This window comes from Lotus japonicus, chromosome 2, assembly GCF_012489685.1.
Source record: "Lotus japonicus ecotype B-129 chromosome 2, LjGifu_v1.2".
Taxonomy (NCBI): domain Eukaryota; kingdom Viridiplantae; phylum Streptophyta; class Magnoliopsida; order Fabales; family Fabaceae; genus Lotus; species Lotus japonicus.
In genome coordinates, this window is record NC_080042.1 from 19,194,458 (window position 1) to 19,255,405 (window position 60,948).

The 60,948-nt window shown below is 38.3% G+C and overlaps 3 protein-coding genes across 9 annotated transcripts; 1 reads left to right on the plus strand and 2 right to left on the minus strand.

Moving 5' to 3' along the window:
* Positions 1 to 33,855: 33,855 nt before the first annotated feature.
* On the minus strand, positions 33,856 to 37,622 carry LOC130737731 (APO protein 3, mitochondrial-like). Of its 6 annotated transcripts, none has more exons than XM_057589566.1 (4): positions 37,358 to 37,621; positions 36,899 to 36,953; positions 35,971 to 36,025; positions 33,856 to 35,501 (listed from the first exon to the last, which is right to left on the minus strand). In XM_057589566.1, the coding sequence occupies exon 4, from the start codon at positions 35,442 to 35,444 to the stop codon at positions 34,236 to 34,238; it is 1,209 nt and encodes a 402-aa protein (XP_057445549.1). In that variant the 5' UTR covers positions 35,445 to 35,501; positions 35,971 to 36,025; positions 36,899 to 36,953; positions 37,358 to 37,621; the 3' UTR covers positions 33,856 to 34,235. The 6 variants fall into 6 exon arrangements, with proteins under 6 accessions (XP_057445549.1, XP_057445550.1, XP_057445553.1 ...); XM_057589567.1 differs by having other exon boundaries at positions 35,967 to 36,025; XM_057589570.1 differs by lacking the exon at positions 35,971 to 36,025 and having other exon boundaries at positions 37,358 to 37,622.
* A 7,643-nt stretch (positions 37,623 to 45,265) lies between these two features.
* Positions 45,266 to 48,954, plus strand: LOC130737732 (protein ABA DEFICIENT 4, chloroplastic-like). The gene is made up of 6 exons (XM_057589571.1): positions 45,266 to 45,548; positions 46,294 to 46,504; positions 47,447 to 47,550; positions 47,990 to 48,118; positions 48,212 to 48,300; positions 48,686 to 48,954. Exons 1-6 carry the CDS (start codon positions 45,504 to 45,506, stop codon positions 48,825 to 48,827), a joined length of 720 nt encoding a protein of 239 aa, XP_057445554.1. The 5' UTR covers positions 45,266 to 45,503; the 3' UTR covers positions 48,828 to 48,954.
* A 2,083-nt stretch (positions 48,955 to 51,037) lies between these two features.
* On the minus strand, positions 51,038 to 58,012 carry LOC130737733 (uncharacterized). Of its 2 annotated transcripts, none has more exons than XM_057589573.1 (11): positions 57,812 to 58,012; positions 56,959 to 57,135; positions 56,755 to 56,840; positions 56,362 to 56,446; positions 55,800 to 55,878; positions 55,497 to 55,627; positions 55,311 to 55,397; positions 55,045 to 55,157; positions 54,519 to 54,649; positions 52,382 to 52,494; positions 51,038 to 51,480 (listed from the first exon to the last, which is right to left on the minus strand). In XM_057589573.1, the coding sequence occupies exons 2-10, from the start codon at positions 57,109 to 57,111 to the stop codon at positions 52,382 to 52,384; spliced, it is 978 nt and encodes a 325-aa protein (XP_057445556.1). In that variant the 5' UTR covers positions 57,112 to 57,135; positions 57,812 to 58,012; the 3' UTR covers positions 51,038 to 51,480. The 2 variants fall into 2 exon arrangements, with proteins under 2 accessions (XP_057445556.1, XP_057445555.1); XM_057589572.1 differs by having other exon boundaries at positions 56,959 to 57,151.
* Between the last annotated feature and the right edge of the window lie 2,936 nt (positions 58,013 to 60,948).

A 60,948-nucleotide genomic window follows, 5' to 3' on the forward strand; every position in this document is an offset into this window, starting at 1 on the left:
TGATTTTGATTATTGAACTGCAGAGTGTGCTACATCTGCATAGTTGAATGAATGCATGTAAGTAGGTTATCTGACCCAAATTTTGGGATTTTGTTTCAGGTGGGATTTGAGATGGCTGATACTATTGCTGAAGCAGAAGGAATATCTATGAACAGTGTTTCTTTCAAAGCCCTGTTTGGAAAAGGTAAAAAAACCTAACTTTTACTCTATGAACAGTGTTTCTTTCAGGCTCCGTTTCAATTTGATCAGTGGAATATTATTTACTTCTACAGGATTGATTTTATGATGTGTGTGAGAGTAATGGCTGGTGATTATCTCCTTTCTTAACTTGGCCTCGCCGCGATGGTCCTTGATTGCGATTTGATAACACTGGTGATTATATCCTTTCTTAACTTGGCTTAGAAGGGGGATATTGCCCTGATTAACCTACACTTCCATTAATGCCTAGAAAGTTCTACTAGAAAGTCAATTTTATTGATTTCATATATGTTAAATATAGGGAGTTTGTTCTTGGGTTAATGCTTATATCTCCTTTATGCAAATCTCATTCATGGAGTAAATGTTTTTTCAACAAAGTTTCTTTCAAATCCCCACATACTACATTTAAGATTTGTCTAATTGCTTCTAATTTTAAGTGATGACAAATTTGTTATATTACTATGGTTTATATGGCTTGTCTAATTCTAAGGAGTGTTTTCTCGAGAGATACTTTAGAAATGTATTATAGTGCAATGTTCTTAACCCTTGTGTATTTAATATGTTGAGTTTTTCTTGGTAACCAAATAATATGCTGGTTTAACCACCAAGCAGTATTGAATTAACCATTGAAAATCAGAAAAAATAAATTGTTATTTTTCTCAATCTCCACCAAGTGATGATTAATATCATTAAAACCGGTAATAGTGCAACAAAAAAAAACTTAAAAGATTTCTTTTACTTCTTGCCTTTTCCTATAATTCATAATTAATTGCTTTACTTCTTCTATGGTAACCAAATAATTCATTTGATTAACCACAAGTGTATATTGCATTACCCATTTAAAATTAGACCAAATAAACAATTTTTTATTAAAATTTTAATTAAAGATATCGTCTTGTTTGTAATAAAACTAGCTTGTGACATTTTTCTTTGCATTTCTTATTAATACACAATTAGTCATTTAACTTTTGATGTGGTCACCAAATAATATATTTGATTCACCAAATGCGTATAGTGCATCAACCAATCAAAAACAATAAAAATAAATTATTATTTTTCTCAATCTCCATCAAGTGATAATTGATATCCTATTAAAACCATTAATAGTGCAACAACAAAAAAACTTAAGATTTCTTTTACTTGCATTTTTCTTTAATTCATAATTAATCGCTTTACTTCAGCTGTGGTAACGAAATAATACACTTGATTAACAACAAGTGCATATTGCATTACCCATTTAAAATTAGACCAAATAAACGATTTTTTAATAAAATTTTAATTATAGATTTTGTCTTGTTTGTAATAAAGCGAGCTTGTGACATTTTTCTTTGCATTTCTTGTTAATACACAATTAGTCACTTAACTTTTGATGTGGTAATCAGATAATACATTTGATTCACCACATGCGTATAGTGCATCAACCAATCAAAAACAATAAAAATAAATTATTATTTTTCTCAATCTCCATCAAGTGATGATTAATATCTTATTCAAACCATTAATATTGCAACAACAAAAAACTTAAGATTTATTTTACTTGCATTTCCCTTTGATTCATAACTAATCGCTTTACTTCTCTTGTGGTACTAAATAATACATTTAATTAACCACAAGTGCATATTGTACTAACCATTTAAATGTATGGTAAATAAAAGATTTTTTATTAAAATTTTAGTAAAAGATTTCATCATTTTGTAATAAAGCTAGCTTGTGACATTTTTCTTTACATTTCTCATTGATACACATTAATCACTTAACTTTTGATGTAGTAACCAAATAACACATTTGATTAACCACATGCGTAAACTGCAACAACCATTTAAAACCAGTAAAAATAAATTATTATTTTTCTCAATCTCCATCAAGTGATGATTCATATCCTATTAAAATCAATAATAGTGCAACAACAACAAAACTTAAGATTTATTTTACTTGCATATTTCTTTAATTCATAATTAATCGCTATACTTCTGTTGTGGTAACCAAATAATACATTTGATTAACCACAAGTGCATATTGTAAGATCAAGATTTGGTCATGTGGTACAACTCTATGTTTTGATGATAACAAGTATTTATTTGTGGATGAACAACTATGATACTCTAATGTTTGTCTTGAGTGTTTTGACAAACAGGTTCTGATTCTGACACCAGAAGATATATTCGTCAGAAGGATCAGAAGATCAGAAGATCTGAAGATCAGAGGATCTGAGGATCAGAGGATCTGAGGATCAGAGGATCAGAGGATCAGAAGATCTGAGGATCAGAGGATCTGAAGACCAGAAGCTCTGAGGGACCAGAGGCTCTGAAGGTTCAGAAGCTCTGAAGGTCCAGAAGCAGAAGTTACGAAGGTCAGAGGATCCATGCATCCCTCTGACTCTGATCACCAAGCTTCACAAGTTCCAACACGAAGTATTCCTCTGATCAGAAGTCATTGGTTAAAGGCAAATGTCTCTATCAAGAAGTACAAGAGCAGTGTACTATTCTGAAAAGCCTACCTACCAAGGTTCAGCCACAGCAGGTTCTGGAAGTTCCAGAAATGCCCTCCAACGGTCATATTCTCTCAACAGAAATATCCTTTGCACCTTGGACTATAAAAGGCTGAAGAAAAAGAAGAAAGCGAAGAGAGAGAGATCAAGAGCTGCAATACAAGAAAAGATTCAAGCTTCTACTTTCTTCATCTGTTCTTATTTAGTTTACACTCAGCTTATTTAGAAGCAAACATTTGTAAACACCAACCTCAAACAGTTGTTTGATTTTCCTTAAGGGACCGGGTAGGTCAGTATCCTTAAGAAGACTAAGAGAGTGAATCTTAGTGGTGATTCCTTTAGGAGATCAAGGTTGATCGGATCCTAGAGAAGACTAAGAGAGTGAATCTTAGTGTGAGCTAAGTCAGTGTATTGTTAGTCACTTGTAGGTTTCAAGTGCAGTTGTAACAATTATCTGATTAGTGGATTGCCTTCATTCTAAGAAGGAAGAAATCACCTTAACGGGTGGACTGGATTAGCTTGAGGGATTTATCAAGTGAACCAGGATAAAATACTTGTGTGCTTTTCTCTTCTCTCTATCTTTATCCGCTGCACCATCTATCTCAGAGAAACCGAAAAGATTTACTTTAAATCTTAAGGGGAAAGTTTTTATATTGAAAACGCTATTCAACCCCCCCTTCTAGTCGTTTTTCACACCTTCAATTGGTATCAGAGCGCAAGTTCTGATTACCACACTTAACAGTGTTCAGTAGATCCGGGCCAGTGTGAAAAACTCATGGATTCCACCACTACTACAAGCAAATATCAATACAGTGCAAGACCACCTATCTTTGATGGTCAGAGATTTGATTTTTGGAAAGATAGAATCAAAAGCTTCTTTCTTGGCTTTGATCCTGATCTCTGGGATTTTGTTGTTGATGGCTACACCCCTCCTGTCGATGAACATGGTGTAAAGATCCCAAGGAAGAAGATGAGTGAAGATCAAAAGAAGGAGTTCAGAGATCATCACCGATCAAGAGCTATTCTGCAAAGTGCCATTTCATATGAAGAATATGAGAAAATTACTGATCGTGATTCCGCCAAGGGCATCTTTGAATCCTTGAAGATGTCTCATGAAGGAAACAAGAAAGTGAAAGAATCAAAGGCACTGTCTTTGATCCAGAAATATGAATCCTTCCAAATGGAACCTGACGAATCCATTGAGGATATGTTTTCCAGATTTCAGTTGCTCGTAGCTGGAATAAGACCTCTCAACAAAAGCTACACTACAAAAGATCATGTCATAAGGGTCATCAGAAGTCTTCCTGAAAGCTGGATGCCTTTAGTGACTTCAATAGAGCTTACAAGAGATGTTGAGCATATGAGTTTAGAAGAACTCATCAGCATACTGAAATGCCATGAGCTGAAGCGCTCTGAAAAGGCTAAATCTGAGAAGTCAAAAGCTCTCCAAGCTGAAGCAGAAGAATCTGAAGAAGCATCAGAAGATTCTGATGAAGATGAGCTGACTCTGATATCCAGAAAGTTCAACTGCATCTGGAAGCACAGGCAGAGCAAATACAAAGGTTCATCAAAGGACGAAAAGTCAAAGAAGCATTTCAAACCAAAGAAAAGTCTGATGGTGACTTTTGACGAATCAGAGTCAGAGGATGTTGACTCTGATGGTGAAGTTCAAGGACTCATGGCTATTGTCAAAGACAAAGGAGCAGAGTCAAAGGATGCTGTTGACTCTGACTCAGCATCAGAAGGAGATCCAGACTCTGACGATGAAAATGAGGTATTTGATTCTTTCTCAACTTCTGAACTTAAAGATGCTTTGTCTGAAATTATGGATAAATATAACTCTCTTCTGACTAAGCATAAAAGGTTGAAAAAGAATTTCTCTGCTGCCTCTGAAACTTCTGTTGAACATGAGAAAATCATATCTGATTTGAAAAATGATAACCATGCTTTAGTTAATTCTAACTCTGTGCTTAAGAATCAAATTGCTAAGTTAGAAGAAGTTATTGCCTGCGATGCCTCTGATAGTAAGCATGAATCTAAGTATGAAAAATCTTTTCAAAGATTCCTGGCTAAAAGCGTAGATAGAAGCTTAATGGCTTCAATGATCTATAGCGTAAGCAGAAATGGAATGCATGGCATTGGCTATTCTAAACCAATTAGAAATGAGCCTTCTGTGCCTAAAGCTAAATCTTTGTATGAATGCTTTGTTCCCTCTGGTACCATATTGCCTGACCCTGTACCTGCTGAAGTGCTAAACCTCCTCTTATAAAGGGATCTTTCTCCATGTCTAAATATCATGCAAAAATTCCTGTATATTATCCTGTTGAAAGACCCAAAGTTGTCAGAACTTCTGGGCTAACTAACAAGAAAGGACCCAGAAAGTGGGTACCTAGGGATAAGATTATATATGTTGCAGATATCTTCAGTAGGTCCATCGAAACTCCAACCATGGAACTTGGACAGTGGATGCAGGCAACACATGACGGGAGAAAGGCATATGTCCCAAGATCCAAAACTTGAACCTGAAGGTGAAGTTGATCTTGGAGGCATCAGTAGAGTAAGATTTGGTCAAGTCAAAGCTAGCTGAAAAAGCTTGCAGAGATGAGCATGACCGTTTCAGAACGAAACAAAGACTCAGAACTTGTCGAACCAGAAGCAACAACATCAGAAGATGCTACTACAACTTCTGACTTGCGTCATCAGAAGAAGAGTAGGTTCCTAGCTTCTCATTCTGAAGTATCTGAAGATGAAATTTTGTCCAGAACGGAGATGTCACCAGAACCACACTTCTGCTCTCATCAGAAGATACACTAATCAGCAGCCAAGTATCCCTTGGTATTCCTTCTGAGGGGAGTATTTCGTCTTATGCTCTTACTATTTTTTTTCCCACCTTCATTCTTTTTGCTTATGACAAAAAGGGGGAGAACTGATAGTATCTTGACAACTCCTATATTATTTAGCTCAGAATCTAGATTTTACTAACATTGATATTAAGTATTAGATTCAGGGGGAGCTTAGCTCAGAATCAAGCACGAGTCTTGGATTCAGAAGGAGCAAGAAAAACTATACACATCAGGATAAGTTTTAACTCTAATACCTTATACTCTGAGTGTATTCAGTTTATTTGTTTAGAGTTGTTCATCAAAATACATGGTTTTGTCATCATCAAAAAGGGGGAGATTGTAAGATCAAGATTTGGTCATGTGGTACAACTCTATGTTTTGATGATAACAAGTATTTATTTGTGGATGAACAACTATGATACTCTAATGTTTGTCTTGAGTGTTTTGACAAACAGGTTCTGATTCTGACACCAGAAGATATATTCGTCAGAAGGATCAGAAGATCAGAAGATCTGAAGATCAGAGGATCTGAGGATCAGAGGATCTGAGGATCAGAGGATCAGAGGATCAGAAGATCTGAGGATCAGAGGATCAGAAGATCTGAGGATCAGAGGATCTGAAGACCAGAAGCTCTGAGGGACCAGAGGCTCTGAAGGTTCAGAAGCTCTGAAGGTCCAGAAGCAGAAGTTACGAAGGTCAGAGGATCCATGCATCCCTCTGACTCTGATCACCAAGCTTCACAAGTTCCAACACGAAGTATTCCTCTGATCAGAAGTCATTGGTTAAAGGCAAATGTCTCTATCAAGAAGTACAAGAGCAGTGTACTATTCTGAAAAGCCTACCTACCAAGGTTCAGCCACAGCAGGTTCTGGAAGTTCCAGAAATGCCCTCCAACGGTCATATTCTCTCAACAGAAATATCCTTTGCACCTTGGACTATAAAAGGCTGAAGAAAAAGAAGAAAGCGAAGAGAGAGAGATCAAGAGCTGCAATACAAGAAAAGATTCAAGCTTCTACTTTCTTCATCTGTTCTTATTTAGTTTACACTCAGCTTATTTAGAAGCAAACATTTGTAAATACCAACCTCAAACAGTTGTTTGATTTTCCTTAAGGGACCGGGTAGGTCAGTATCCTTAAGAAGACTAAGAGAGTGAATCTTAGTGGTGATTCCTTTAGGAGATCAAGGTTGATCGGATCCTAGAGAAGACTAAGAGAGTGAATCTTAGTGTGAGCTAAGTCAGTGTATTGTTAGTCACTTGTAGGTTTCAAGTGCAGTTGTAACAATTATCTGATTAGTGGATTGCCTTCATTCTAAGAAGGAAGAAATCACCTTAACGGGTGGACTGGATTAGCTTGAGGGATTTATCAAGTGAACCAGGATAAAATACTTGTGTGCTTTTCTCTTCTCTCTATCTTTATCCGCTGCACCATCTATCTCAGAGAAACCGAAAAGATTTACTTTAAATCTTAAGGGGAAAGTTTTTATATTGAAAACGCTATTCAACCCCCCCCCCTTCTAGTCGTTTTTCACACCTTCACATATTGAATTTCCCATTTAAAATTAGACCAAATAAATGATTTTTTATTAAAATTTTAATTAAATATTTTGTCTTGTTAGTAATAAAGCTAGCTTGTGACATTTTTCTTTGCATTTCTTATTAATACACAATTAGTCACTTAACTTTTGATGTGGTAACCAAATAATACATTTGATTCACCACGTGCGTATACTGCATCAACCAATCAAAAACAATAAAAATAAATTATTATTTTTCTCAATCTCCATCAAGTGATGATTAATATCTTATTCAAACCATTAATATTGCAACAACAAAAAACTTAAGATTTATTTTACTTGCATTTCCCTTTGATTCATAACTAATCGCTTTACTTCTCTTGTGGTACTAAATAATACATTTAATTAACCACAAGTGCATATTGTACTAACCATTTAAATGTATGGTAAATAAAAGATTTTTTATTAAAATTTTAGTAAAAGATTTCATCATGTTTGTAATAAAGCTAGCTTGTGACATTTTTCTTTACATTTCTCATTGATACACATTAATCACTTAACTTTTGATGTAGTAACCAAATAACACATTTGATTAACCACATGCGTAAACTGCAACAACCATTTAAAACCAGTAAAAATAAATTATTATTTTTCTCAATCTCCATCAAGTGATGATTCATATCCTATTAAAATCAATAATAGTGCAACAACAACAAAACTTAAGATTTATTTTACTTGCATATTTCTTTAATTCATAATTAATCGCTATACTTCTGTTGTGGTAACCAAATAATACATTTGATTAACCACAATTGCATATTGCATTTCCCGTTTAAAATTAGACCAAATAAATGATTTTTTATTAAAATTTTAATTAAATATTTTGTCTTGTTTGTAATAAAGCTAGCTTGTGACATTTTTCTTTGCATTTCTTATTAATACACAATTAGTCACTTAACTTTTGATGTGGTAACCAAATAATACATTTGATTCACCACATGCGTATACTGCATCTACCAATCAAAAACAATAAAAATAAATTATTATTTTTCTTAATCTCCATCAAGTGATGATTGATATCCTATTAAAACCATTAATAGTGCAACAACAAAAAAACTTAAGATTTCTTTTACTTGCACTTTCTTTAATTCATAATTATCGCTTTTCTTCTTCTGTGGTAACCAAATAATACACTTGATTAACAACAAGTGCATAACAACAAGTGCATATTGCAATACCCATTTAAAATTAGACCAAATAAATAATTTTTTTATTGAAATTGTAATTAATGATTTCGTCTTGTTTGTAATAAAGCTAGCTTGTGACATTTTTCTTTGCATTTCTCATTAATACACAATTAGTTACTTAACTTTTGATGTGGTAACCAAATAATACATTTGATTTACCACATGCGTATACTGCATCAACCAATCAAAAACAGTAAAAATAAATTATTATTTTTCTCAATCTCCATCAAGTGATGATTAATATCTTATTCAATCCATTAATAATGCAACAACAAAAAACTTAAGATTTATTTAACTTGCATTTTCCTTTGATTCATAACTAATCGCTTTACTTTTGTTGTGGTACTAAATAATACATTTGATTAACCACAAGTGCATATTGCATTAACCATTTAAAAGTAGACCAAATAAATGATTTTTTATTAAAATTTTAGTAAAATATTTTATCATGTTTGTAATAAAGCTAGCTTGTGACATTTTTTCTTTACATTTCTCATTGATACACAATTAATCACTTAACTTTTGATGTGGTAACTAAATATTTGATTCACCACAATCGTATACTGCATCAACCAATCAAAACCAGTAGAAATAAATTATTATTTTTCTCAATATCTACCAAGTGATGATCAATATCCTATTAAAAGCATTAACAGTGCAATAAAAAAATAGGTTTAAGATTTCTTTTACTTGCATTTCCCTTTGATCGCTTTTTGTAAGACCCAAGTTTTTAAGTTTAGGATAAGTGAATAAAATTCCTATTCACGATTAGGTTTGATGTATCGTGAAGGGAAACCTGAACAAGAGTTTATTGAATGAAATAAATTTATGAAGGAGAAATTTCAGGAAAAGTCTAAGGATTGCATCAAATTCGATAAAAGTTATAGCACGACTAATATTCGCCTAAACCTAGGGCAAGAGCACAAGTAAATAGCTAATTTACACTTAAAGGCACGATGGAAATTAATTCCAAAAATCTTCAGAGAAATGTTAGAACTTCTCTTGATCGTCTATAAACAAGCGTTTCGATGCGGAACCCTAGAATGTACGAACGTCCGATTTCAATCCCCGGAGGTTTGCCGAAACTAAAACCTTGATAGTTCAAGAAACCTAAAATGAACGGTTGATGAAGAATTTTTCTATTCGGAGCTTCAAATGAAGATTCCACACGCGTACACCCGTTTCTCTTGATGTTTCCAATCTTTCTTCAGAAGGAAGTTTTCTCTTCCGACATTCACTGCAAAAAGTAGTTTTTCGGGTAAAATAGATTTACACCGACTTTGAATCGTTTACCTTAATTCCAAGAAACCTCTTTTGAGTTTTGGAATTCTGTTGCCATAACCTATCTTAGAATTCTACGAGGAATACGTAGGAAAAATCGGAATCGCGAAATTTTCATTTTTCCGCATTTTCCAAAACCTATAAATAGCAAGAAAATGAGAAATTTTCACAAAACTTACTCATTTTCTTTCCCAAACCCGCGAGCATCATTGGAGGAGGAGGAGAAGAAGATTTTCGCCGATTCTTGCCCGATTGCTTCACAGTTCGTTGCTACTTGAAGACTATGAGGTATAGATACTATCCCTCACTTCTGATCGTCAATTCTGTCGTCTTCTTCTATGTCTTTCTGTGCTCAAAGTTTGGAGTTTTTGTAAAACTGTCCAAATAGCTTGATTTTAGTGTCTAAACCTCTTCCCTACGTGCCCAAGAGTACTTCTAGCGGATTACATTTTGCCGAATGTCGCCGAAATGCCGCCGGAATTCATTTCTATAGGAAATACCCATTTTTAGGCAAAGTTTCAACCTTTAAGATGAAAACTATCGACTTAGCTTAGTGCTAGTAGGATTAGTCGTCATAAACGTCGCTGTTGACGTCCCCATCCAATTTGTTTTTCGAATTTCCAATTTTGAAATTCTGAGCTAAAAATATTGACCAAAATACCCCTGCGACAGTTTTCGATCCGATAATTTTTCCGAGTTTGGATTCACCTTAGTTACGACTAATAATAACCTAGGAACCAAGTTTGATCGAAGAAAAGTCGGCGCACACAATTGTTGTGTGTGGCCGTGAGCTACCCTAGGGGAGGAAGAAAATTTCTTTTTCGCAAACTTGTCCGATTTCGTTAGATTATCGTACCTCGGAGTATATGCTACTTCGTGTAACCTTAGTGAGTATTGATTGCTGAGTTTCTGACTGATTATGATGGAATTATGTGGTTTTTGCTCTAAAGGTTCTTTTGAGGAATTTCCCGAAGAACAAGGCGTGGATTGTGAAGGAGCGTTTAAGGAGAACCCTGGAGGAGCTACAGGTGAGGGCTACTCACTGAACTATTAGCTAATGCTTTAGGTGTCGACGCATTCGACTTGATTTACTGTTTATGCACTTGTTTGTGTTTGATTGGGAAAATGTTTTCTGAGGCTTCGGCTGACAATGATGATTATTCATCTATTGACTGTTTTTGAGTTTGAATCACATGCTATGTGCTAAATGGTTAATTTTGGATGTGTGATATCTGCTCTATATGCTAAGTGCTACGTGGTTAATCTAGGATGTGTTGATATATGTGCCATGATTGTTGGACTGTGCTAATTTAACTATGCTAGTACACATATATCTGTGGTGCTGGAGAGTGAGGATAACGGGCAAGTCATGCCAAATTTTTATGAGGTTTTTGAGAAAGTTTGACGGGACGAACGGAGTTCGGGCCTTGTTATTGTTTTAGTGGATCGAGACATTCTCTGGGAATTACTTGGGATTATGGGATCTTTGAAACTCATAGGAATTACGATAAGACTAAATGGAAACTATTTTTACAAGGAAAACTCATAAGATATTAAACAACCTCTAAACCTTTAAATAAAGATAATAATCTCGGATGCAAGCTTAGGATTGAATATTAGTTTTGGAAAATGAGAAGTGTCGTCGAATCCAAGTTTTTGGGAAACTGTAAGTTCCTGAGTATGTTGATACTTCTTCGCTCTTTGAGCAGTTTGTTTAGCCATCCAAGGGATGAGCCGAGAAGCTTTACTGAGGCGTGAGACCTTGTGAAAGCGTGAAACTTCACTGAGGCGTGAGACCTCGTGAAAAGCATGGAACTTCACTGAAGCGTGAGACTTCGTGCAAGTGTGTAAATTCACTGAGGCGTGAGACCTCGTGAAAGCATAAAACTTCACTGAAGCGTGAGACTTCGTGATTGTATAAGACTTCACTGAAGCGTGAGACTTCGTGAGAGCATTGATGACTCGAAGGGTTATCGTGAGTGATTGCACTCTTTTTATGATTAATTGTATTTTGTCGCAGATTCGACATTCACCTTAGGGTATTCTTTTTAGAGACAATAAGTTAGCTAGAACACGTGGCGACGTGTCGAGTGAGGTCGGAGACGTTGTTTGGCTAATCACTTTGCATTCATGCACTCATTTTGAGATTAATACACGGCGGGATACCGGACCTCGGTGGATTCCAAAATGGTCATAAGACCCGGATTTCCATATAAGAACACTGCGGTGATTCTATGTAGCAGACGGAAATGGCAGACCTTCGGATTCACTGCTGATCTGACTACACTTTGTGTGGTATAAGAGACACGCGAGCAGAAATGTTCCCACCGTGGCTGGTGCTAGGGCTGACTCGTTGATGCCCATCCTTCCGGAATGCATCTTGTCAACCGGCATTGCATTTCACGTGTAAGACCTGGATTTGCAGAACAAGTTAAGTTCCGACTCACGCGTAGAATCAGTGTAAGCGTGACAGGATTTTGATATTTGAGAAAGATTAATGAAGAAGAAAGTTCAGGAATTGCTTGAGGAATGTTGCGTAGTCGCTGTAGGAATTAGTGGGAGTCGTCTGCACACCTGCCTTATGGCGAGCGTGTCCAGAATAGGCTAATTTCGCTTTAGAGCAACGTTTTAAGTGAGATTTCGAATCCTTGGGAAATTTAAAGATTCTCTTTATTTTTCCTTCGACCAGCGTTTCATTTCGGAACTCTGGACTGTACGCACGATAGTATTCACTTTTCGGAAGTCCGACGACGCTAATTTCTTTGTTTCGAAACCCTAGATTCGATCGATGGATGAAGACTTTTTCTATTCGGGACTTCTAACGAAGTTTCCATCCACGTTGTCAGATTTTTTTCGATATTTCCAATCTTTCTTCAGTAGGAAGTTTTTTCGTTTGAGCATCACAGCAAAAAGTAGTTTTTCGGGACAGATTAACTTACACCGCCTTTGAGATTTTAGATATCGTTTTTCCCAAATGTCAGAGATTTATTTTGAGTTCTGGAATTCTGACGCCAGAATCTCTCTTAGAATTCATCGGTGAACGTGCTGCAAAAATCGGAATCGCGAAATTTTCATTTTCCCGCGATTTCACCTGCCTATAAATAGTCGAAAAAGCAAAAATATCTTCATTTTCTTCCATTTGGGGCCGCGGTTTGTGGACAGAGAGGGAGAGGAGATTTTCGCCGAAACTCGACCGATCTTCGCGCAGTTCGTCTCTACTTCAAGGTATCGAGGTAACTAGCTTGAATCCTACCTCTGATTACTGTTTCTACTGCGTTTCTGAAGTCGTTTCTGTGCTCACAGTTTTGAGCTTTTTGTAAAACTGTCTGTTTTCTCTGATTTCTTGCTTGGGTTATCTTCCCTACGTTCCCAAGAGTCTAAAACCTCTGTCAGTAATCGCCGATTGCGATCGAGCTGTCCAGGATCTGAAAAACTGATTCAAAACTCTTTAGTTGCACATTTCGAAACTTTATTGTCGAAAAGTCATAATCTGACTTCGTACCTTTAGGATTTTTTGTCACGGATGTCGTTAGGATCATTGCTGTCAAATTTGTTTTCAGAACTGATAACTTTGAGGTTTTGAGCTTTTATTTTGGACCAAAACGCCCCTGAACGGCCGTATTTTGATCCGATTGTCCGAAAATTGTTCCGACAGTTTCTTTGCCTTAGTTTTACCCTAAAACTACCTTGTAAACAGATTTGATCGAAGAAAAAGAGCCGGAGCTCTTTTTCCTTAATGGCCGTGAGCTATTCCTTTAGGGGGGGAGTTTTCGTTTTCGAAAACTTGTCTTTACGTACCCGATTGTCGTATTCTGAAGCTTTAATGCTTTGTCTATCGTTTATGTGTTGTGTTGTGATCGAACTAATCGATTTTGTTTGGATTCTACTTTGTTTTCTCCGAGGTTCAGTTGAAGGAACTTTAGGAGCTTCAAAGCATTTGAGTGAAGGAACCTTTGATTGCGAGGCTGGAGCAGCTCGAGGTTAGGGCAACTTACATATTAGCTATGATTGCATGATAGGCGTCGATAAATTCGACTTATGCTTTATCTGATGTTGTTTATGATGATGAGTTGATGTTATGATGCTTTTCCATAACTTGTGATGTTGTGCTTTTGTTGGATTGTGCGTTTTGACGCGACTTCGGAGTGGAGAATCATTGATCTGGTGATCTTTGATATTTTGGGTTGGATGAACAACCCTAGGCAAGTTCAAACGAGGGGTTTGAGACTTAGCCATTTGTTGGTATTCGTTGGTTTACTTAGACTTTCCCCGGGAAACTTCTTTTGGGAGGATTTTTGGAAAACTTAGAATGATTAGAATTTCGAAAACTAGAGACCTTGGGAGACTTAGACTTTGAGAAATAAACTCATAACTTGACTAATCCAATTCGAAACGTTTTTACTAAACGAATAATTATAGGGAACCTAAAGGAGAATGATTGCGAAAGACGGGGAAAAGTCGACTTTGGTTGTGGGTTTGGAGAGTTTTGGAATTGGGGAAAGCCACTAAGGTGAGCTATGGTGATGATTGAAAGTCACCGAGTACTCTAGTACTCCTGGTAGTGTTGTTCGAGTCGTGTTGTATTGACCGGCACAGACTCTGGGCTTTGTTTGTGGGTTTTGTGGTGGGAGTTGTGTTGTATTGACCGACACTAACTCCGAGTCGTGTCGTATTGACCGACACTGACTCTGGCTTTGATTTTGGGTTTTGTGGTTGGGGTTGTGTTGTATTGACCGACACTAATCCCTTGGGTTATCTTGTTGTTGGAGCCGTGTTGTATTGACCGACACTTAGTGCTCTTGTTGGTTGGGCTGAGTTGTATTGACCGACACCAGACCCTTGTGTATTCTTGTTGGTGGAGTTGTGTTGTATTGACCGACACTCACTCCGAGTTGTGTTGTATTGACCGACACTAACTCTTGGGTTGTTTCGAGTTTGGGTTTGAGCTAAACACTTATGTGGTGAGGACGATTCGATGTTTGGCTAACCATATTGCATCAATCGGGTGAATAACGGGAATGGTTCACCTGTGCATCTCATGGTGAATAACGGGAATGGTTCACCGCTGTATTTATGATGAATAATGGGAATGGTTCATCCAGGATGAATAACGGGAATGGTTCATCCATAGTGAAGAACGGGAATGCTTCACTTGTGGCGAACGGGAACGCGTCACAAATCCGGATCATGATTGCATCTCACGCATACATTCATTCTGACTTGGATTGTGTGCTGTTTGATTATTGAAGCATTGTTAGAGCCATAACATGCTAGGATTGTTTATATATATATATATATATATATATATATATATATATATATATCAACATATATCTATACCACATATCACATGTTGAGTGTATATCTACTTATTTCTGTGAGTTGACCCTAGCGCCTTGGCTTTGGTTTCATGTTTGTGTTTGGGGGTCGGCCTGCTGCCAGATGTCGACGGTGGATTGGATTTCGATGGTCTCTCCCTCGGGGGGGATCAGGTATGAGTTGGTGGACCGTCATGCCCCCACCGCTTGGGTGATCTATCTTGTGGGTCATCGGGCGACGTACCGGGGAAGGGTCATGGAGGACCGGACTGACGAGCGTGGACGTCTGACGAAGGAGCTTTACGACGCATGGAGCCGAGCTTCAACTTGCCGATTTCAGTTCGTTGTGGACTCGGTACTGGGAGGGTAGGTTTAGGCGGGCGTCATATTTTGTGTAGAGCTCTGATTCGTTTTGCTTTTGGGACAGGGTAGGTTCCCGACGCATAACTTTTGTGTGGTTCTCTTACTGAGGGATCACAGTGAGTCAGTTGGACCATAGGGGTCTTTGCTTAGGCCATATTGAGGCCGACTTTCTCCTAGTGGTTTGTAATTATAATTTTCTCACTTACACTTCTGGGTTTGTATATATTGCCTTTGGGCACACTACATTGGAGTCACTGCGAGTGCGCGTGACGGGAGAGTGCAGCTGAGGCTGTACTTGTGTATATATTGTATATCGGTTAGTTTAGTTGTTGGGTTTTGTCTTTATTTCTCTATTGCTTTATTTAAAGGAATCAAACGAAAAAAATTACCTGTTTTCCGCGTAAAGTTTATTTTTGGTTACTAAAGTGACATCTGGAAATCGGGGTGTTACATTGTGGTATCAGAGCTTAGTCGAGTCTTTCGGGAGTCTTTGGGGAATAGGTCTTCTGTGCTAGGTTGTGTGACTCTGCAAGGAGTGAAAATTGATTGTCTGCAGAGCGATTTTCGCTCTAATTGCTTGCGTTACTACTTAATCGGATTGAGTGGTTTGTCTAGTGCTACCGTATGGTTAGTACTAATCGGACGTTGATGAGACATAGGATGGTGGACCTTAACCGGATGGCGGAGGTAATAGCTACACTGATCGAGGCAATGATGAACCAGGCTACGGAAGACGCTTATATGCGCGCTGAAGAGGCTGCACGTGAGTATCATCAACGACTGATGGCGACAGCAATGTATCAACAAAGAGGAATGAACCGAACAGGAGCTGGGGGACCAATGAGGTCAGGTTCCCAAGGCTACAACGCAAGGGAGAGCTACCATCAGTGGGGACCATATCAGCGTTCCGAGGGAAGAAATCTTATCTCAAGAGTGTACAAACCAACAACTGCTGATACTGGAGGGAAGCCAGTTGGTGAAAAGGTGTGATATGTTTTCGATGCGGAAAGTTTGGGCATTTTGCTAACAAGTGCTCAGTGATTGGACGGAGATGCTTCAAGTGTGACCGAGAGGGGCATCTAGGTGTGAAATGCAAGACACTTCAGGAGGGAACGTCTGACAATAAGATGAAAGGGAATGATGCTACCGAAGGGACAGGAAACAAGACTTCGGGAAAAACAGTGACGTGTACAGGTGCAGGAAAGTGGGGCACTACAGTAACAAGTGTCCAGACGGGGGATCTCTATGCTTCAACTGTGGGGAAGGCGGGCACTATGCCAGTAAGTGCAAGATCAAAGAAAGTCTATGCTTCAATTGCAACCAACCGGGACATTTCTCCAGAGATTGTAAGGCACCCAAGGGCGAATCATCAGGGAATGTTGGGAAAGGAAAACGACTTGCTACAGAGGAAAGGATTTATGCCAAGGAAGGAGCAAGAGCTGAGGAGTTAAACGAGGAGGAACGTGGGAACGATGGTAATATTTTAACTGTTCTCTTATTCTAGAATAACTTACTCTTTTATCTTCGAAGCGAGTATGACGGGCCTAACTTGTATTTACTACCTAGACTATGATCTTATGATTATTATTCCTAGTAGGACCTTATTCGAGGTTGCTCGTGTTTTAACTATAGAAGTTGCACGAGGTTGGGAATAGCACACTAAGTCTAGAAAGTAGTCTTCCACCGATGCGATTATGAGGAAGCTAGTAGCTGAAGAACGAATCTTAGGGAGATTCCGTATGGGTAGTATACGTGTTATTTTGAGGGTGTGTAGTTCCGTAGCGGGATCATTAAAGGACTTAGTATCAGGATATTTGTGACTACGGGAGGATAGGAACTCATTGACTGTTCCAGTGGGTTTTTCTAAATTTCCACCTTCGATGTATTAGGCCTGATCAACCCAATATTGAGGGGGTGATATTCGGAATCACAGCTGGTAATGGACCTTGATAGAAGGATGTGTAAGATGAATTTGAATTGATTGAGGATTAGTCGATTTTGGGAGGAAAGTTCGTGTTAAGCATTTGATTATAAAAGATTAAGATTTAAATCTGTGGAAGTCGATGAATGTCGTATAGACATTAATTGGTTAGTTCGTGTGATTACTCCAAGTAGAGGTAGACTAAGTCAAGAGATTTAATGCTGGAAAAATATTAAGTAGTTTCTCGGAAGTTATGAAGTCATAGGTTATGTGATTACTGAATGGAATTGTTAGAGACTGAATAGGTTGGATTTAATCAGGTTTTAGATGATAGCTTGATGGTAGCAAGATTGAGAAGAATTAACTCTGAACTAGATTGTTATAGTCGAGTTCGAGGAATAAGTCTTGCTAAGCGTTTGATTAATATGTGGAGACATTATAGTCTTAAGAGATGAATTTTCATTTGAAAAGTGTTGAATTAATGATTAAGTTGGAGAAAGAAAGTTTTAGCATAAGTTGAATACTTGAGGTTGTTGATATGGATTCCAAAGAAATATGCTAAGATTACTAAGTGAGATTTACTAAGTTGGATTGAAATCTTAGGGTTAAGATTGATCTTGAGAGGCGGGAATCACGTACGAGTAGGAGATCTTATGGTTGTAGGTGTGACAATAGGAGTTGAATCTTAGAAGATTGAAGACCTGAAGGTGAGTTTCGGGTTAAGACCATTGAGGTATAGTATAAGAGAGATCTTGAAGTAAAGGAATTCTGGGTTGTGTAGAGTGTTAAGGTTGGTTATAAGTTGGTGATCGATTGATGTTGATTATGAGGTTGCGGACATAATGACCATGTGATAAGATCGGAATGATGTTAGCATAATAAGTTATGATTATGGATATCAGGATCAAGTGGTGAATGTGAAAGCATGACGACACTGGTCAGGTCGTTTGTGTAAGTGAAGGAGTTATAGTTTTTAAGAAACGGATATTCATTTAAGAAGTATTGAAGGATTAAAGGTCATTAGAGGACCAAACTTGGTGAAGGTTTAGGTTTTAAATCTATGAATGTCTGTCTAAGGTGTGTAGGACTCGAGGTTTGTCAGAATTTGATTGAGAGATTAAGAAGTTGATTGACGAGATGGTGATTGAGTCACAAAAAGGAAAGTGTTAGTATTAAGATGAATACTTGAAGTTGTTATGTTTGGACAAGTTTCTTCGAGCCTAAGAGTGAATGAAACTTTGTTATGGATTTTGATGATGCATATTACGGGTAACAAGTGAATTTTACTAAAGTTGAATGAGAATCCTAGGGCTAAGGTTGACCTAGTGAGCAGAGATTCGTGTACACATACGAGATTTAGTGGTGTTAGCGGTTACGATAACAGTTAAATCTCAGAATGTTGAAGGATCGGATGATAAGATGGCTAGTTAAGTCCCTTGAGGTATAGTTATGATGTAATCTACTAGAGGATAAGTCTCGATTTGTGCGAAGTGTTAGGGATTTTAGTAAGTGTAAATAGGTTTGAGTGAGGGAAGTTTTGAGGAAGAATACGGTAATAACGGATTGTTAGATATTAAGAGGAGGATTACCTTATAAGTTGTTGATAAATTGATGTTGAAGGGGATAAGATCAATGAAGGACAAGAAATAAGGACATAAGTCGAGTTCTAAATTCGAATAGTGACTAAGTAGAAGTTTGATTTCTTGGTGTTTGTAAAGATAGTTACGAAGTTGGAGGTGTTTTAATGGACTAGCAGTTTCCAAGGGGATGAATCGTCTAGTAATTATCGAACGGACAAGTGGAGTTTTGGACTGTAGATGAAGATCACGAGGACAAGTTGAGTATTTACTTTGAAATGACAGAGAGGCACCGAGTTTAAGAAGAATTTCGGACGACCGAAAGTAAAGAAGTAAGTGACTAAGATTGTGCGACTGCACGGAGTGCCAACCGGTATCATTTCGAGCAGAGATCCGACGCAGGTGATCGAGCCCGACGACATGAAGTTGAATGATGGTTTGTCTTTTGGAGACGCCGACAGTTAGCAGTGGGGATAGAAGAGTGAAACAGTTAAGGGGAAAACGGATTGCTTAAGTAAAGGTTATGAGGAACAATGACACGGGCAATACTACATAGGAATTGGAAGACCAGATCAAGGAACTGTATTCCGGACTTTTCTCTGAACTCTGAGTTTCGAGGACGAAACTTTCTTTTTGAAGGGGAGTATTGTAAGACCTGGATTTGCAGAACAAGTTAAGTTCCGACTCACGCGTAGAATCAGTGTAAGCGTGACAGGAGTTTGATATTTGAGAAAGATTAATGAAGAAGAAAGTTCAGGAATTGCTTGAGGAATGTTGCGTAGTCGCTGTAGGAATTAGTGCGAGTCGTCTGCACACCAGCCTTATGGCGAGCGTGTCCAGAATAGGCTAATTTCGCTTTAGAGCAACGTTTTAAGTGAGATTTCGAATCCTTGGAAAATTTAAAGATTCTCTTTATTTTTCCTTCGACCAGCGTTTCATTTCGGAACTCTGGACTGTACGCACGATAGTATTCACTTTTCGGAAGTCCGACGACGCTAATTTCTTTGTTTCGAAACCCTAGATTCGAGCGATGGATGAAGAATTTTTCTATTCGGGACTTCTAACGAAGTTTCCGTCCGCGTTGTCAGATTTGTTTTGATATTTCCAATCTTTCTTCAGTAGGAAGTTTTGTCGTTTGAGCATCACAGCAAAAAGTAGTTTTTCGGGACAGATTAACTTACACCACCTTTGGGATTTTAGATATCGTTTTTCCCAAAAGTCAGAGATTTATTTTGAGTTCTGGAATTCTGACGCCAGAATCTCTCTTAGAATTCATCGATGAACGTGCTGCAAAAATCGGAATCGCGAAATTTTCATTTTCCCGCGATTTCACCTGCCTATAAATAGTCGAAAAAGAAAAAATATCTTCATTTTCTTCCATTTGGGGTCGCGGTTTGTGGAGAGAGAGGGAGAGGAGATTTTCGCCGAAACTCGACCGATCTTCGCGCAGTTCGTCTCGACTTCAAGGTATCGAGGTAACTAGCTTGAATCCTACCTCTGATTACTGTTTCTACTGCGTTTCTGAAGTCGTTTCTGTGCTCACAGTTTTGAGCTTTTTGTAAAACTGTCTGTTTTCTCTGATTTCTTGCTTGGGTTATCTTCCCTACGTTCCCAAGAGTCTAAAACCTCTGTCAGTAATCGCCGATTGCGATCGAGCTGTCCAGGATCTGAAAAACTGATTCAAAACTCTTTAGTCGCACATTTCGAAACTTTATTGTCGAAAAGTCATAATCTGACTTCGTGCCTTTAGGATTTGTTGTCACGGATGTCGTTAGGATCATTGCTGTCAAATTTGTTTTCAGAACTGGTAACTTTGAGGTTTTGAGCTTTTATTTTGGACCAAAACGCCCCTGAACGGCCGTATTTTGATCCGATTGTCCGAAAATTGTTCCGACAGTTTCTTTGCCTTAGTTTTACCCTAAAACTACCTTGTAAACAGATTTTATCGAAGAAAAAGAGCCGGAGCTCTTTTTCCTTAATGGCCGTGAGCTATTCCTTTAGGGGGGGGGGAGTTTTCGTTTTCGAAAACTTGTCTTTTCGTACCCGATTGTCGTATTCTGAAGCTTTAATGCTTTGTCTATCGTTTATGTGTTGTATTGCGATCGAACTAATCGATTTTGTTTGGATTCTACTTTGTTTTCTCCGAGGTTCAGTTGAAGGAACTTTAGGAGCTTCAAAGCATTTGAGTGAAGGAACCTTTGATTGCGAGGCTGGAGCAGCTCGAGGTTAGGGCAACTTACATATTAGCTATGATTGCATGATAGGCGTCGATAAATTCGACTTATGCTTTATCTGATGTTGTTTATGATGATGAGTTGATGTTATGATGCTTTTCCATAACTTGTGATGTTGTGCTTTTGTTGGATTGTGCGTTTTGACGCGACTTCGGAGTGGAGAATCATTGATCTGGTGATCTTTGATATTTTGGGTTGGATGAACAACCCTAGGCAAGTTCAAACGAGGGGTTTGAGACTTAGCCATTTGTTGGTATTCGTTGGTTTACTTAGACTTTCCCCAGGAAACTTCTTTTGGGAGGATTTTTGGAAAACTTAGAATGATTAGAATTTCGAAAACTAGAGACCTTGGGAGACTTAGACTTTGAGAAATAAACTCATAACTTGACTAATCCAATTCGAAACGTTTTTACTAAACGAATAATTATAGGGAACCTAAAGGAGAATGATTGCGAAAGACGGGGAAAAGTCGACTTTGGTTGTGGGTTTGGAGAGTTTTGGAATTGGGGAAAGCCACTAAGGTGAGCTATGGTGATGATTGAAAGTCACCGAGTACTCTAGTACTCCTGGTAGTGTTAATCGAGTCGTGTTGTATTGACCGGCACAGACTCTGGGCTTTGTTTGTGGGTTTTGTGGTGGGAGTTGTGTTGTATTGACCGACACTAACTCCGAGTCGTGTTGTATTGACCGACACTGACTCTGGCTTTGATTTTGGGTTTTGTTGTTGGGGTTGTGTTGTATTGACCGACACTAATCCCTTGGGTTATCTTGTTGTTGGAGCCGTGTTGTATTGACCGACACTTAGTGCTCTTGTTGGTTGGGCTGAGTTGTATTGACCGACACCAGACCCTTGTGTATTCTTGTTGGTGGAGTTGTGTTGTATTGACCGACACTCACTCCGAGTTGTGTTGTGTTGACCGACACTAACTCTTGGGTTGTTTCGAGTTTGGGTTTGAGCTAAACACTTATGTGGTGAGGACGATTCGATGTTTGGCTAACCATATTGCATCAATCGGGTGAATAACGGGAATGGTTCACCTGTGCATCTCATGGTGAATAACGGGAATGGTTCACCGCTGCATTTATGATGAATAACGGGAATGGTTCATCATATGGTGAATAACGGGAATGGTTCACCAAGGATGAATAACGGGAATGGTTCATCCAGGATGAATAACGGGAATGGTTCATCCATAGTGAAGAACGGGAATGCTTCACTTGTGGCGAACGGGAACGCGTCACAAATCCGGATCATGATTGCATCTCACGCATACATTCATTCTGACTTGGATTGTGTGCTGTTTGATTATTGAAGCATTGTTAGAGCCATAACATGCTAGGATTGTTTATATATATATATATATATATATATATATATACATATATATATATATATATATCAACATATATCTATACCCCATATCACATGTTGAGTGTATATCTACTTATTTCTGTGAGTTGACCCTAGCGCCTTGGCTTTGGTTTCATGTTTGTGTTTGGGCGGTCGGCCTGCTGCCAGATGTCGACGGTGGATTGGATTTCGATGGTCTCTCCCTCGGGGGGGATCAGGTATGAGTTGGTGGACCGTCATGCCCCCACCGCTTGGGTGATCTATCTTGTGGGTCATCGGGCGACGTACCGGGGAAGGGTCATGGAGGACCGGACTGACGAGCGTGGACGTCTGACGAAAGGAGCTTTACGACGCATGGAGCTGAGCTTCAACTTGCCGACTTCAGTTCGCTGTGGACTCGGTACTGGGAGGGTAGGTTTAGGCAGGCGTCATATTTTGTGTAGAGCTCTGATTCGTTTTGCTTTTGGGACAGGGTAGGTTCCCGACGCATGACTTTTGTGTGGTTCTCTTACTGAGGGATCACAGTGAGTCAGTTGGACCATAGGGGTCTTTGCTTAGGCCATATTGAGGCCGACTTTCTCCTAGTGGTTTGTAATTATAATTTTCTCACTTACACTTCTGGGTTTGTATATATTGCCTGCGGGCACACTACTTTGGAGTCACTGCGAGTGCGCGTGACGGGAGAGTGCAGCTGAGGCTGTACTTGTGTATATATTGTATATCGGTTAGTTTAGTTGTTGGGTTTTGTCTTTATTTCTCTATCGCTTTATTTAAAGGAATCAAACGAAAAAAATTACCTGTTTTCCGCGTAAAGTTTATTTTTGGTTACTAAAGTGACATCTGGAAATCGGGGTGTTACATTGTGGTATCAGAGCTTAGTCGAGTCTTTCGGGAGTCTTTGGGGAATAGGTCTTCTGTGCTAGGTTGTGTGACTCTGCAAGGAGTGAAAATTGATTGTCTGCAGAGCGATTTTCGCTCTAATTGCTTGCGTTACTACTTAATCAGATTGAGTGGTTTGTCTAGTGCTACCGTATGGTTAATACTAATCGGATGTTGATGAGACATAGGATGGTGGACCTTAACCGGATGGCGGAGGTAATAGCTACACTGATCGAGGCAATGATGAACCAGGCTGCGGAAGACGCTTATATGCGCGCTGAAGAGGTTGCACGTGAGCATCATCAACGACTGATGGCGACAGCAATGTATCAACAAATAGGAATGAACCGAACAGGAGCTGGGGGACCAATGAGGCCAGGTTCCCAAGGCTACAACGCAAGGGAGAGCTACCATCAGTGGGGACCATATCAGCGTTCCGAGGGAAGAAATCTTATCTCAAGAGTGTACAAACCAACAACTGCTGATACTGGAGGGAAGCCAGTTGGTGAAAAAGGTGTGATATGTTTTCGATGCGGAAAGTTTGGGCATTTTGCTAACAAGTGCTCAGTGATTGGACGGAGATGCTTCAAGTGTGACCGAGAGGGGCATCTAGGTGTGAAATGCAAGACACTTCAGGAGGGAACGTCTGACAATAAGATGAAAGGGAATGATGCTACCGAAGGGACAGGAAACAAGACTTCGGGAAAAACAGTGACGTGTACAGGTGCAGGAAAGTGGGGCACTACAGTAACAAGTGTCCAGACGGGGGATCTCTATGCTTCAACTGTGGGGAAGGCGGGCACTATGCCAGTAAGTGCAAGATCAAAGAAAGTCTATGCTTCAATTGCAACCAACCGGGACATTTCTCCAGAGATTGTAAGGCACCCAAGGGCGAATCATCAGGGAATGTTGGGAAAGGAAAACGACTTGCTACAGAGGAAAGGATTTATGCCAAGGAAGGAGCAAGAGCTGAGGAGTTAAACGAGGAGGAACGTGGGAACGATGGTAATATTTTAACTGTTCTCTTATTCTAGAATAACTTACTCTTTTATCTTCGAAGCGAGTATGACGGGCCTAACTTGTATTTACTACCTAGACTATGATCTTATGATTATTATTCCTAGTAGGACCTTATTCGAGGTTGCTCGTGTTTTAACTATAGAAGTTGCACGAGGTTGGGAATAGCACACTAAGTCTAGAAAGTAGTCTTCCACCGATGCGATTATGAGGAAGCTAGTAGCTGAAGAACGAATCTTAGGGAGATTCCGTATGGGTAGTATACGTGTTATGTTGAGGGTGTGTAGTTCCGTAGCGGGATCATTAAAGGATTTTGTATCAGGATATTTGTGACTACGGGAGGATAGGAACTCATTGACTGTTCCAGTGGGTTTTTCTAAATTTCCACCTTCGATGTATTAGGCCTGATCAACCCAATATTGAGGGGGTGATATTCGGAATCACAGCTGGTAATGGACCTTGATAGAAGGATGTGTAAGATGAATTTGAATTGATTGAGGATTAGTCGGTTTTGGGAGGAAAGTTCGTGTTAAGCATTTGATTGTAAAAGATTAAGATTTAAATTTGTGGAAGTCGATGAGTGTCGTATAGACATTAATTGGTTAGTTCGTGTGATTACTCCAAGTAGAGGTAGACTAAGTCAAGAGATTTAATGCTGGAAAAATATTAAGAGTTTCTCGGAAGTTATGAAGTCATAGGTTATGTGATTACTGAATGGAATTGTTAGAGACTGAATAGGTTGGATTTAATCAGGTTTTAGATGATAGCTTGATGGTAGCAAGATTGAGAAGAATTAACTCTGAACTAGATTGTTATAGTCGAGTTCGAGGAATAAGTCTTGCTTAGCGTTTGATTAATATGTGGAGACATTATAGTCTTAAGAGATGAATTTTCATTTGAAAAGTGTTGAATTAATGATTAAGTTGGAGAAAGAAAGTTTTAGCATAAGTTGAATACTTGAGGTTGTTGATATGGATTCCAAAGAAATATGCTAAGATTACTAAGTGAGATTTACTAAGTTGGATTGAAATCTTAGGGTTAAGATTGATCTTGAGAAGCGGGAATCGCGTACGAGTAGGAGATCTTATGGTTGTAGGTGTGACAATAGGAGTTGAATCTTAGAAGATTGAAGACCTGAAGGTGAGTTTCGGGTTAAGACCATTGAGGTATAGTATAAGAGAGATCTTGAAGTAAAGGAATTCTGGGTTGTGTAGAGTGTTTAAGGTTGGTTATAAGTTGGTGATCGATTGATGTTGATTATGAGGTTGCGGACATAATGACCATGTGATAAGATCGGAATGATGTTAGCATAATAAGTTATGATTATGGATATCAAGATCAAGTGGTGAATGTGAAAGCATGACGACACTGGTCAGGTCGTTTGTGTAAGTGAAGGAGTTATAGTTTTTAAGAAACGGATATTCATTTAAGAAGTATTGAAGGATTAAAGGTCATTAGAGGACCAAACTTGGTGAAGGTTTAGGTTTTAAATCTATGAATGTCTGTCTAAGGTGTGTAGGACACGTGTAGCACATCATGAATCTTGGACAGAAATGGTGGCAACGCAATCCGATAAGCTACTTTACCGACTCGCTCGATAATCTGATACGGTCCAATGAACTTCGGTGTCAGCTTCCTCGACTTTATCGCCCTTCCCACTCCGGTAGTTGGTGTCACGCGAAGAAACACATGGTCTCCCGCCTCGAACCCCAACTCTCTCCGTCGTGTGTTAGCATAACTCTTCTGTCGACTCTGTGACGTCCTCATCTTCTCTTGTATTTGTTTCACCTTCTCAGTAGTTTGTTGCACTAATTCAGGTCCAACGAGAAGATGTTCGCCATCATGAAACCAACATAAAGGAGTTCTACATCTTCTCCCATACAAAGCCTCATAAGGTGCCATTCCAATACTAGCATGAAAACTGTTGTTATAAGTAAACTCGATCAAAGGTAACAGTTCATCCCAGCTCTCTTGACTATCTAAGACACATGCTCGCAGCAAGTCTTCCAATGACTGTATTGTTCTCTCGGTCTGTCCATCCGTTTGAGGGTGATAGGCAGAGCTCAACCTCAACTTCGTCCCAAGCGCCTCGTGCAAGGCCTTCCAGAAATGCGAAGTAAACTTCAGATCTCTGTCAGAAACAATACTCGAAGGTACTCCATGAAGTCGTACAATCTCCGCAACATACACCTTTGCAAGTGCCTCCACATTATACGTTGTCTTCACTGGTATGAAGTGTGCTGACTTCGTCAAACGGTCCACAATGACCCAAATGGAATCAAATCTCTTCCTTGTAGCTGGTAAAGCTACCACAAAATCCATAGAGATACTGTCCCACTTCCACTCCGGCACATCAAGTGACTGTAACATACCCGCAAGCTTTTGATGTTCTATCTTCGCCTTCTGACATGTCAGACATGCCGCCACAAACTCTGCTGCATTCTTCTTCATTCCTGGCCACCAAAAATTCAACTTTAGATCTTGATACATCTTTGTCGATCCCGGATGAATACTCAATCTACTCTTGTGACCTTCGTCAAGAATCATCCGTCTTAACTCCATGTCACATGGCACGCAGACACGTCCTTTGCAACGTAGAATGTTGTCGGTTCCTACCTCGAAATCCGGCGCTTTTCCCAAAATGATCAAGTTTCGTTTCTCGATCAGTTCCTCATCTAACAGTTGCTTCACTTTGATCTCGTTCAGAAAATCACTAGTGATCGTCACCATCCTAAAGCTCAATTTTCCAGGTGTCACTTGCATACCCAAACTAAAGTCGCGAAAAGTCTCGATAAGTTCCAATTCCTTAATCATCAGCGATGAAACATGAATTGTCTGGCGACTTAGTGCGTCTGCTACAACATTTGCTTTTCCTGGGTGGTACAACAAAGTGAAATCATAGTCCTTGATAAATTCCATCCAACGCCTTTGTCTCATATTCAGATCCTTCTGATCGAACAGGTACTTCAGGCTCTTGTGATCACTAAAAACAGTGAAAGTGCTCCCATAAAGATAGTGCCTCCAAATCTTGAGCGCAAATACCACAGCCGCTAACTCCAAGTCATGCGTAGGATAGTTCCGTTCATGTATCTTCAATTGCCTTGAAGAATAAGCCACAACCTTTCGGTGTTGCATCAACACACAACCCAACCCTTGGTACGAAGCATCACAGTAAACCTCGTAGGGTTCCTCCTCTTGTGGTAAAGTCAGAACTGGCGCGGTCGTCAAACGCTCCTTCATATCTTGGAAACTCTGTTCACAATCCTCTGTCCATGCGAAAGGTTGGTTCTTCCGGGTGAGTTTCGTCAATGGTCCTGCAATCTTAGCGAACCCTTCAATGAATCGTCGGTAATATCCAGCTAAACCGATGAAACTCCTTATATTTGTCACAGTCTTAGGACGCTCCCATGCAAGTATTGCTTCCACTTTACTAGGATCCACAGCAATGCCCTCCTTTGAGATGACATGTCCTAGAAACTTTACTTCCTCTAGCCAAAACTCACATTTCGCCGCGTTAGCATACTGTACCTTCTCCCGAAGAACTTGTAATACTTGACGTAGATGTTCCTCGTGTTCTTCACGATTCCTCGAGTAGATCAAGATGTCGTCGATGAACACCACAACGAAGCGATCTAAAAATGGATGGAAGATCCTATTCATGTAGTCCATGAATACAGCTGGTGCATTCGTAACTCCAAACGGCATCACCAAGTACTCGTAGTGCCCATAGTGTGTCCTAAACGCAGTCTTTTGGATATCCTTGTCTTTGACTCTAATCTGGTGATATCCCGATCTCAGGTCAATCTTTGAGAAAATAGCAGCACCTTTCAATTGATCGATCAAATCGTCAATCCTCGGCAACGGATAACGGTTCTTTATCGTGACTTTGTTCAACTGTCGATAGTCCACGCAAAGTCGCGATTTTCCGTCTTTCTTCTTCACAAGCAGCACTGGCGCTCCCCACGGAGAAACGCTAGGTCGAATAAACCCCTTCTTGGTTAAATCCTCAAGTTGACTCTTCAGCTCAGTCAACTCCGCCGGTGCCATACGATAAGGCGCGATCGATATAGGTCCAGTGCCTGGGACTATATCGATGGTGAACTCCATGTCTCTGACTGGAGGTATTCCAGGTACGTCTTCGGGAAACACATCCTCGAACTCTTGCACAACCGCTATTCCTTGTATTCCATTCTCCTTAGCTTCCATCCCAGTTGTAGACATGAGAGAACTCAAAGCTCCTTTCCTCAAAGAGAGCTTCGAAAAGTACGAGTTCATAAACTCGGCGAGTCCAGCATCGGGAAAGATAACTACCTTATTGGCGCAATCAAGAAGGACATGATGGTGGGACAACCAATCCATGCCTATGATCACATCCAATCCCTTGAGAGGTAAACAGATTAAGTTTGCTACAAACTTCTTATCTAGGTACATCCAAGGACATTCCAAACATGCAGTGTTAGTTACTAGACTCTTAGATGCAGGGGTAGACACTGTCAAGTCAAACGGTAACTTTGACACTTCTAGCTTTAACCTCGTCGCACAAGCTAAGTCTATGAATGAATGCGTAGCACCATAATCAAATAGCGCGATAAGGGAATTACCCGCAATCTCGCAGGTACTGCGGATTAAACCATCGTCTTCATCAGCTTCAGTTCCAGTAATCGAGTAGACTCTTCCACCAGCAGTAGGCCTCCTCGCCCCAGCAACACTCACGGCAGCCTCAACTTTAGGAGCCCTACACTCTGCAGCAGTGTGGCCTGGCTTGCTGCAGTTCTAACACGTCGCAAGACTCTCAGAACAGTGGTTGGCATAGTGCCCCTTTTTGTTGCACCTGAAGCAAGTCACATCCTCCCGATTCCCAGATGGGGTTCTTAGCGCCATTGCATTCCCACCAGTAGGATAAAAGGACCCAGAAGTTGTCCCCCTACCCTGAGGACGAACATACGGCTTCTTCTGGAATTGCCTACCCATGTCACCTCTTCCTTGGTTAGTCCTAGCCGGACCTCCGCTTCCTTGGTAAGGCTTGTTCAGACCTGGGTATTTTCCCCTTGCATTATCAATGGCCTCAATCCCCTTGGTCTTCTCCACCAGCACATGGTAGCGATTCAGTCCTAGCGGTTGCACCGCCCTCTGCAGCTCATAATTCAGCCCCTCAATGAAGCGCTCACACATATAGCCTTCATCTATCTGTCCTCGAAAATAACGGAAGTGTTTAGCCAACGACTCCAACTTTGCAGCATACTCAGCAACGGTCATGCCTCCTTGACGGAGTCTCAGAAATTGTGCTTCCTTAGCGGCTCTAGCACTAGCAGGAAAGTACTTATCCAGGAAAGCTCCCCGGAAGCACTCCCAAGTGATAGCTTGATGGTCGGCTTCCATCATAGCTCTAGCCCCGCGCCACCAATACTCAGCTTCACCAGTTAGCAGATAGGTTGCATAATCCACTTTCATCTCTGCAGTGGTACGCAGAAAGGTGAAGATCTTCTCCAACTCCTGGAGCCATAAGTCAGCTTCTTCCGGGTCAAAACCCCCAGAGAACTTCGGCGGATCCTGACGCTTGAAATCATTCAGACCCCTGGTCTGAGCAGTAGCTAGTTCACGCTCCTCACGCTGAATACGGCGAGTATTTTCTTCAGCATGGTTTTGTGCAGCCACCAAAGCAGCAGTAGCAGCGCGTTGAGCTTCAGCTTCTTCCCTTGCGGCAGTGTTAGTAACTTGCTGTGCCATAAGGGCAGTCAGATTAGCAATAGCTTGCTCCATTGGATTCATGTTGTCCGAACCTTGAGTCTCGTCCAGCTGTGGAAACCTCCTGTTCCTGTTTTCATGAACAGTCAAAGACCACAACAGATACTCAGGTCAGAAAAACACGAAGTTCTATAATAACTAACTATGTATATACTTATATCAAACGTATAATTAACGATAACTAGCATAAGGTTATTCACCTACGAATAACCTTCAAGAATAATTTATATAAACAGTAATCAAGCACACTCTTCCTCCGATTGACACCCCATCAATCGGTCTCAGAGTTCAAACATCTTAAGCAGACACTCTACCCAAAAGCTCTGGTTTTCTAGACCAAAGCTCTGATACCACAATTGTAACGCCCCAATTTCTCAACTGAGGAGTCACATTAGTAACCTAACAAAGTCTAAGGACTATTCTGCAATCCCTAAAATCCAAGAGAATTTTTTTTTTCTGAAAGACAACTAAACACTTCAGCTAAAAGGTTGGAAACATATTATAACTTTATTTAAATAACCTGTTTCCCGATAATACAGTAATAATAGTTTACAATACCATAAGTAAGGTTCAGAATAAACTTGCGCACTTTAACAGTGGCGGAAGCAAGACTTTAATAACAGAGTTCTCTTATGGAAAAGGAGACTCAAACATAGTCCACAAGAAGAGAAGCAAAGCTGCTTCTCACACCCCTACTCCACTGCTTACAACTCGAATCTCCAACTCGAGCAGCTAAGCCTCGGCGGAAGGATCTCCATCACCTAATAGCGTTAAGCGCCCAGACAACAAGTAGCAAATAGAAAGGGTTAACTCCATACAATTACCATGTATAAAAGAGAAAATCATGCTATTCAAATTTACTACCTAGCATGGTGAATAAACTAGCAACATAACTCAACTCATATATCAATAACTTAAACATAGATGAACTCAGATATCAATGAACCAATAACTAGAATCCAACAACATAGGGTCAGGTGTTAGCTCCCTATAATGCAACTATATGCTGCTAACAAAATGGATCGATCAAAATCGTCTCTCAAGACGGGACAATGATAGGACACACCTCCTCATCGCCACTTATAGTGTCATACATGACGGGACAATCATAGGACAAACCTCCTAATCGCCACTTAGCGTCTCACAAGACGGGACAATGATAGGACACACCTCCTCATCGCCACTTAACGCCACGCAAGACGGGACAATGATAGGACACACCTCCTCATCGCCACTTGACTCAAGCCCTATATGCCAAGTCAGACAACAACAAAGCCCAACCAAGGACCAATCCAAAGTAACCACATGTTCCATCCTTTAGGAAGCAGTAATGACAGAAACCAGTAAACGGCCGAAGCCTCTTAGAAAACGGAGACACACGTCTCAATAAGTTCACTCGGCCAAAGCCTTCAGAAAACATTTGGCACAAGCCTCAGAAACAGTCAGCATAAGCAAGCATACAACATTGCAAGCATAATAATCATAATCCAATGCCAATCAATATAAACATCTTCATCTCAAACGCATGCAGTGCGATAAAAGCAGGCAAGACTCAAAGACGCTCCAAAACTGAGTTACCCTTACCTTCGTGAGTAGAAGTTGGGCATGGAAGTTGTGAACCTTGAGGCCTACGCGTAGCAACGAACTGTGGGACAATCAGGCAAGAATCGGCGAAAAACTCTTATCCTTTCCTCTCCTCTTCAAGCCGCGGGTTTGGGTGGGTTTTAGGGATCCTTTTTTTTTGTTTTCATTTTTCAAGCTACAACATATATATAGTGAATGAAATGGAAGATATTTTGTAAAGATTAGATAAGGATGGATTGGTGGAGGGATAAGGATGGATAGATATTTGTAAAGATCAGATAAGGATGGATTGGTGGAGGGATAAGGATGAATAGATATTTTGTAAACCGGTACAGATTAGTTTAGATATCGGAGGATTTAACTCATAGAGTTAAGATAAAAATATAAGAGTGATTCCGATTTTTCCTGCGCATTCCTCTGTGAATTCTAAGATAGGTTTTGGCGACAGAATTCCAAAACTCAAAAGAGATTTCTGGGAATTAAGGTAAACAATCCAAAGTCGGTGTAAATCTATTTTACCCGAAAAGTTACTTTTTGCAGTGAATGTCGGATGAGAAAACTTCTCTCTGAAGAAAGATGGGAAACATCAGGAGAAATAGGTGTGCGCGTGTGGAATCTTCGTTTGAAGCTCCGAATAGAAAAAGTCTTCATCAACCGTTTATTCTAGGTTTCTTGAGCTATCAGGGTTTTAGTTTCGGCAAACCTCCGAGAATTAGAATCGGACGTTCGTGCATTCCAGGGTTTCGCATCAAAACGCTTGTCATGGAAGGATTAAGAGAAGTTCTAACATTTCTCTGAAGATTTTTGGAATTAGTTTCCATTGTGTCTTTAAGTGCGAATTAGTCGTTTACTAACGTTTTCGCCCTAAGGCGGAAGTGAATACTACTCGTGCTATAACTATATCGACTATAGTACTATTCTTAGTCATTTCCTGAACTTTCTTCTTCATAAAATAAATCCAAACATTAAACGAAAGTCAAGTTCCTCTCATGCTTACACAGAATCCTATGCGTGAGCTGGAAATTATTTATTTATTGAATTCTAAAATCTTGGGTCTTACAAATGGTACTCTCGCTCACTGAGCAACTCAATTGTCCCCCGACGACTTTTGTTGAAGTCCACCACGATCTTGCGGAGGTTGCAGTGAATCTCGACCCTAGCATTGGGTCTGAGCGACATGGTATCGATCAATGGAGAAGCTTAACACCTATTTAATTGACGTCATTAATCTTAAGGTACATTATTGGAAAAATACAATTGCTGACTCATGTGATTCATGAGTCTTTATTACTATGCTAACTCATTTTGAGAGACCATACCTTGACCTGAAGTAAGGTACAAAAACAAACACCTAATTTTTTTACTTGATCTTTACTAGTCAAAATTTTAATAAAAGAATTCATCATGTTTGTAATAAAGCTTGTGACATTTTTCTTTGCATTTTACTTTGATTCGTATTTCTGTTGTGGTAACCAAATAATACATCTGATTCACCACAAGCTTATACTGCATCAACCAATTAAAAGCAGTAAAAATAAATTATTAGTTTTCTCAATATCCACCAAATAATGTTTCATATCCTATTAAAAGCATTAATAGTGCAATAAAAAAACTTAAGATTTCTTTTACTTGCATTTTCCTTTAATCCACTACTAATCACCTTACTTCTGTTGTGGTGTCCAAATAATACATTTGATTAACCACAAGCGCATATTGTATTAACCATTTAAAAGAAGCCCAAATAAATTTTTTTTTTTACTTACTCTTTACTAGTTAAAATTTTGACAAAAAATTCATCATGTTCATAATAAAGCTTGACATTTTGCTTTGATTTACGGTTAATCATTTTATTTATGTTTTAGTAACCAAATAATACACTTGATTCACCACAATCGCATACTGCATTAACCAATTAAAAGTAATGAAAATAAATTGTTATTTTTCTCAATCTCCACCAAGTGGTGATTGATATCCTTTTAAAAGCATTAATAGTACAATAAAAAAAGACTTAATTTCTTTTACTTGAATTTCCCATTGATTCACAACAAAACTTGTGTTGTGGTAACCCAATAATACATCTAATTAACCACAAACTCATATTGCATTAATTATTTAAAAACAATCAGAATAAATGATTTTTTTTACTTAATCTTCACAAAATATTGGTTAAAATTTAGATAAACGATTTGATAATGTTTTTAATAAGGCTTGTGACATTTTACTTTGATTCACTATCAATCATTTTACTTTCTATTGTGGTAACCAAATAATACATTTAATTCACCACAAGCATATAATGCATTAACTATGACTAGCTTTCTTAAAATTTTCATTTTACATGAACCTTGTATCTCATATTAAGTTTCACAAATGCATTTTTTTCAACAAAGGAATCCAAGTTTATTGGTCTCCGGTGCGTGTCAAACAGAAGTGTTTCATATAATCAAGACAACACCTTAAGTTGCCAACAGAACACTAGATTGTTTATTCCAATTTTCTTTCTTATTCACATCCTATTACTATCCTAATAACCAAATTACAAATCCTTCATCTTCTTTCCCAGCATAAACAACTTGTTTCTATTTGAAAGAAATTAAAGCTTAATTTTTAATATTTAGCCTCTTCCATATCTAAATGGTTCCTCCATTTATAGGAAGTCATTCAACCAATGGATTTAAACAACCAACTTTTCCTCGTCCATTTCAGGGACGACAACATCTTCCCTCATTGAATGTGCATAATTCTTTTCAGCTGTCGCCCCAGCCTGTGCAAATAGCTCAACCACCGCAGGCAGCATACCATAGTACCTTTTAAGTTCATGTACCAAAGGCTTCCCGGATTGCTGATCTCCAATGTGGTAGACGTATACAGGAGGTACCAAATCATTAATTGTAGCCTCCTGCCATGCATGCTGCCCATCCCTCATCTGGTGTTTGAAAGCTTGACAATTTCGTACTCTGTGACCTTTAGGTCCTACTTGTACCTCTGGACAATATCCACATGTTTGGACAGCATATGTGTCCATAAGTTTTGAAGCTCCTGAGCACATTTTCTCCCAGGCTTTCATGCCTCGGACAGCAATAGCTTGAATATCATCACCATGCATTGCTAACGAATTGGTGTCTTCATTCAATCTCTTCTTACACCAAAACCCACATGCATCTATATCTTTGCCAAGTGAAATTTCTTTTGGAAATCTTTTCTCAAAATCAATTATCCTACCAGCAACACAATAAACAGGGAAGGCCCTTCTTCTGGTAGGGTACTCAGGTATGTCAAAACCTGCCTGGATACACAATTCAACAATGGCTGGAATTCGGTCCACTTCAAGCATTTCATTGTGTGAAACGGCCCTCCCTATTCTATCATACAAATGAAATGACTCTACAAGTGGCAGTACATGGCCAATACCTCCTTTGACCCAACTATGTTCTTTGCTTGATGGGCTTCCTCTAACATTACATGTTCTAATATTATGTGGTGGATGACCAACATGAACATCTCCACATAAGTTGCATGTATAAATAGCAATGTGCTTGACAAGTCTTGAAACACTGGACAATAGTTCAGATCTGGCAGCATAAACTTGATGAGCAATAGGAATTAATTGCTTAACCAACAAGCCATTTTCAGGAGGTTGCAAAAGAATCTCATGCACATTTTGTCTCTCCTTTCTCTTGCGTCTAGCTTGGCGCTTTAGTTCATTAAAACTTGTCACCAGTGGTTTCCTCTCAGACATTTTGAGGTTTCTTGGAAGATCATTGCAAGCTGACACAGTTGAGTACCAAACACAGAAATGTGTATTTATACCTCTAAGCTGTGCCACAGGAATAAGTCTCTCAAGCATATAGCGAACAGTTTGAACATGTCTTGGCAGCATCATTTCTCATGTAGAAAAGGCACATATGCAGGTGGAGGGCGAGCGGGAACAGCGGCGTGACTGTAAATACCGGAGTGTTGAGTGCTGTTAGTTTCACAAATGCATGGCAACATGAAAATAAACAAGTTGTCTGATTCTTTAGTATCAAATCATATGCACATTTCGTACAATTCCGAATTTGTTTTACAGCATAAACACCAAGAAAATAAAATTTTCTAGTATCAAAGAAATTCAACTAGCACAATCCAATGGCTGAAGAGCAACCCAAACAATTTTATTATAATTTGTAGAATTTAAGAGGGAACCACAACAACATCTTGATGCATAATGGAGATTAAAAAAAAAAAGTTAAAGAGCTGCTACGGAGGCAACCTACAGAATGAGCAAAAGAAGATAAGAAGAGCTTGTACAACAACATATTCCTTGAGGCACTATCAGATCACAATCACACTTCACTTATTAAACAATCTCATTAACATATAACTAAATGGACCCAGTCACATTTAGTTAAGAGGAGGTAGGTACCCACACATGCAGATCTCCAAATTCAGCTCTGAAGTTCTGAACAGTAGTCTCTACCCTTTCTACAAACAGTTGTCAAGAATATCAGGGGAGAAAATCAGGATTTCAAAGAAAATGTAACTAGGATAAAAATTAGAACAAGTTAGAAAAATAGGATAAAAATTTATTCAATTCATTTGACTGTCATAGGTTCAAATGGTGCAGCTTAATTTGAAACTCAAAATAAATATTCATTTCTCAGGTTGATGAATAGAAGTCATTTTTATTGAGACATTTGCAAGAGAAGCTTTCCATGCTATTGAAGCCACAAAACTAGATAGTTCAAGGATCTTCTTATAGATTAAAAATTTCATATGCTTCCTCTCCATTTAGTATACCATCCCCTTTTTTTCTATCCCTTTGATTACAAGGTTTAAAAACTAAAACTTGGTAGCATCTATGAACCTGTTAGGAAAATTATTATACACATAATTACTGTCAGTTCCTACTTGACTACTTGTGCATCTGAACTACATCACATTGAAAATTTCATATCAAATCTCACCCATAACTTCATAAATACAATTTATTCACAACTTAAACAGTACTGCCATAACTCAAGACTCTAGAAACTATTCTCCATATCTTCTCCTGTTCTATACTTCAAACCAAAAATAAAATCTATATAATTCGATGGTGATAGATTCATGAGATTCCTAACGGATAATTTATTAATCATTCTTCAAACAAACATATTGTTCCCTTTTTCTGCAAAATTAAAAGGATGTTAAGCAATTGTTCCTTCTTCATTTCAAGTATGTGCTAGGTATCCAAATCAGTAACAGAATTAAGTGCACTGCACCTTTCTTCTGTCTTACATAGACTGGTAATTTTGGGCCTGGAGGATGGGCCCGTAACAGTATGAGATATGGAAAATACATCAGCAGTATATATACCTGGAGATGCTGATTGTTGTGTGGAGAAACATCTTCTTGACCATAAAGAAGAAAGCTAAGATAAACATAAAGTTCCCAAAGAAGACATCTATCAGAATTTGCCAATTAACCATAAAACACTAATCTAAAGTAGTTAGAGGAAATGGGTGATTTTAATAATTCTAGTTATCTGAACCTTGCTCCATATTGAAACCAAGTACCAAACACCAAATCCATCCTCTTTCTAACTTACTGGACTGAAAATTCTTATAGTTAACCAATACACGGTGCAATTGATAGATATATAAAGCAAGCCTCAAGAATAACATGGTTTTTCGGGCTGATCTGGAATTAGAGCATTCAAAGCACAATCACAAGATAAATGAGTTAAACCCTAGAAATTGGTCTCAAAATCCGAATACGAAGGAAGTGAATTCAGGTTTGAATGCATTGAACGAACACGAAAGAAGAAAAACTTACCGAATCGAACGATACGGCGACGGCAACCACAAGCAGAAGGTCCTCGAACTACAGGAAGAGAAGACAGTGTGAATGTGGAGAATACAAAGGTGAGAGAATGGACTGCAATAAAGAGTGAGTGGGGAAGTGACTCGAATTCGGTGGCCGTCGTCGGTCTGAAGAAGCAGAACCCACGGCGGAGTAGTCGGCGCCGGCGAGAGAGGGAGAGGGGAGTTGGGTTTGGTACCCCACCTGTTGGGTTTCCCACCCCACTTTATTGAATACGGGATTTAAAGTTCCGTATTTAATATGAATAATACGGAACTTAAAAAACCGTACTGTATTTGAGCATATGTGGCACATTTTCAACCATTCATTGCATATTAAAAAAATACGGAATATTAAATTCCGTATTGAATACGGAACTTTAAATCCCGTATTGAATAAAGTGGGGTGGGAAACCCAATAGGTGGGGTACCAAACTCAACTCCCGAGGAAGAGATGCAGTGGTCGTGGGGTGGGGTTTCATGGAAGAGAGGGAAAGAAATGAGGTGGAAGGATATAATGGTAATCATGCAAAAAATAAAAAATACTAAGGGATATAATGGTAAAATGGTAACTTACCCTAACTTATTTACCGACGCTCATTATTTATGGGATTTATATTTAAAAAATATATATATTTATGGGATTTAGATTTTTTTTTGCTAATTTCTTGTGGTCCTTATTAGCTTGTACACCAACACCACCTAAGTCACTAACCCACCATAACATTCACCTTGGCGGACAATACTTCAGACAGACAATTGATGCTTCATGTTATGCATGAGAATTAGTTTTCCCACCTCATCCATTAGAATTGCCACCCCACTAAAATACTCCGGAAGATTAAGTTCTGGAGTGCTCCAGAAGTTAAACTTTCGGATCGTATCAGTTGGTTTATTTACTACGCAATTAAATTTGGCACCCTCATTTTTAAAGGACTACGAAAGTTTATCTTCCGGAGCACTCCAAAACTTAATCTTCTGGAGTATTTTAGTGGGGTGACAATTCTAATGGATGGGGTGGGAAATCTAATTCCCGTTATGCATAGTTTGAAAGAGATTCCAGCCTTGTATATACTTGAGATGTAATGAGTTGTTTGAAGTTTAGTAGATGATGTAGCTTTGTAAGTCTTGCTTATGGATCTTTTCAATAGATGCTTTGAGTTTGTGCACATGGTTCAGACAGATGTTTGGCCTTGTGCACACTGGATAAACGATATGATAGATCTTGTGCAGGCGTATGCTTATGGTATCTGCAAGTCTTGTGTTGGATTCTGGCATGTTAAGTTTCTTCTTTTCTATTGCTTGAACTTTGGTGGCTGTTAGGGTGCAAATGCACCTTAGGTCTTGCACCATGCAAGAGCAAAAATTACCCACAATAATAGGTAAGATGACTTGTTGATTAAAAAAATAAAAAATTAAGATTACAATAATATCCTTTTATTTTCTCTCTGCTCTCTCCACCTATGACCCTCTTCTCCCCGTCTGGCAACTCCCATCAAACCTGAGCTTCTCCCCCATGTCCAAGGTCTTGAGCTTCTTCCATGGATGGAATCATAAAATTAAAAGCTTTCACTTTTGCTCAACCATCATCTCATCGGAATGAACAAAACAAAAGGGGAAAAACAAACAAGAACAAAAGATGAACCTGCAAAAGCCTAAAGCACCGATCTTTGCTGCAAAATGTGGATTTGAGCATGAGTGAGGGAAATTTCAAGCCAAGGAGAGACAGAACAAAGGAAATTTGAGGGTAACTTAATGATTTAGAATCTAGGGAGAATCAATTTTTTCTTTTCTCTCTATGCCTCTTGCAGTTCTGAAAAGATCGATGAAAAAAATCAGAAAACTGTATCGGTGTGAAGGTGAGGAGCAAAATTCATCTCTTTCTGCTGGCCTTGAGCTCACTAGCAACCCATCGAAGATCTGAGATTTTTCGCTGATGGCAAACATTCGACCTCCCCCTTGCATATTCCTTTTCCCCCACTTGCAAAACAACATATAACCCATGTTCTTCTCACCAACCAACAGCAAAGACCACATACCCGCCGGCTATCTCCATAACCACCAGTACCCGCCGCACCATCGAGAAACGTCCTCCTCAACGGCAACCACCGCGGAACTAAAGTTCAAGAGTCAAGACTCATGAAATTAGCAATTTTTTATGGGTTCTTAGTTCAAGTTTTCTGGGTCCTGGGTTGAATTTTGTCTGGATTCTGACGAGAAGAACAGAGAGAAGTGGATATGCTCTTTAACTGCTGGGGTTGGAGGGTGGATTTCAGCATATCTGATATTTGGGAAAATGGAATAATGACTGAATTGATGGTGGTCAAGACCTATGGTCATGGGTTTTTGTTGCTAGAGATTATGGTGGATCTTGGACGACAGGGTTCCGACCGTCAGAGGTGGCAGGTGGTGGTGGTTGTGGAGGTTGAGTATGTGCTGTCGTCATGGGCTTCTAGAGAAGAGAGATGGAGAAGGGAGGAGAGAAGGGAATGGATGAGGGCATTTGTGTAAAAGTGAAAAACAAACTAAAATTAAATTACAAATATATATATTACCATTCCACCAGGTTACCAATAAAGCATCTTTATAGTATATTCTATTTCTGTGGCTCATAATGCCTCTTGCACCGGTGCAAGACCTAAGGCATATTGCACCTTAGTCAACACCTTGAACTTTGTACCTGTATCTATTTATAATTTTAAGGCTTAAATAAGTTTTTGGTCCCTAACCTTTACCAAATACTTGGTTTTCGTCCCTCGCCGGAGCAAAGGTGGGTTTTAGTCTCTATCCTTTGTCAAAAGATTTGGATTTGGTCCCTCCGGAGCTCTGGGTCAACGCCGGAGCTCCGGTGACCCATGTGGCATGGCCACGTAGGATTAATGAGGTCAGATGGACTTTATTTTCTTTTTATTTAAATTAAAAAAAACCTAATTAATTTTTAAAGAAACCTAATTAATTTTAAAAAATGAAATTATTTAAAATTCTAAAATTCTGAAAACCAAAAAAACTGGAAATGAGGAATTAAACTTCTCGAAAGGAGGAAAAAGTCTGGAAGCAAACTTGGTTTTTCAGATCTGGGAAAGGAGTAATTTTTCAGATCTGGGAAGGATGTGGGTGCCATTTTTCTTCTTCTTCTACCTCCTCCTCTTCTATCCCACTACCACACCACCAACCCACTTCCCTTCTTCCTTCTCCTCCTCCTCCTCCTCCTCCTCCTACCACCGTCAAGGAGGAGCTGAGCGAGCTCGAGGCGCTAGCGCAGAAGCTTCAGAGCAGCCACGAGCAGAGCAAGACCTTGCACAACGCGAAAAGTATGAAGGAGCTTCGTTCTCGCATGGACGACGAAGTTGAAGATGTGTCAACACACTGCATTTTTGTTCCCCTGTTTGTTCTTGGCTCTTTCCCCTTGTTATTACTCTAGCTTTGTTTCTTTCTCTTTTTCTTTTGTTCCTATTTCTGAGTTTTGAAACCTTTTACTTCACTCTGCAACTGTAAAGGTGGGGCCTTTATAGATGGAATTCCATAGAATTGAAGTTGCAATTTTGGTTTTGCATATAATGTTATGTGAGGAGTGGTGGCTTGATGCGTCTTGTGACCTAATCTGTAGGGACCAATTACATAATCAAAGCTGAAGATGATAAGATTTTTTTTAAAAGGAAGATGATAAGATTTATTTTTTGAAAGGAAGATGATAAGATAAAGAAGAAGATATTGATTAGGGGTTTTAATTATGGGTTTTGATTATATGTTTTTTTTAAATAATTTAAATAAAAAGGAAAAAAATTCCACCTGGTCTCATTAATCCTACGTGGCCATGCCACATGGGTTACCAGAGCTCCGGCGTTGACCCAGAGCTTCGGAGGGACCAAAACCAAATCTTTTGACAAAGGATAGGGACTAAAACCCACATTTGCTCTGGCGAGGGACGAAAACCAAGCATTTGGTAAAGGTTAAGGACCAAAAACTTATTTAAGCCTAATTTTAACACTGTAGATCATTAGGTTTTATAATTTTTCCTTCTGTTATCATCAAAAATGAAGGAACGGGATAGAGACTCATTAACCTATTAATCTCTCCCTTTTAATGATGACAAAACCATAAGTTATAAACTTTCTAGGTTATGAAAAAGTATTTCGTTTAGATCTAAATAATCCCCCCTTAGTCAGATCAATTTGGTTCCGATTTGGTAAAATTAATTTTATAAAATCCGAACCAAATCAAAATAATTAAATTTAATCAGTTTGAATTCTATTTTACCTCAAACCAACCCAACATGAAAAAATTAAGTAAACTTAATGTATTTGAATGCTATTTCACCTCAAACATACATTAAAAAAATATCTCAAACATGAACCAACCCAACCTTTGGTGAAGCATGAGAAGAGAAAAAGTACAATGTAAATTGATAAATAGTTGAAAATAGTATTACTTTACGGTATAAGACATTAAAAAATTTAAAAAATAGTAATTGATCATCTGAAATAGAAGAAAAAAGAGTAAAGTGAAGGTGTCATCTAGGTGGATCAACTAAAATAATGGTGACCGTAAAAAAAATACTAAAATAATGATCCACCCATGGACCACTTACATAAATTTTATAAGAGAAAAAATTATCCCCAACGATAAAATTATTTTCAAAATTATTCTTGATCTCATTTTTTCATTTTCTCTAACATAGGGAGTATACGACGGTGGAAGACAGCCAGACACGACGGCGGACGACAACCAGGCACGACGACAGCTGGAAGCGACAAACACCAACTTGGCACAATCACGTTTCTTTTCCCTCTGGAATTCCATTCAAGACACAATTTTCCCTAAGAGGTTTCCATCAAAATCAAAAAATCACAAAAAGGAGGGGAATGCATGGACGAAGGAGGGGGAATGGTGGAAAGGGTTTTTTCAAAATCCAATTTTAAGGGTTTTTTCAAAATCAGAAAAGAAAACCTTATCTAATATGGGGTTCACATCAGATTGGATAATGCATGGAAGAAGAAGGGGGAATGGTGGAAAGAGAATGTTAGCCCAGAGGTATAAGGGTACTTTTGTGCGTTTTTATTTTATTTGTACTTAGGAAATAAATTGATCAAGAATTTCTACGCCTTAGACGTAATGGTAGTGCTAGTTTTTGTTGGCCTGAATTGATGAAGTTGTGCCTTTAATGGCTTGTGAATTATATGAATTTGAAATAAAGATAAAATAAAAACATAAAAGTACCTTTATATCCTCGGGTTAAAATGGAAAAAAGGCAAGGGCTTTGACAGAGAAAGCTACCAACTCCACCACAATGGAGGCATATCCTCGCATCCTCAAGGCCATTAAGACGACGGTCTGTTATTCCGATTCAGACCTCGACTCGCTACCCAAACTGTTTTGAAGCTCATGAAACACGACCACTCTCAAGTACTCCTTCCTCCTCGGCCGAAAAGAGGAACCAGGGTGGTCGTTTCCACTACCACAAACTGACACTCTCCACTGTCCAGATCACGAAATCACTATATTCAATAAAAGACCGAGAACCACCATATTCGACATCTGATTGAAAACGCATATTACGAAACCACCATCTTCAACATCATATATAAAACCCTGACCTTTCAACATCGGGTCGAAAATCCAAATTACAAAACCTCTATATTAACCATCAGATCGAAAACCCTCTTCCATAAGACCTCAACACTCAACAACAGTTCTGCAAATTCGAGTACAATGATGTGACGCCTGGGGCCGACGAGGGCGGGGAATGATCGCCGGTGCAGTGAGGCACGGACAAGGAGCGACTCCTGGCAGGCTTCTAGGCAGAGAGACACATGAATGAACCGATCTCACACCCGAACAAGAGGTATTTCGAGACTGTATAGGGATGGACTATACAGTTGAGGAGGGCATAAAAGATTTGATTGGTACGACTCATGACAACAAGTTGCAACTTCTTTTCGGGAGCCCAACTCATAAGAACTCCATGGTTAAGTGTGCTAGCCTTGGAGTAATATTGGGATGCGTGACCTCTTGGGAAGTTTTCTCGGGAAGTGCGCAAGTGAGGACAAAGTGCGCAGAAAAGACTCGTGTTGTTAGCGTAAGACCAGTCATCGGATCGGGATGTTACAAATGGTATCAGAGCCGACCTCTCCCAGTACGGTGTGGTTCGGGGACGAACCAAGCGGAAGCTGGTGGGCCTGTGACGCCCGGGGCCGACAAGGGCGGGGAGTGATCGCCGGTGTAGTGAGGCACGGACAAGGAGCGGCTCCTGGCAGGCTTCTAGGCGGATGGGCACATGAATGAACCGATCTCACACCCGAACAAGCGGTATTCCGAGACTGTATAGGGATGGACTATACAGTTGAGGAGGGCATAAAAGATTTGATTGGTACTACTCATGACAACAAGTTGCAACTTCTTTTTGGGAGCCCAATTCATAAGAACTCCATGGTTAAGTGTGCTAGCCTTGGAGTAATATTGGGATGCGTGACCTCCTGGGAAGTTTTCTCGAGAAATGCGCAAGTGAGGACAAAGCGCGCAGAAAAGACTCGTGTTGTTAGCGTAAGACCAGTCGTCAGATCGGGATGTTACAAATGGTATCAGAGCCGACCTCTCCCAGTACGGTGTGGTTCGGGGACGAACCAAGCGGAAGCTGGTGAGCCTGTGACGCCCGGGGCCGACAAGGGCGGGGAGTGATCGCCGGTGCAGTGAGGCACGGACAAGGAGCGGCTCCTGGCAGGCTTCTAGGCGGAGGGGCACATGAATGAACCGATCTCACACCCGAACAAGAGGTATTCCGAGACTGTATAGGGATGGACTATACAGTTGACGAGGGCATAAAAGATTTGATTGGTACTACTCATGACAACAAGTTACAACTTCTTTTCGGGAGCCCAACTCATAAGAACTTCATGGTTAAGTGTGTAGCCTTGGAGTAATATTGAGATGGGTGACCTCCTGGGAAGTTTTCTCGGGAAGTGCGCAAGTGAGGACAAAGCGCGCAAAAAAGACTCGTGTTGTTAGCGTAAGACCAGTCGTCAGATCGGGATGTTACAAATGACCTCTTTCCCCTTTCTCCAATCCTCTCGAACGCTTAATATGGTTCTATTTGTTATTCCATGGAATGTAAGCACCACGAGAAAAGAGTAAAGGGCGAGGCTGATCAGGTCGTCGAGCCACTGAGGTCCCAATTGAGCTAGCGATGACGATGACACAAGGGTGAAATAGCTCGCAAATGCAAAGACGGGGTGGAGTCTTGGTGGTTCTGTTGAAGCGGAGTGAAGCTCGAGTCCAACCAGAGCGGTGTTTGCGATTGCTGGAAGGTGGGGTTGAACGTGATGATGCTTTGGAAGAGGAGGAAAGATGGAAAAATTCGCAGGATTATTTTTGTATTTTTGCTTTTGATTGTTATTAAATTTTTTATTAATATTTAATGTGAACCGTTAAAAATATTTTAATAATATACTTAATAGTGAAGAAAATATGGTAGAATATTTTTATCTGATCTACCAATAAACCACTAAGGTCCATCATGGACTGGATCCACATTTTCCTGCGCCTAAAGTGAACATTAAAAATAGATATACTATTGTGAGAAATTAATTCACATTATTAAATATAATATAATATTCATAACCTCAAATAGTTGTAATTAAAGATTAATACTTTTTACGTCAACAAAAATAAAGATGAATTTCTAATTTTTTAGTATATAATTCAACAACTCTAAAAAGTTTCCAGGTTGTGATCAACAGAGTGAAAGAGCTTATTCCACATAGTTTATTTCCTTTTGGTCAACTCAAGTAGAGTGATACATCCATCCAATAAAGAACTGAATTTGAAGACCCAAAAAGACAAAATATGATGCAAGTTGGGGGAGATGAAGCTTTTGTCCTCCTATTACTTTGCCAACTTATTGGTACTCAGTGAGTGCATTTGCCTGTCTTCCATTCCATACGTCTCTAACTCTTTTGAGTTAGTGGACAATCACTTACCCCTTTCCTCCTCTTTTTCTTGTCTCACTACTTTTGTTTCTCATCAAGTGGAAAGTGCAGCTGTCCTTGCAATTGCATCATAGTATTATTTATGAAGCCATTGTTGTTGTTGAATCCAACTTTGCCTCTAGTCGATTTGCTTCAACCATGGCTTTCTCTTCTTGCTTCTCCCTTTCTCCATTACCTTTCAAGGTGCACATTTTATGTTTGATCATATATGCTCTTAATTAGCATTTCCAATTTGATCTAATTTTTCTGTTTTTTTCAGTTCTTCTGGTTTCTTGCTCTTTATTTTTGTCAGTGTTCAAAGTTTTGAACTTGAATGAATGGGCATTTGTGCATCTTTTGATATTTGTGATAGATGTTTACAAATTATATGGATCTAGACACCAAGGGGCATGTTGGTGTGAAAAATGAATTTATATGTAAAAGAGTTGACTCTTTGTCTACAGAACCTGTAACTTCATGCAGCATATACAGCCTCTGCCTCATTAAATCACCATAAATTGTTTAATTTAGTAAGTTGTTTGTCTTTTAAATTAGTCCTAGTCATTGATTACAAAAATTGATGATCAATAATTGTGTAGAGAACATCTGCTGCAGAGGATCCAAACTCCAATTTTTCCTCTTAAGAAGTACTTTTACTACTTTTACAAAAATTAATGATAAAAAATTAATGTTCTTGTACACATAGAGTATGCATCTTTTCACTGCTTTCTGTGAAACTTTGTTACATTTAGTCTGAGATATCAAGTAGGGGTTTTGTTAAGGTGATCCTTGCATACTGAACTGAGTTCATCTGCCATTCAAGAAGAATCTGCATAACTTGATAATAATGTAGTTCATCTATTGTGTTGTATAGATAACATGTGTGTGTGTGTGTGTGTGTCTGGTTGGAAAAGGTTGCTTCTTACAATTGAGGTTCTGTTTCTTGTAGATTGATCACTTGGGGCAGACTATAACACCTTGTGGAAAGGGGCAAACGTTTCCTTTCCCTATCATCAATAATGGATACCAAAGCATTGTGAGAAATAGAAGAATCAACTTAAAGGGTGATTGGAGTTTCATAGGAGGATCAAGAATGGTTGTGAACCAACAAGTTGTGAGACTGGTTCCTTATCGAAAAGCAAGTCGAGTATATGCTTCATGTAATCCTTTTATGTGCTACATTTTCTACTTCCATATCTCAAGTTTTATGATGTACCCAGATTCTAATATCTGGTGCTGGTGCAGATTAATTTAAGCACTTTGATACAGTTTTTTGCGTTTAGCTTTTGCACAAACATGTTGTGTTTTTTCACACTGTCATCAAATCATGTAATTCACACATCTGACATCACTCATCATTTAAGATTTTGGCTTTTCAATTAAATTTTACTGTTAAACTCATTTGATAATGTATTTATTATGATAACTTGATAGAGTAAAAAACTTTCACATACAGTGGATCAAAATTAGATCCACGATAAAAACTTCATTGGAAGGTATATACAAAAAACCAGATACCATTATTGCCAGCTTCCACAATGGACAATCGTTACATCTTTTAGGCTAGTTCCTTGTGTCTTGATTCCACAAGGTTGGAAATCCTGATTTTATTGTGTTCTTTTCATTTCCCCTCCTATCAGGTCCAAGGGAAGTTATTTGAGAGACTAAAGTCCTCAACCATTCTGGTTAAGCGTGTAAAACAATGCTTTTAATGGATGGATTCTTTTTATTTTGATGCAAAGTATGACCAATGAGTGTGTGTATCATTACCAGTTATTCTATATAGCTAAGGGCGCTTTTCAATTATCATTAATCATTATCTCTTCTGGCTATTTTATACTCTTTATATTAAGCTCACTGAATATTCCTTCCTTTTGCATAGCTGATAGTGCAGGAATCAGGATCTATTTCACATAACATTGTAACATTGTGACATGGAAATTTTGTATCTATCTCTCTCTTCATATTTATTCCATATGTGGGACTCTCAGAGAGAGATGACAAAATGTTTTCACTTTACATTATTATGTGACATGAGATGAACCTAATCTGATTGTGCAGTTATCAGTTCCCATATTCACTTTTCTACCACCATGTTGCAGGGTTATCAGGAGGACCGGAACTTGCTAGTAGCGTCTTTACACTGGCAACAACAGCAGTGCTTCCTTTTTACACACTTATGATTGTGGCTCCAAATTCTGAGCTAGTATGTTTCTTCTGATATTTGGGAAACATTAAAAAAATTTCGTTTCTTGACACATGACAATACCTTCTCACAAGTATAGATAATATGCATAAATTTTCTCTGTTTTATGCAGAAATGCAATGTATGGTATGCTTTTTTCCTTCTTCTATATCTCTGTATATATTTGTTCTTCAGTACCAAATTGTGTGTTTGGTGAGTTCTGAATCTTCTTATATTCTTCCTCCTCACAATCAAGATCAGACGATCCACATTTTAAGTTGTCATAAGTAATTTTGAATAGTAACTCAAAATGTGAGCTCGGATGAATCAAAATGCATGAATGCATAAATACGGGATTCTCCTGATTGCTGGGAATCCAAATCCCTTCTCATACCATGCACTAGGTGTTTAGTTCTGTGGTTCATATACCTGATTCATTTTCCTTAAATGCAAATTGCAGACTAAAAAGTCAATGGTAAGTGGTGTACCATATGTAGTGCTTGGCATTCTATATGCATATCTGTTGTACCTTTCCTGGACCCCAGAGACAGTTGAACTGATTTTTGCAAGTAAATACTTGCTACCAGAGGTGTGTAGTGTACTAATCAAATAAATTTAAGTTTCTCTTTCAAAAACATTTATATATGATTGTGATATATATCTTCTTTTGTCCTTGGTGCAGCTGACTAGTATAGGAAAAATGTTCTCCAGTGAGATGACTTTAGCCTCTGCCTGGGTTCACCTGTTGGCTATTGATCTCTTTGCTGCAAGGTTCTGCAACTTTTCTTCCCCGCCTTCTGCAAAAAATCTGAGACTTGTTTGATTCTACTATCAGTTTTCTGAACTTAACATCTAAAACGTTTTAACGATATGCTTTATGACGATGAAAAACATGTAACTGGAAATCCAAAAACAGAAATAGAAAATATCTTTGAGAAGTCTGAGATTTAAGTTTCTAAAACTGAAAAGAAGAACTGTTTTTAAGAATAGCAGTTCACGTCAAATGAGTTTTTCTCTTTTTTCAATCTTTTAAAAATAAGAACTGTATTACAGAACATTAATCAAATATGTCCCTATTGTTCCTCCTCACTTTTACTACATTGTTTTTTCATTCTTTTTTAGTCTTCTAATTACATATTTGTGTCTATAAATGCAGGCAGGTTTTTCTAGATGGACTAGAGAATCAGATTGAGACTCGGCATTCAGTTTCTCTTTGCTTGTTCTTTTGTCCTGTTGGGATTCTTACTCATGTCATCACCAAAGCAATTACTGAAACTACTAGGAAGAAACAAGCATGAATGAGAACCTTAATACTTTTTTTTTATCCATCGGAAAACTGAGAACTCTATTACTGAAAATGATTCACTACCAAATGTAATTGGAATTTTTTTACTCAATCAAATATCACATTATTAATTTCTTCTATCTCAAGTGCATATAATATTCTGACTGGATGCATGGATACATTTTTTTTACTCAAGGATCTCGTGCCATAGGACTCTTCATCCCACCCAACCCTTATGTCCCTTAGCTCTTACCACTTGAGCTAACATCTCTAACATCTCGTGCCATATGAATTAACTCAACTGTCCACAGCGCAGTCTGAAAATCATTTTCCTCATTTTCAACTTTCAATGTGCTTAATCATCACAAATAATCCAGATTTATCTTAGTGCATGTCTGGATTGGCATAGTGCAAACACAATCGTGATTTCACGTATCTCAATGTATCAACACAGAATTTGTCACATTAAATTTAAGGTGGATTGGAAAAAACAAGATTGTACCATATTATGTTCAACAAAAATCAAACACACATTTATTGCTTGTTCAAAACCATGTTAGGAAGCCTTCATTTATTTAGAAGAATGAAGTTATAGCTTCTCGTAAAGACAAGGGTCGACACTTAAAAAAACGGTCCACCGGTGGATCAAAGGGCTTTTCAGTAATTTCTATGCCTCATCCCCAATCCCTCCCTTTCTCCCCCATCGCATCCTCACCCTTCTTCTCTTCCCCACCAGCCCCCTACCTTCTTCCTCAATAAGCTGCAATCATTAATCTCTTCTATCTCTAAGTGTAAACCACTACCTCATTACTTGTAAACGTAAATCAATTAGGTTTCTTCTTCGGGTTTTCATTTCAATTCTAATTCCACTTTTAATCCACGACTTCAAACCCAAATAATCTAATCAGGATTTTCTTAATCTAACCAATCTCATTGAACCTTAAAAAATTTCGTTGCTTTATTGGCAGAAGAGCACATAAAAGAGGAAAAGCAACTTCCGGTTCTAACCACACCGCCAAACTCGGGTCCAAGCCCCAACACCAGCCTCCGCACGATCCCAGTGAACCACCGCGATTTGGACCAGCTGCTCTGGTGATTCAAGTTCTGCGAAGATGACGACCAGAGCCACCAAATCGTCTTTGTGCGAGCAGCTACATCACCACTGTCGTTAGGTCCTCTAGTCACCATGGCTCTTTCTATCTCACATTCTCTTATCTCCAGCCTCACACAAAGAGCGCAATCATGAACATCTCGATCTTCGACGACGGCAGTGATGTGGAGGTTGTAGGGCAAGGGTGGTTCTAGGTCTGCTGGGGATGGAAGGTCATTATGGTGGTATTACAATTATACCCTTTTAATAGAAATTCAATCTTTACCATCAATCTAAAGAATATTCTTATATTCCAAAATCTAATGGTGGTTAATGATGGTCCACTGGTGAACCGAAAAAAAAATGTCCACCTTAGAGCATCTCCAATGCAAGGTTCTTAGTTCTTATTTTTGAGTTAAGAACTAAGAACTGAGTTCTTAACCATTGGAGCTGCTGACATGAAGTTCTTAATTCTTAAAAATAAGAACTCACTTCTTATATAAGAAGTTTTACTTTTTAAGTTCTTAGCATAAAAAATTATTTTTTCTCTCTCATCCAAATTACTTTATTACTTTATGAGTTTTGTTTTATTACTTTATGAAAATAAAAAGTATAAATAATGTGGTTGGTAGGACCAAATGAATAGTGGGAATAACTAAGAACTAAGAACTCATGGTTGGAGCAAAATTGCTTGAAAGTTGCTTAAGTACATGTGGCAATGCGAGCCCAGATAAATAGTACTAAGAACTAAGAATTAAAAACTAGCATTGAAGATGTTCTTAGTCTTCACCATAGCTTCTACCCAAGTGCATCGGAGTGTGCACAACTCATTACCAAACACAGTATTATAACTAGTTCCTTTTATTAGTATTTTCTGTGGATGCACCTTTGTTTTATCCACACACAAAAATTCAAAACAACACACACACATACCCCTGTAGCACAAAACAGTGCGAATACATATATCTAATCAAAACATGTAATGGCAGCTTCTTGCTGCAGAAGTGGAGCAAAAAGGGCCAGCTTCAGTTTATACACTTATTGGAAATCCAGATAATCAAATATATTTTAAGAAAATAATGGAAACAAAAGAGACAAAAAGGGGAGAAAAGGGTAAAATAAGCAAAAACAAAAAACAAAAAAAACGTGTTTGGCTTTGATAACTTGATTAAAATGTGTAGTAAGCATATGAGTGATTCACTTGTATCCAAACTTAAAGACCTTCTACCCGGACTACAAATAATGGTTTTTTTTTTCTGACAGAAAATTACTCCTAAACTACATAAGGAACAGCCAGGCTAATGATCCTGTTGGAAGAAAAATAATGAACTTTGTACTATGTAGGTTAATAGTGCATTTCAACCTCCCAAAAGTTCAGATCAGATCGATCATCATGAATCTGGTGGGTGCCGGATAACAAGGTTACCGCGTGAAGTCTCCAGAAGTGGTGGATAACACATCTTCACAATGAATAACAGCTTTTCTGCACCATATGGCGTGACAGAAGTATAACTCAAGATAGAGCAAGAAGACTATGTGTCAATAGAATCCATGGATTTATGTTCTCCCAAACTCCCTGGCAAAAAGTACAGACATTACAAACTTAAGTCTCTCAGATTAAACAAATAGTGTTAATAAAATATTCACATCATCTTCCCATTTGTAAATCTATGTCAAAATATTAAGGTCGCACTTGCCCACAATCCAGCCAAATTTGCACATATGCAGGACTGAAGTTGGTGAAATTTTGTATATTTTTGAGGGAATAATTTGGTGAAAAAAAATCTTAACAGTTGAGACAGAACTTGTATAATTTACTAATTTGATAGTGATCTGCGTATACAGAGGATTTTATAGATACAAAGAGTTGTTATAAAATCAGAAAGAGATAATAGTCTAAAGTCTAAACTCCAAATCAATTCCTATCTGAAAATTATACAAACTACCTGAAATATATATATGTACAAAAATCAAACAAAATCAGAACCTATAAAAGTAAATCAGAAACATATCAACAACCCACAATAGACCTTCTCATTTCCCATTTACTTTTAACACGTCATCTATTTACAATTGCAACTCTATCCAAAAACGACACATGTTTCTATGTGCTCTTTCAATTCATAATATTGCTCCAAATTTATATCCCTATATATTTTTATTTTTTAGATGTTTATGTAATTATTGCTTACAAAGAATATTAAATGGACATTCAAAAACTGGTAATCAGGCTTAGCATATATCATAATTAGAATTAGTAGTACAGTATTGATACTATTATTAAAGCATTGGAGTCAAGTTTCAATTAGGATATCCCATACCTATAAACTGAATTAAACAGAAGCTAAGGGTAGAATTGCATACACACACATCTCCCAAGCAAATAATAAAAAACAAATCCACATTTGACAACAAGAACAATAGCAATTGGAAACAAATCCACATTTCATAGAAGTTGAAGGAATAAATTCACATACTTAAGTAGGTAGCGACGACATCTGGATTTGATCATCAAATTCTCCATTTGATAAATCAGAATTTCGGGTAGAATCTTTTCTATTGCGCTCCAGTGAAGTTGCTTGATATATCCCTACCAAATTCCATTGCAATGAGCATTCAGGATAAACTACTAAAAGGAGAAAAATAGAAACAAGAAAGGAAAGCAAGAACAATGCACACCAAAGTATGCCAATATGCAGTCGACAGTTTTAAAAATCTTTTCAGATTTCACAAAACCGATTGTGAGAATATGTATGCATCATTGTACTGCATATTTCTGCTGTATTAATAACAATAAACTGTCTTCCGCAATGAAAACTCTTTAAAACAGTAAGGCAGAGGGAATCCAATATAATGGATAACTAATATTGGAAAATTGAGTTCAGTGCATATATGGTTACAAATTGTTTTCAAGAGCTTAGTTGGAATAGTGATTCCTTCCTCAGAATAAGTTAAATTACATGCACTTATTCTAGTAGTCCTAGAAAAATAATCAAACATCAGAAGAGTGGACAAAACAGATGTCCAGTCCTGCAAATTCCACGCTCCAGATGTCCAACTCTAGGCATGACGGGGTGTATTAGAAGTCCTACACATTGGCTAGAGATAAAGTGGATAGACATTCAATATTTCCAAGAGTCAAGACACCAGTAACAATACTGAACCTCATTCTTATGAAAGACCTAATAAGAAAAAGCGACAAATGACCAGTGAAACTCAAGAATTCCACATGCATGGTGTTAAAGATCAACTAAGTTTAAAATAGATTTAACCTTTTTTCCAGGAAATAAATTCCAGGGGATAAAACCTATGTATATAGAATCTGAGAAGCTAAGTATCACTGTTCACAAAAAGTATTAAGTTAAATTTTCAAGTATTTATATCACTTCATCCTTTTCTTTCTGAATGAGCAAACTTGTTAGAAAAGCATCTTGGGTGTCATTAAGTTTGATTTTGTGTGATTCTTTCCTAATGTTTACTTTTGACTTGTGTAATAAAATCTAAGTCAGTAACAGATTATAATAAAATCTGATTTCTGATTATTCTGTCCTTTTTTAGAGCAGATTGGTGATAGAGAATTGAAGATACACCTTAGATTGCAAAGGTTTATCATAGGAGGAATAGTAAGTGAAAGATGTTTGGCGACTTTATGTGGGCCTGAGGTACTAGACCTGTTTGTTAGTTAGAGACTTCTCATTGTAATAACAGTCAGTTACTTAGGAGAGAATCTGTAGTAATAAGAGGTTGTTAGTTAGGGGAAAATCGGTTGTAACTGTAGAGTTAGCTCTCCCTTTAAGAATGGTAAGAACTGTTAGAAGATCCATTCTGGAAATTGGATCAGTTTGGGAGAGTTTTAGACTCTCGAAGGCTAGAGTTGTATTCTACATTTCATTCTTTTAATAAGAGAAGCATATTCAGTTTCTTTCTGTTCTTTGTATCTACTACCTGTTCAGTTCTTCCCTTTTCTTACCTCAATCTGATTGAGTTTCTATCAATTGGTTTCCTTATATAGAGCCTATTCGGCCTTTAAATGAGTGATTGTATTTTTCAATCAAAATCAGAGAAATAAAACTTTCTTCTCTGATATATTTTCTAACGAAAATTATGTTATAAAAGAGAACGGAAAGAAAGAAAGCAGTCAAAGCACAAGTACAGTTAAGGACATGATATGGTATCCTTAAAAAAAATCAAATGAGAAAAACTAGGAATGCAGCTGCCAGCTATCTGCTAGACCTATCTACAAGGCAAAGATTGAAACACCCTTAAGACAATCATCGGCAGAAAATCAAAGGAAACTAAAAAACAGATGGCTGTAGATGTCAATATGAGTTAGCTTCATTTCGCATCATCAATGAGTTTTACCACCAAAAGTGAGAACTAGAAACAAAAACTATAAATGAAATCTTAGGATTTAATGAGTCTGACAACTACCAATCATACTTAAGTAGCTACTTTTAACATTTACCCCACTAATTGAATTGCAATCCAAATGAAAAAAAATAAAATAGAAAAGGCATGATAATGAATTCATGGCTACTTAAGCTCTACCAAAAATCCATTGAAAATAAAATTTGAAGAGAAAATTTAATATTCAAAGCTAAGCACTAGACGTACCAAAACCTAATATTAAGCAGCAAATCACAAAGCCTGTAAGAGAAAAATCCATCTTGTACACAATCTCCATGATGATGATGCATGCACTAGCCACCATCAAATGCCTTGGTGAGGAGAAAACCATGTGCAATCTACATTATGAAGTATGAATTTTCAGTAATCTACAAAGTGATCCAAATTATGTGCAATCTCCAAAGTGATCCAAATCATCAAATCTCATGCATTATCTTATCTTGCAACATACAGAACTTTCAAATCCAATTTAGATCTTACTAGATGAACTTGAATTTAAATTTGACCTATTATAACAAACTTCAAGTCACCAATTTTGAGATAAGTATTTCATAAAACCGATAGTTGAAGCCAATTTCAAAATAAGAATGTTATTACTGGGATGAAATTGTTAATAGTTAAAATATAGAACCTCATCTGATAATCTATAGAGCATAAGAAGCCAGCCAAAATGCAAAAGAACCTTCCTTTTTCTCACTCAACCATCACTTATGGCAATACTATCATGGCATACCTCTCTTCTGCAATACTGTCAACATAGAATATCAAAATATTTCCAAAGAGAATAGTGCTAAAGAAGGCCCAGGCAGAGAATGGGAGTTTTCCGTTGCTGTCAGAAGGTGATCCCTGAAGGACCCAAAGGAGGTGGAACATGGTTAGAGAAATTGTCAAACATAAATCAAGCCAAAACCACAAAACAAGACAAGAAGAATTTTACATCGACATAAATCTATCCTAATATAGACCTTAAAATGAAATGTTCTTCGTAATAGAACTCACTATGATTATGTCCCACATGGCAATAGGAAACATAAAACATGTCGCAGAGGCAATAGTTAAAGCATGGAGTCTCTTTTTAAGTTGATTCTGAAAAGAAAAGATGTCCATGGTTAGTTATTATGGTACACATAACGCACCTCGTACCAAAGAGGAATTACTAACTGCATATTACATGAGTGTTACCACCTTGATTGAAACACGCCTCGCAATCACTCTCCTGAGTGCTGATAGGATACCAGCAAAAATAGGAACGAACATTTGCTTCAAGCCCAAAATTTGTTCAGTCTGAACCTCTGAATCATCTCTATCTTCCCAAGGTAAATTCCAGTTAAGTTCACAGATCTTATGGAATATATGGAAAAGGACAAAGGCCTTGGAAAACAAGAAACCGAATATAAGGAGCAAAAGGTACTTTAGCATGCAAAACATATTTTAGCAGTAAACTTTGTCAATTTAAGGAAGAAAATAACCCAGTCTGAATAAGGATATAGAATGGAGAATATGTTGCCATAGCCCATCCTTCAGATAGCAAGTATAAAGATGCCAGCATGGCAATTAGGCCACCTATCTGGTTCAAAATAAGAAAGTATCCATCACATTACAGAATATTCTAGACTTCATTCAAACACGCCAATCACAACAAGCAGGGCATACAGCATCACTTAATGTATAATAACACAAACTAAACATATAAATCTTTAATGATGAAATAATGTTTTATATCATAGATAAGGATAAAAATACAACTGGGGGATCGTAAGAGATCTGCTAAAACAGCTAAGACTAGATACAACAAGAAACAATGTTACTGGTAGAGCTTAAAGACGGGGCAATGAAAAAAAAAATCTACATGAGGCGTAGTAAAACAATTCAGGAAACGATTACTAGTTCAGAAGATATTTATTAATGCAGATTAATAAGAAAGGAGAAAATTGCACCCAGGAAAAAATAAACTCTTATAGGATAGGTATTTAATTCAATTGGAGTATATGGTTTTGTGGTATCAGTCATACACAGTATACCAATGAATGGGAGTATCTGAAAGTGTTACCTTTTTCAACAGATGGCTTCTCCTACCATACAACACTGCAGAAAGTACTCCAAGGACAGCACCGGAATACTCAGCCAATAGTGCTCTAAATTTAATAAAAAAGGGTAACTGCATTAAGTTTTAATACCAATTGGTTTGAGAAAAAAAAAAAATAGCTCATCAAATCAAGCACCAGTCAACAGTCTGCACATCAATGCTAAGGTAAACAAGAAATAGCTATATAACAGTGGTGGATGACATCAATGATTCAATTGAAGTATTGAACTAAGCACTTATATAACTGAGCATCAGCGAAGATGCCACATAACTCAAAGGCATTTATATAATTAAAACTAAGCACTTGATACAATAAAGTTATGAACTGAAATTTTCTTCAATCATACAAAAACCAACCTAACTGGTCCACATGATTTCAGTCCCTTTCCCCACAAGACCAGATACAGTGCTGTTATAAAGCCATTTATTATAGATGGCACAATCTGAAAAAACAAATAGTATTCGTTAAGGAATGTGCTCATCATGATAAAATTTTTGTTGAATTTAATATTTTAAGCTCATTCCTGAATACTCTCAGCAGAAATTAGTAATTAAACTTACCTGCGTATTAGAAAGTGGCCTTCCCTTCCAAGGCTTTTGCAAAACTAAAAATATGATCGCTGTTGGGGCAAGGCAGGCAAACAGAAATAGAACAACTGAAGCTCCAGTCTGGTATAAGTAGCGGTACATGGAGTATATTGACCATATCCTCATGAAATTTGCAGCAGTATGAATTATCTGGAAGGGTGTGTGTCTACAAAGGGTAAATTTTAACCCGTACAATTAGGCAAACCAAGTCAATACTTCAAATACACAACCTTCATCTACAATAGTTCATCAATCCCTAATCAAGTAATCAGTGTGGTATAGTAGAATGCCACTAATCTAAGAAATTCTAATGTATAACGACTACTAGTACAACTTATGAACAGTATAACATACATGCCATTGAACTAAATTAAGATACTACTCAATAAAAAAGAATGCTAATAAGGGTCTTTCAGGTGAACTAGTAAAGTAAGTAAGAGCAAAAAGAGTCTAATGCAAATAATAGACACAATCTCAAGAATTAAACAAATAGATACTAAACAAGAGAGTAAATGTTACTTGTTTTCATGATTATCCAAAAAGTGATAATGCAAGCCAGTTCCTAAAACAACTGAAACATTACGCCGCGGCGGAATCAAAGAAACAACAAAGCATTGGCACGCTTCAATCAATGCAACTCGTCACAGTCCCAATTGAAACAGTAAAGAAGTGGCTTAAGAGAATTAGAAATTAAACCCTTCAAAAGATCTTTAAATAAAAATAATATTCACTTTGGTTCCCTTAATCTAATGGGTCATGCTCAGAATTAATTGACTTTGAAAAAACTGGGGGAAAACCAATCAATGAATCAACCATTTTTGTTTACCTGAAATGATGATGAGAAGGCCCTCCTCGATCCTCTGACAAATGGTTTGGGGACATCATTGTGGGAAATGGAGCAAGCAAACTGAGAGGAGAAGAGTGTTGTTAACGGAGCTCAAATCACAAATCCATGCCTGATTTCTTCTTCGTGTTCTCACAATTACACACAACACCACTGCCTTGTTTTCTCTGTTTTGGTCCAAGAGTCTTGTTTGTGTACTCAAGTTTTCAGTTGCATATATTTTTGTATTCATTGATATGGGCCTAATCTATGCCAAAAATTGTCGGGCCCTCTTTCCAATTTGTCTCGTTTTATAACTTTCACAATATTTTTTTGACCAAAAAAAAAACTTTCACAATATTTTATAAAATTTAAAAATAAATTACAACTTCTAATAGTTTTTTTTTAGAAGAATAAATCAACTTCATTTATATAACAGACCCAAGGAACTGCAACAGTAAAAGCAATACCAGAACCCTAATGGCAAAATTGAGATACATACTTCCCCATTGGCAAAATTGGCTCAAACCCTGATGGAAAAGATCCATCGTGATTCGAGGTGTCAGAGTCAGAATGCAGGTTCACCACAACAGTGTCATGTTTGGGATGTAGGTGACTATTGAGAGCTTTAAGGAACGACAAATTTAGGTCCCATAACTTGTGAAGAAATATGTCATCACCATCATATGCATCAATAAAGATCATGTTATATAGATTGATATTATTGACAATAAATTCCTCAGCATCTGCTTCATGTAGGTAAATCCACTCATGGACACCTTTCCACATAGCTTCTTCGATCATATCAGGTTTTGGAATGGCCCGGTCACCAGATTGTGTCATTTGTGAAAAAGTCGGGAACCCCATAGCTCGAGTTGTGGCTGCGATAACAAGGGGATCGATTTCAACTACATGGACAATGGCACCTTGGATATTACTTGCTAAAAACAATGGTAAACTTCCCCCGACATGCCCGATGCATAAGATGTGCATGTTTTTCTTTCCTTGTCGTGCGCTGACAATAGCAGCTATACCATACTCTTCACATATGGAACAACCAAGCAACAAGATCTGGCTTGTTTTGGCGATAAGCAAGCATTACTTTAGCGGTGCTCTGGCGAGTATTGCAATTCCTGTTCACCTAGGACGGACGCATTACTCAATGTTCAGGACATTGTGTCGAACATACAAACAACAATAAACAAAGTTAAACGTGCTATTGAAACCAACAAAACAACAAAGTAAAATAACACAAGGAATTGGTAACCCAGTTCGGTGCAACGTCACCTACGTATGGAGGGTTTTCACCCAAGAAAGGAAATCCACTATTAGTAGTTTAGGAACAACCAGTCTTACAATAACACTCCTTGTTCAAAGGCTTACAACCTAAACGCTACCCAATGTATTTCTACTTAGTACTCCCTCTAAGTATTAGATCCCCTCTCACTTTCTCTCAATCACTGCCACAGTGATTGCATTACAAAAAGGTAAATATGTAGAGATTAAAACTCAACTAAACACAACAACTCAGTGCCTTAGTTATCAATGGCGACACAAAGTTGATTACAAATCACAATGATGGACACACAAAGAGAACCCTAATAGCATAAGCAACACAACTAACAATCCACACGCAGCTAGGGTTTCTTGTACAACTTAAATAGATGTTTCCAGGCCTAGTCTTCAACAAGCTGAACATCACAAAGTCCATGTAATGAACTTGGAACTAATCTTGAAAAGATATTCTTCCAATTATAACAAAACAGAATCAAATCTTCTCAATGAAATGGTTCTCACGAATTAATCTTATTTCTCCAAATAGATTAATTCTCCCAAATCCACATAAGATATGCACAACTTGCAACGCGTAGAATCACAACAAATCTTCACACTAAATGTTTCATGTAAAACAAGCAACGACCACACAGCAACTAGTCGCACAATGTTCTGCCCAATGCTATAACATATGGTTGCACATCAGACAAACCAAGTTGTTTATCATAAGGATTATGGTTTATACAGTTCACAATAGAGTCTCGATATTTAGAAAAATTAAAGTAAAAGTTAAAACCGATTTGTTTGGATTGTGATGTAACCTCACATAAAAACGGAATAAAAGGGAAACAATTTAGTAGATTAAGAGATTATGATTATGACTAGCACTTAGGTCTTGCTTCACCAATTCATGTTATGCTCAGGATAACTAAGAAAATATGAAACTATGGAAACTTATCTATGGTGATCAATCCTTTACCTTTTACTTGTTAATTCCTTATCAAAGGAAAACTTCCAATTCAATTCAATAAGTGTAATTCCTGAGCACTTAGATAAACGAATTGAAGATTAGAGTTCATATAATCAGGTCAACACTACCAAATTCTACTCTTATTCCTAAGGTGTAGAGAAAATTCAAATCAATATATTCTTAGATCCCTTATTCTAACCAAACTTCCATTTGTGAAAGGAAAAAACACGATACTTGCGTTAAATCAAGTATAAATAATAACAGGGAATAAATCCACAGATAAAGAAACCATATTCATATAATACATAAAAACTCAAAGCATAACTAGAGAAGGATTTACATCCCAAGTGCAAAAAGGAGAAACTAGCAGAGCGCGCATGGCCATAAAACTAACTAATAAAGTTAGAAAATAAAGTTAGAGTGCTCCAAGAGTAGCTCCAAAACAAATGGAAAAGGTACTAGAAGTCTCCAACTCAGAATGAATATATCAAAATTACAAGTGCTATATTTATAGAGTTCCAACGCAGCAGCGTAGGACAAAGCTGGCACAGCAGCGTGGAAGGGTAGTGCTCTGGCGCTGTAGTAGTGGTGATTGGTTGCTCTGCAACACTGAAGGTCAGCGTGCTAGTGCTGCAGCATAGGGAGATGGGCGCTGCAGCGCTGGCTGCTCTAGAGAACTCCTAGACATCCAGGTTGGTGGTGCTGCAACGTGGGGTTTCTTGGCGCTGCAGCAGTGACAGACAGGGGCGTGGCGCTGCAGCATGGAACGTCTGATGGTCTTTAATCTTCAATCTCCTCATCACCTTCATTCATCAAGGCTCATCATTCCATCTTCAACCATCAAAGCTCATCATGTCAATAAAACCTGCCTTAAACCACTTGAAACCACTAAAAC

Bases quoted from the DNA above. Each gene is read 5' to 3' on its own strand.
- LOC130737731 (XM_057589570.1), bottom strand. From the start codon at position 35,444: ATGATGCTGCCAAGACATGTTCAAACTGTTCGCTATATGCTTGAGAGA.
- LOC130737732 (XM_057589571.1), top strand. From the start codon at position 45,504: ATGGCTTTCTCTTCTTGCTTCTCCCTTTCTCCATTACCTTTCAAG. The intron at 47,551-47,989 runs GTATGTTTCTTC...TGCAAATTGCAG, and splicing joins TGGCTCCAAATTCTGAGCTA to ACTAAAAAGTCAATGGTAAG. The intron at 48,119-48,211 runs GTGTGTAGTGTA...TCCTTGGTGCAG, and splicing joins GTAAATACTTGCTACCAGAG to CTGACTAGTATAGGAAAAAT.
- LOC130737733 (XM_057589572.1), bottom strand. From the start codon at position 57,870: ATGATGTCCCCAAACCATTTGTCAGAGGATCGAGGAGGGCCTTCTCAT. The intron at 55,158-55,310 runs GTGAGTTCTATT...TGGGTCCTTCAG, and splicing joins CCATGTGGGACATAATCATA to GGATCACCTTCTGACAGCAA. The intron at 52,495-54,518 runs GTACGTCTAGTG...GGAATTTGGTAG, and splicing joins CTGCTTAATATTAGGTTTTG to GGATATATCAAGCAACTTCA.